Source organism: Pimephales promelas, chromosome 25 (genome assembly GCF_988280905.1).
Source record: "Pimephales promelas chromosome 25, fPimPro1.hap1.1, whole genome shotgun sequence".
NCBI classification, from domain to species: Eukaryota; Metazoa; Chordata; class Actinopteri; order Cypriniformes; family Leuciscidae; genus Pimephales; species Pimephales promelas.
This window is the reverse complement of record NC_142793.1, coordinates 9,725,816-9,790,017: the sequence shown is the minus strand read 5'-3', so window position 1 is coordinate 9,790,017 and position 64,202 is coordinate 9,725,816. Positions and strand designations below refer to the sequence as shown.

General features: G+C 38.7%; 1 protein-coding gene across 1 annotated transcript; it reads left to right on the top strand.

Annotated features, from left to right (window-relative positions):
- The first annotated feature begins 4,555 nt into the window (after positions 1–4,555).
- Positions 4,556–32,179, top strand: mrpl23 (mitochondrial ribosomal protein L23). Its single transcript, XM_039663224.2, has 5 exons — positions 4,556–4,693; positions 5,585–5,707; positions 12,865–12,947; positions 18,901–18,974; positions 31,465–32,179. Exons 1-5 carry the CDS (start codon positions 4,677–4,679, stop codon positions 31,627–31,629), a joined length of 462 nt encoding a protein of 153 aa, XP_039519158.1. The 5' UTR covers positions 4,556–4,676; the 3' UTR covers positions 31,630–32,179.
- Positions 32,180–64,202: the final 32,023 nt, after the last annotated feature.

Here is a 64,202-nt window from a genome sequence, read left to right as displayed (position 1 = left end):
TCACATGACTGATCTTTTTAAAGAGCAAACCAACGGTGAGTCTAATGTTATAAGCACTGTGATTTGCAGTAGAACATCTACTGATAAATATTAAATCTAATTAAGATGTATTTCATGAGAAATAATCATTTCAGATTTCACCCCGCCACAGAACAGGCATCAGTTTCAGTCACAAACAAACTGCATGGTCCAATCTATAAATGGCAGCGTTGGAAAACAGTGTGTGAACAGACCTTTGCTTGAAGGTTGAGAGGAGTCGAGTTGCACGAGTATGTCTCCTCTAACCCGAGCCCACCCTTTGCTAAACATTGGCACATTGACAAGGAGCTCTTGCGCTATGCTTCAATTACAAGAGCCTCAGCCAACTGCCCCTAACCCTAAAAGAGCTCTTTCTAATCTCACACAGGTAAACAATTATATTGAGGACCAGGTAACGTTTTCTCTGATGAAAATAATCTTTGTGAGATTTTCGATAAATTAAAATGGCATAAGGCAAATGAAAGAACTAACCACGTCAGAAATTACAGATTTCTCTGACAATTCTATGATTTTCCCCCCCACACTAATAATATAAATAGAAAGTGCAAATATGAAATGACAGGTTGGGGTAAAGTAACGGTGAAGAATGTTAGGCTTTGACGGGTGTACAGTTATTATAACATTCATAGAAATTTGAGTCAGTGTTGGTTCAGGTTTGCAGATCATTGTCGTGAGGAAAGGTTTCCCTCTTTTGACGGAAAATGGCTTTGCACCACTGACCCTCGTTCATTGACTTGTTGGAGAAGTCTTTAGGTGTCATGTCTGTTGAGACAATGTAAATATTAACCTTTTAAAGGAGATAAATTATGGCGGACACTTACTCTGATCCAAGGAAACGATGTTCTAGCAAGTCGTGTAAAAGGCAATTAGCACTGTGGGGTGAACTGATTCTAGTTCTGGCTGAAGTATCGACGAACGGGGAAGCACAGAGAATAGAGAAAAACAAAACACGGATCACGTATTAGAAAGGTGCGTTCCATTCGACAGGGTCCCTACACAAGTGTCCACTGCTCCCTACTCCCTGAACACAGTATATCAGTTGAAGTGGACTTCACTGACTTCCTGTGAAGTGATGTATCAATGTTCCCTTATTCCCTATGCCGTTTGCAGTGCCCTTCGAACTGAACATGTTCGTTCCCTTCGAATTGGAATCTCACTTAAGATGGCAAAATACCCTGTGAAGTCCACTTCGCAGTCCACTTACGATCGAATGGAACGCAACTAAAAACAAGATTTTTTAAAGAGAAATGTGGGAGGAGCTTGAGTTTGTTGCCCAGCTCCATAGAGATCCATAGTAAAGTCTAGTTGTATTACGGGGGAAACTCTATCGACATCACCGGCGGCCATCTTATTACAGGCAAGCTTATGTAAGATGAGTGATCAGCACAAACACAAATACTCTTATCTCGTTGAAATCTTGACAGATTCACAAACGGTTTGGTTTCTTACAAACATTTTTAACGTGTGTAATAATTTGTACACTTATTATTCATAAGTATGCAGTGTCATCCCAGATAGCAAACTGACATTGAATCAACGTGGAAACAACGTCTCTCATTACATTGAAACAACGTTGATTTTGCTCATCGAATTAACGTTGAACCAACGTCAGACGCGGCATTCTTCAAAGCTAAATGAAAATCGAAAATTGGTTTGCTTTCATAACGTTGAAACAACGCGTTGATTTCAAGTTGATTTTCCGTTAGTTTTGAAAGAATGACGCGTCTGACGTTGGTTCAACGTTAATTCGATGAGCAAAACTATGTCAGATCAACGTTGTTTCGATGTCATATTTCCACGTTGATTCAATGTCAGTTTGCTATCTGGGATACCTACATTGACGTTTAGAACAAACCAACCCGTTTGAAAATCCGTATAAAAATTAAGCAAGTTATAGTTATTTAAAAAGTACATGTACCATTAAAACACAATGTTACGAGTGAGCGAGCGAGCTGCCTGTGACAAGATGGCCGCCCGTTGTGGACGTGCACTGCACCGCTAAAATAACGAAGGAGTGGCTTCAAAATAACTCCGTGGCTGTTCTTGAATGGCCCAGCCAGAGCCCTGACTTAAATCCAATTGAGCATCTCTGGAGAGACCTGAAAATGGCTGTCCACCAACGTTTAGCATTCAACCTGACAGAACTGGAGAGGATCGGCAGAGGATACCCAAATCTAGATGTGAAAAACTTGTTGCATCTTTCCCAAAAAGACTCATGGCTGTATTAGATCAAAAGGGTGCTTCTACTAAATACTGAGCAAAGGGTCTGAATACTTAGGACCATGTGATATTTCAGTTTTTCTTTTTTAATAAATGTGCAAAAATGTCAACAGTTTTGTGTTTTTCTGTCAATATGGGGTGCTGTGTGTACATTGTCTTGTTGGAAGGTGAACCTTCGGCCCAGTCTGAGGTCCAGAGCACTCTGTAAAAGTTTTCGTCCAGGATATCATCTTTCATTCATCTTTCCCTCGATTGCAACCAGTCATGCTGTCCCTGCAGCTGAAAAACACCTCCACAGCATGATGCTGCCACCACCATGCTTCACTGTTGAGACTGTATCGGACAGGTGATAAGCAGCGCCTAGTTTTCTCCACACATACCGCTTAGAATTAAGGCCAAAAAGTTCTATCTTGGTCTCATCAGACCAGAGGATCTTATTTATCACCATCTTGGAGTCCTTCAGGTGTTTTGTTAGCAAACTTTGACTGAGGAGAGGCTTCCGTCGGGGCACTCTGCCATAAAGCCCCAACTGGTGGATTGCTGCAGTGATGTTGACTTATGCTGTGTTCAGGTCATCTCAGATAGATCGTAATTACGAGTTAAACGCACTTGAACGCCACCACAATGTCGTAAATACCAGTGGGGAGCTCTGGATTTTCTTTAAGCGCGATCTAAACGAGTTGGGGGCGTGTCAGTGAGAAACATGGGGGAATCAATGGATGCAACGTCTGTAGCTGATGGTAAATTTTAATTGAATTTCAAAGTTTACTCATTGACTTTTTTATTTATAAAGCAAGCTCTCTACACAAAATATGATATCATTGTAATATTCAAATTATACCTAATGATAGAGTTTACATAAAAACATAAAAAGAAAAACACACCTGATGCACATTCTTCTTCATTTTCTATTAGCAGAGTTAACAAACCTTGTTGTATTTTCTTATAATTTAATAAAAGAATGTACACCGCCAATTTACTCCGACGAAACTGACTTGAACGCACCTCACCTCGTTAACATGACTTCCCACCTCGTGCATATACGAGCTTTTCTCCCATCTCCCGACTGCATCTCTGGAGCTCAGCCACAGTGATCTTTGGGTTCTTCTTACCTCTCTCACCAAGGCTCTTCTCCCCCGATAGCTCAGTTTGGCCAGACGGTCAACTCAAGGAAGGGTTCTGATCGTCCCAAACGTCTTCCATTTAAGGATTATGTAGGCCACTGTGCTCTTAGGAACCTTAAGTGCAGCAGACATTTTTTTTTGCAACCTTGGCCAGATCTGTGCCTTGCCACAATTCTGTCTCTGAGCTCTTCAGGTAGGCCTAGTTCCTTTGACCTCATGATTCTCATTTGCTCTGACATGCCCTGTGAGCTGTAAGGTCTTATATAGACAGGTGTGTGTGGCTTTCCTAATCAAGTCCAATCAGTATAATCAAACACAGCTGGACTCAAATGAAGGTGTAGAACCATCTCAAGGATGATCAGAAGAAATAGACAGCACCCGAGTTAAATATAAGGGTGTCACAGTAAAGGGTCTGAATACTTAGGACCATGTTATATTTCAGTTTTTATTTTTTAATAAATGTGCAAAAATGTCAACAATTCTGTGTTTTTCTGTCAATATGGGATGCTAAGTGTACAATAATGAGGGGAAAATTAACTTAAATGATTTTAGCAAATGGCTGCAAAATAACAAAGAGTGGAACATTTAAGGGGGTCTGAATACTTTTCGTACCCACAGTATATACAGGCTTTTTCAACACTGCCTTTAGGCTTTGTATTTTTATGAGAAATGACCTTTAAGTTAATTCATGTTTTACCCAGTTAAGTTACCTCTCAAAAGACTTAATGATATACCCTCTGTTCTTTCTGTTTAAAGAAACCTGAAACTACTTTTTATTTATTTATTTTTTATCTGCTTTCTCCAGTGACATTTTGGTGTGATGTTTGGGATTTTATCAAATGTTATGTGAATCCTAATTTTGAATTTACATATAGAAATGTAATTTTTGGTATGCGAAAACCACAAACAGGAAGAAACAAGGCAGAGGACGGGTTAAACGACGTCAAGATTACGTCATGACAAAAAAATCAAAATAAAAGTTCTAACAGTAACCTTTCTTAAAACAAAACATTTACTTGGACATTTAAACTAGACTGACTTTAGTACTCATTTACATAACCACAATCCAATGTTGTTTTAGACATGGTTCCATGAATTTGAAGTAGATATTAAATGTGTATTTATTATATACTTCACATTTGTCAGTGTGGATAAGAGGGCTTTTATTTTGAACATGTTCAGGCTCTTGTCCGCGCAGAGTTCACAGCACAGCAGTGCTCGAGGACCTTGAGCATATGAAAATAACAGCAAAACAGCACATGTGAATGTAGACGTCTAAAACATTTGCAGGACATGTCGAAACGGATACTGTAAGTGTTTTCATGTTGTTGTTTTTTATCTAATGATGTACTCTAAGCTGATGTTTTATTTATCTATATAAACAGTAACATTACAAAATGTGTTCTTGACTGTGTAGAGAGGTATACATTATACAGGCTACAGTATACTTTAACGTTACTCATGTGAGCAAAAAGTACCATGTTATTGTCATGTTTTGTGGCGTACACCACGATAATACCATGTTTTGGACGTGTACCACAACAATACCATGTTTTTTGGACAATGTACCATAATAATGCCATGATATTTTGGACATGGGGAAATAATAATTCTAGTTAATTAATTGATTATAACACAATAACGTTCATAATAACGTACTAGTAAACGCATGTTTTTTTTTTAGACATGGTACCATGGATTTAAAGGGCTATGCCTGAGTACCATGTATTTGTTGTTATTATGGAAATCATTTAGAACCATGCTAAATGTACCATTAACCAACGTGATGTATATGTATTACACTGGTATTACAACTTATTGGTGGTTTATGAGGACATTTCAAAAGTCCTCATAAATCAAATGGCTTAAAAAACATATAAAACGATGTTTTATTAAAAAATAAATAAAATGCAGCATGTCTCCTGTGATGGGTAGGTTTAGGGATTGAACCTGTGTGTGTTTGTGTGCGTGTGTTTTAAGGGACAAAAATTTTAGCTTGAAACCACATAAACTTTGGAACTGTACCTGAGAAACTTTAGTTATTAACTTTGAAGCGTAGGACTCCTAAAGGCATGTTCCAAAAATACACCATTGTTGTACCATGATTTTTGCAAATACTATGTAATACATGTGAAAAAAAAATAATAATAAATGGAATGGTAATTAAATTTCATGTTATTTCTCTTCTGCCATTTGTTCAGATTCCCTTTATTCCAGCTGGGTAACCCACAGCTGAGAATATTTCGACCCACCTACAACATGACCCTGGTCAGACCAGGCAGAGAACAGCCACCTGACACTGTACAGTTTCGCATTCCTATGGAGTAAGTGTTTAACGCCATTTTCATCAATAAAACCAATAACTCTGTTGTGTTGTTAAAGGGATAGTTCACTTTGAAATACATTTTTGGTATGTTTTAGCTTACCTCAAGGGCATCCAAGATTTAGGTGTCTTTGTTTCCACAGTATTTTCAAATTTTATATTTTTAGATCAAACCGTTATTGTCTGTCAGTCATATAATGGAGGTATATGGGGTCCACCTCAAAGAGCATGCACAGGGAAATCCAAATTAAACATGATTCAGATTTAATGACTCATAAATGTAAGTACACATTGATGGCCTAAGACACAAAACGAGCGGTTTGTGTGAGAAAACGAACAGTATTTATATAGTTTTTACCTCTTGTAATCTGTTCGTTTTCTCACACAAACCGCTCGTTTCGTGTCTTAGGCCATGAATGTGTACTTACATTTATGAGTCATTAAATCATGTTTAATTTGGACTTTGAGGTGGACCCCATATACCTCCATTATATGACTCACAGACAAGAACGGTTTGACCTAAAAATATCAAAATTGAAAATACTGTGGAAACAAAGACACCTACATCTTACATCTTATCCCTTTAATTAGTTGATGCATTAAAGGGGTCATTGGCTTCATATTTTATTATTATTATTATAATTTTTTTGTTTAGAATGATTTTGACATAAAAAAATGTCATAATTTAGAAATAAAAGGCTTTATTTAACCTTATTTTAGCCTTCTGATTTGAACGCTCCGTTTCTGATTCTACAGAGGTGGTCTTTCGTTGCACTATTAGGCTGGTTCGACGCCATGCTGCGCTGCATAGACCGATCGGAGACTGAATTTTGTCTGACTTGAGACACGTTACTAAAACGCAATGGCGTCAAAGTATTATGTAAATTAGAGGTTCATTGTGAAGTTTAATTGATTGTAATGAGAGTTTTGGCGAGAGTCCAGAGCTCCGTTACTGATAAAATTGACAGCTCCCATTTATAATTAATTAAATCCCACAATGAATGTATTTCAAGATCTGATGAATGAATGACTGTAGACCCCACTTCATTGGTATTAAAATTGCAGTAGCGGGCCGTGCATTCAGGAACAAGTTCAGAAACGGAGCCTCCCTTATCTTGTCGTTCAAGGGTTACAATAGTCCCTTTTCAGACGTCACAGTTATATGAGTATTACATAAATATGAATGTTTGAAAAAAAATCAAAAAAGGTTTCGATCATAAATTTAATTTACAGATTATTTTTTACACAAAATCCATCCTTATTTCTTTCCTCAAGAAGACTTCAATTACTGTCGTACATGTTCTAACTGCGTTTCAGTTCCAACAATGTCGTGTCTGTCTCGTCATATTCCTGGCATAAGTTTTAATTCTCTTTATGGCTGAGAGTGCCTGCTCAACAGAAGCACACAGAGTTTTGAACCAAATCAATGAGATCAGCAAGACTTTTGCCTTCAAAATCATTCATGGCAGAACTTAACATAGTCAGTTCTCTTTCTACCCGGAGAGATCGAATCGAGTTACTCTGCGTTTAGCTCAGGCTGAATAAGGGATTTTTTTCTGCCGGGGGTCGAGGAGGGAAAGAAACATTCATTTGTGGGTTGAAAAACTATTACATCTACAGGAATACATTTTAGTTTACGCAGTTCGCTACAGATGCGGATACTACCAGAATAGTACGTGTTCTGAGCATCCAATCAAAGAACGAGAAAATACAGACGTTATTATATGCCAGCTAGATGGCCCCGCTGAAATTTGATTGGCTGAATAAATCTGACTGATTATCTGATTGGTTAAAGAAACAGTTTCATTGCCATTCATTTTAAGCTACAGGCGCCCGCACTGTCGATTCTGAAGGCCTCCAGGCAGATTTATTTAACCTGGCAACGCATGATGGCTGAATACAAGCTCTAACATATAAACACACTACTGGAAGCAGCGCAACCAAGAGTAAAGCTATGAAATTAAGAGAATTAACTATTGGGAATAATTTAATACTCATTCATGGAAAAAATATATTAAAGTGCAAGTCAGTGATTCTGTGTAGGCCTTGCTGGCCCTGACGGCCCAACACTGTTAATTTGTATAGGTTTATAAGCATTACATGTTGAACTTTATTGTAATACAGATGCTGTATTAAGCAGTGCTTATAAATTTAATTAAAATGTCTCTAAAACATCTGTCTATTTGTCACATATTGCACTTAGGCTGTGATAAAGTATGCAAACACTGGTTCTACAGTAAGCAGAAAGTGTCTGCCGACTTTACATCTCCATTTTTCACGTCCTCCCCGACTGCAAGCGGCAACTTTTGCCGATCGGTCACATCCAGCACTTAAAAGGATACTCCACCCAAAAATGAAAATTCTATTAATTACTATGGAAGTCAATGGTGCCAAACAACTGTTGGGCTCCAATCATTCTTCAAAATATTTTCCTTTGTGTTCAGCAGAAGGAAGAAACTAGGTTTGCGACAACTTGAGGGTGAATAAATGATGACAGAATTTTCATTTTTGGGTGGAGTGTCCCTTTAATATGCCATAAATGTGTTTTTGTTACATTATGAAACTTACTGAAACTCCAATGACATCTTCCATGTCAAATGGTCAAGGACAATATATTTCTCAGTTCATGACCCGTTTAAAAGAATCCAGTTTACAGTGATGTAGTTGTATTACGTTCCACTAGGTGGCAGACAAATCCCACAAATGTATTTAGTTCTGTCACTGTAAATTGCAGAGTAGGTATCTTATTGCTCATGATGATCACAAAGAATTAAAGCATCTTAAGTGATGCTTAAGTATAATTGCAGACCGGTTAGATGCAACACAGCATTTTGTAACAAAACCCGGAATGACGTTTCCGTGTGCGGTTGCATGGCCGATGATGCCTCGGCGCTTCCAGATTGGTTTGCACCTTGGCTCTTTCACCTACTTAAAATCCAACATCTCGTACCTTTATTGATGACGTTTGTTAAACGTCACTAAAAATACAGCCGTAATTATTGCATTGCTGCGGTGTAATACGAAACAGGCAGTCAGACTGTTAATAATGGGTCTAATCGGAGTCCACACAAGAAAGAGGACAAAGTCTGCTTTGTTTTCTGTAGAACCTCAGGGCGTACATCTAAGGCAGTGACGGTGGAGGCTTGTTCCTCGGTTATTATTCCGCCAGTATGCGTTCCAAACCACACGTTTGTAATTGGGCTATATGTTATCACTTGCGCAAGTTCTAAGGGGACGGGGTTTTTTTTGTTTTTTATTTACCTGCTCTTACTCCTTTGTTTTTACAGACCGTTTTGTGATCTTAAGTGTCTTAATCTGCACCAGGCATCCTTGTCACCTGAATCGAAACGTTTTTTTTTTGTTTCGATTGCCAGTGCAATCAAAGGATTATTACGATATTTTGTTTTGTAATCGCTGCTGCCTCGCTGGACATCAAGAACTGTTTTGTCTCCTCTAGAGCTGCTTTTTACAAAACAGTATGAAAGCAGACAAAGCAGCAGAGATATCATTAAAACATTAAAGACATCCCCCCCTCTTCACTTTCTACTTTTCAAAGATACCCTCCACTTTGGCAAGGAGTTGTTTTGCTTGAAACCAACCTGGTTTGCATAGTGATTATCAGAGCCAAAGAATTTCAAAGCGCTTGTTTTTGTGAAAGAGGGCCTCTTTACAAAGTGTTTGTACTCGCAGGATTTGTTTAACCTCGTTTATTTATCATCCTATGTGCCTTTTAAGTATTTGATCCATCATCAACATTTGATCTTTCATCTTTCTATTTACATTTTCGTTTAAATAATTCGATTTTAATGATCTTTTCTTAGTTCATTAAAGCTATTTGTTCACTCTCTTGCCGCCTTTATAGTCCCAGTGGTGTGAATGTAACCTAGAGGTCATCGGCTAACAAAAGATCCCCCTTTTTTTTTGGATTTCCTCAAAATTTGAAGTGTTTTGTCCCGCTACCTCTGAGTCACCTACTTGGAAAGCCTTTGAAATGGGCGGTGTGAGTGGACATGTTTAGGGATGAGCGTGGACTGTTTATGTGTGAAGGGTGGGGCACAGCTCAGACTCACAGTAGGAGGAGAGGATTGAACAACAAGGAGGTCTCTATCTTTGTAAGACGTCAGTGCTTACAAAAGATAAGCCACACAGGCACTTTGACACTTTGCATCTGCTGAAGGTCATGACCTCGTTGCCCAGTGCTTCATATCATTGATTCTGGGGAGTGGAACTAATAAACTTCATCCAAATAGACTAAAAGTTAACGTGGTTATTACATTTTCGCAAACTCTTCTTTATATGATCGATGAAGTGAACTATTACACGGAATTATCAAGGGAAAAATAAAATATGTTGCATGCCAAACTTGAACCTGGATTTTCCATTTAAGCACCAAGGCTCAATGTGTTTTTTTTTCTTCCTTCCAAGATAAACTTTTTGAGATGTGGCCTAGTGGTTTTGAATACATTTTCCAGACACATTGAGCTGTGCTGCTCATGTGGGAGATGTGGGGTCGATTCCAGGCGGCATCATGTCCTGATCCTCCTCAAACTGCCTAAAACTTCATCCAAATAGACTAAAAGTTTACAAGATTAAATTAAGTGGTTAAATGTGTTTTTTTTTGCCACATTTAAATGTGTTAAAATGGGCTAAATGTGTTTTTTTTTTTGCCACATGCCAAAATTGAACCTGGATTTCCCATTTAAGCACCAAGGCTCAATGTGTTTTTTTCTGCCTTCCAAGATGAACTGTTTGAGATGTGGCCTAGTGGTTTTGAATACATTTTCCAGACACATTGAGCTGTGCTGCTCATGTGGGAGATGTGGGGTCGATTCTAGGCGGCATCATGTCCCAATCCTCTTCAAACTGCCTAAAAAAAGATTGATGAACTTCATCCAAATAGACTAAAGGTTTACAGAATAAATTAAGTGGTTATTACATTTTCGCAAACTCTTCTTTATATGATCGATGAAGTGAACTATTACACGGAATTATCAAGGGAAAAAGAAAATGCGTTGCATGCCAGACTTGAACCTCAATTTTCCATTTAAACACCAAGGCTTTGAACTTTTTGAGATGTGGCCTAGTGGTTTTGAATACATTTTCCAGACACATTGAGCTGTGCTGCTCGTGGGGTCGATTCCAGGCGGCATCAGGTCCTGATCCTCCTCAAACTGCCTAAAACTTCATCCAAATAGACTAAAAGTTTACAAGATTAAATTAAAGGAGAACTCCGGCGAACAATGAACCTTTGGTCTAATAAAACATCAGTACTTAGTCAATCGTTCTCTGAGAGTTGTTTTCATGATAATCGAATGTAAAGAGTTTTATCTCTAAAAACTCTTTAGCTTATAACGCTAGTATTGGGGGCATTGACTAGTTAAGTAAAAAGAAATCGCTAGTTTATACCACTAACAAGGCTCAAAATAGCCCCACATTTACACAGTAACATAATGAGGGTCCATACATGCAAAACGAAGCATTGAGAACTTTGTAAGTGTACAGACCGTTTAATAAGAAGATACTTTATGAAGACCGTTCACTTCGAGTATACAGACAGGAGCCATCTTAAAAAATAGTCTCGATAAGTCGATCCCCGAACGCCGTTCATACAGTTCAGAAGTTCGCTGAACTTCATAAAGTTCAGATCACTCAGCACGACGTTCGTGGTTCGACTTATCGAGACTATTTTTTAAGATGGCTCCTATCTGTATACGCGAAGTGAACTGTTTTCATAAAGTTTCTTCTTATTAAACGGTCTGTACACTTACAAAGTTCTCAATGCTTCGTTTTGCATGTATGGAGCCTCATTATGTTACTGTGTTAGTGTGGGGCTATTTTGAGCCTTGTTAGTGGTATAAACTAGCGTTTTCTTTTTACTTACTCAATGCCCCCATTAGCATTATACGCTAAACAGTTTTTAGAGATAAAACTCTTTACATTCGATTATCATGAAAACAAATCTCTGTGTTTTTTTTTTTTGCCACATGCCAAAATTAAACCTGGATTTCCCATTTAAGCACCAAGGCTCAATGTGTTTTGTGTTTTAGTGGTTTTGAATACATTTTCCAGACACATTGAGCTGTGCTGCTCACGTGGGAGATGTGGGGTCGATTCTAGGCGGCATCATGTCCCAATCCTCCTCAAACCGCCTAAAAAAAGATTGATGCAGAACTCATCTAACGGCTGCACATTAACAGTAGGCTTTAATTCGCTCCAGCCCTATACAGCAATAGAAGTAAATAGGGAAGCAAAGGTCCTTCCTGTTGGCAGAGTGGTCAAGGTCACCAGGGGGGCAAAATCGAAAAAGATCTTGAATTCTCCTCTCCAAAATCGTAGAGAGCACTTCTGTCCACTAACTATTCATCTCACTATGGCTCGAGTGCTCTGCTTTCTAGGAATCAGCTCTCTGTAACTTTCACACAGACAAATGTGCGCTTGTGAGCTTCTCCTCTCTCACATAAATTACGTGGCCAAAACTTCACTCCACTTCATTCATTGAAATCTGGGCATCACACCCTGGCGCTGAGATGTGTGTTCGATACTCTTTCCGAAGGGTGCATCTGTTTGTTGGGTTTCTTGGAAACCCTCTCCTTAACAAATGAAAAAAATCAGTGCTTATTATATGGACTGACTTGTGGACAAACATCCTTGTTTTTCAAAGCGGTTCAGTATGTTCTGCATTTTAGCTCCAGCGTCATATTTTCTGAATGGTTCTTGTTGGGTCTTTCTTTTTTAACCAAAAGCATGATGATACAATTTTGTTTTGTTTATTCATGAAATTAAAGCATGTCACAAAATGCTTTTGACGTTATTTTAGTCGTCAGAAAACAGAACATTTAGGGCTTCTCATCCTTGGGGTCACATCATTTTCCACGTGAAATGTGAGATGCAAAAATGTTTAAAACGTGTCATTTCAGTCCCTAAAATTCATTAAAATAAAACATTCTAAGTTAAACTAGGGGTTCTCAACCTTGTGATGCAGAGGTGGGGTGGGGTCACAGGAAATTTGTAACTTTTAAAGTTTGCGAATCTCTGTATTGAATGCTTCCATGTGACATGCATTCTAGGGTTGAACTTTAGAAAGCCATATAGTTGCATATTTTGTTCTCTTGCTCCATGGCAACTCTGAATCTTTATCCATTTCAATTTTCTTTCAAGAATGACCAAGTTTGATGTCAGAAATTATCTAGAGAAGATCTACACCGTTCCTGTTGCAGCTGTACGCACAAGGATCCAATACTGTGAGTAAATCTTTATATATATATATATATATATATATATTTTTTTTTTTTTTTGTTTTATGTAAATATATTTCCTCTTTAATTGGGAAACACCAGCAGCAACATTTTAAATTGCACAACTTTAAATTTAAAAGGCGCTTTGTCACGTCTCAAGTCTTTTTAGTGTCTTGCTCCACTATAGTTAAAGGGATAGTTCACTTTGTAAAATTTTTGGTATGTTTTAGCTTACCTCAAGGGCATCCAAGATGTAGGTGTCTTTGTTTCCACATTATTTTCAATTTTGATATTTTTCGGTCAAACCGTTCTTGTCTGTCAGTCATATAATGGAGGTATATGGGGTCCACCTCAAAGAGCATGCACAGAGAAGTCCAAATTAAACATGATTTAATGACTCGTAAATGTAAGTACACACTGATGGCCTAAGACACGAAACGAGCGGTTTGTGTGAGAAAACGAACAGTATTTATATCGTTTTTTCTCTCATGTTACCACAGTGACGGCCAAGTACTCTGAGCGCGAGGGCGCTTCGGTCGGCGCAAGAGCCGGAAGTGATCTCTTGCGCGTGTACGTACATATTTAGATATACAGGAAATTGCAATGGAAGATGATTTCGATATTTCAACAGACGTCAATTTTTTTTTTTCGCAACCTCGCAAGAGATCACTTCCCGCGCTTTCCGGCGCTTGCACAGACCGAAGCGCCCGTTCCTTCAGATCACTTGGATGTGATTGTGATTACAAGAGGTGTAAACGATATAAATAATGTTCGTTTTCTCACACAAACCGCTCGTTTCGTGTCTTAGGCCATCAATGTGTACTTACATTTTATAGTCATTAAATCATGTTTAATTTGGACTTCTCTGTGCATGCTCTTTGAGGTGGACCCCATAAACCTCCATTATATGACTGACAGACAAGAACGGTTTGACCTAAAAATATAAAAATTGGAAATACTGTGGAAACAAAGATCTTGGATGCCCTTGAGGTAAGCTAAAACATATCAAAAATTAATTTCAAAGTGAACTGTCCCTTTAAACTTTTAAGCTTGATGAGTAAAAAAACAAAAAGCATCAAGAAAGACCCCTGGATTCTGTTCCCTTCTCCAGTATGTTCCAGCCAGCTGTTTTCGAATGCAAGAGCATGTCCTTTCAGCACCCCCTCACTCTTTTACACTTCTGCTTACTTTTTGTTGTCTACTCGCTTAACATCATGCTAAACTCAGCTGACAGCGTAAATACAACAGCGATGGGTCTGTCAACTAGTCTGAACGTTATGAAGAAGCCCTTAAACAATAATTCACCAATGTTGTGTGTTTGTCACCTGTTTTGCGTGCCGGGGGTGGTTTACGCATGTTAGTCAATGAGAACGATCAATACTGACAAGATGTTTTGGAGATACTTGACAGCATTTGAGTTATATGTATAAACATACGGCTAATTCAGCGAACTGTTTTCGGGATAAATTGTGAGACTCCGAGGGAGGGAAGGAGAGGGAAAGGAAAGGAGGAGTGGTTTGCGTGATTCCACACACAGCTGCTTATCTCTCTATCCATTGCTGTAGCGGCCCGATCAACAATTGTCCTAGGATGCCCTGCCCTGTTTATTTCCTCAAAAAGTGAGCCAGAAGTGTTACACAACCTGTGTGTGTGTGTGTTTTACAATCGTGATTTCAGCAGTAGTTCACCCAAAAATGTAACTTTAGTTATTCACTTTCATACCATTCCAAAGACAGTAATGTAATTACCAGCTCTACGAGGACTTGTACGTTTTTTTAAGTTGAAATCTCGTAATTACTTGAACGCACCTTTAAATTTCAAGATGGCATGGAAATAGATTTCCTAAATGCATGTTTGTGATCTTATTTTGATATCTCAGTGTAATATCAGACATCTAGTGATGTATTCGGGGCTGCAATTATTTAGTTTGCATAAACCTCACTGTTTACTTGCATTACAAGTAACATCCGAACAAGTCTATAGACACAATGCTCATCTATTGATATTTTGTTTTACTTAAATGTACATTAAATACAGAAGATCTGTCACTACTTCCCTTTCAACTTGAAGTCACTATTATCTGTTTTTGTTTGTCCTTAAATAGATTGGGTTTTATCTATTTATTTGAAGTATTACAGAAGTACATTACACACTTACCAGGCATAATAGATGTAAGATCATACATTTTTTGAGCCTTTTCTTTTCAGTGAACTGGTTGATCTGGTTCTCAAATTCATGAATCTGAGTTCTGAACTCAGTGACTCAATGATCCGCTGGCAAGTTAACAGCCTACTGAGAGTACACTTTCAAATGTCTGCCCCTCACATGGAAATAATGAATGACTTGAGAAAACTTGGAATGTAATACATAAGTGTATCACTTTTTCATTCTTTTAGAGGTTTGTGTTTGCATCTTAAAGGAGTGGTTCACTTTTAATAAAAACTTTTGCTGATAATTTACTCACCCCATGTCATTGTTTCTTCAGTCAAAAAGAAATTAAAGTTTTTGATAAACATTCCAGGATTTTTCTCTATATAATGGACTTCAATGGGAACCAAACGGTTCAAGGTCCAAAAGACAGTTTCAGTGCAAACTGTTCACAGTGCTTTAAACGATTTCAGACGATGAATAAGGGTCTTATCAAGCAAAACGATCGCTCATTTAAATAGTTTTAGTTTTATAAGCTCAAATGGTCGCCTTGCTCTGTTCTGTGATGCGCGTTCGTGACTCTCCTGTTCGAACTTGTTTATCAAAATGAACAAATCTTTTTTCGTGTCATTTGGTTCATTCAACGAACGAATTGAACGAGTTGACTCGGGAAAAGATTTGTTCATTTTGATGAATGAGTTCGAACAGGAGAGTCACGAACGCGCATCACAGAACAGAGCATTTGAGCTTATAAAACTTAAACTTTGTTATTTTTTTAAAATGAGAGATCGTTTTTCTTGATAAGACCCTTATTCATTGTCTGGAATCATTTAAAGCCCTTTGAACAGTTTGTAGTTTGCACTGAAACTGTCTTTTGGACCTTGAACTGTTTGGTTCCCAGTAAAGTCCATTATATGGAGAAAAATCCTGGAATGTTTTCATCAAAAACCTTAATTTCTTTTCGACTGAAGAAAGAATAACATGGATATCTTGGATGAAATGGGGGTGAGTAAATTATCAGCAAAATTTTTTTTTTTTTTTACAAAGTGAACTACTCTTTTAACATCTGTGCTCACTATGAGCTGTTGTTATTGTATGGAAAAGATACAGTTTGCTTTGAGTTTTTCAGAATCTACATTTTTTTTTTTGTTCCACATAAGAAAATAAAGTCTTGGTTTTGGAACGACATGAGATAATAACGTACTTTAAAAAGTGGAACAATTCCTTCAAAGCCTAAATGTTATGTTAATATTTCAAACAATAATGGCAAAGGGTAAGTAAATAATGCAGGGGTTATTAAAGGCTTTACCGTCTGGTTAACGCAGAGGGAACCACTTTTACGAGCTGCCAGTTGGGTTTACGCCACTGTGATTTTTCCGTGCGGTTTCCACGCCAACGCTGGATGGGGCCAATAAGCAAAGTGGCCGTTTTTACAGCCACAATTTTAAAGCTGAAAAAAAGAAATGCAGAACACCCATTAGGTAAAAAAGACCACGTCAGAGAAGGTGTCCCGCTCTGCGTCATGTGTTCCACTTCACTGATGGTTTAAAGGATGTGGAGAAAAGGGGGGCGCGGGTGGAAGCCCCGGGCTCAAGGCATCTATTCTTTTTCCTACTGAGTATTTTGGAAAGGGGTTTCTATAACTACCCCTCAGGCCTGGGATTTGTAACATAATAGTAGCCAGCCAACACACAACCTCAAAAGAGAGCTTGATTGAATATTTATTTATACTATATAATGTTGGGTGGGAGTACTGGAATGGAAACAGGGTTCGCATACATGAACAAAAGCGCTTCTCACCTGTTTTGTGGGTTGACCGTTGAGTTGACCCTAAATGGAGGGAGTGTTTGTGTGTTTAGGGTTTCCTTGTACTAGTAAAGGAAGACTGCCAATTCGTCCTGTGATGTGTAAGAAAACTCATCACACAAGCCGCCATTGAAACACTTCAGTTGAGAACGTTTTTAAAGACTGATTTCACCCCAACATTTTATTCTCATATAATTTAATACTTTATATCATTGCAGAACTTCCCACTTTGACGTAAGAACAACAATTCCTAATAACTACAGTTATCCAAAATTGACTGTCAGTGAATTAGTGAATTACGTTTTGGCCTGTTTCTCATACAAAGCTTTTGTATGGGTTCAGGAGACCTGAGATTTGGCACTCAAGTTCAATGAACCAATGTTAAATTACATTTTGGTGTTAACAGATGTGGTCTAACTATTCCTTTAAACTCTGAAGCACCTTTCGAACTTGCGTATTGAATCAAATCTCATGCTTTAGTATCTCCAGTGAAACGCACGCTTTCCAGTGTCCACCGAATTTATCCTCTCGTGAGTTTTATTTATTTAATTCTCTGTGTATGCTTTTGTTTTCTTGGAAGTGATTTGATTCAAATGCACTTCTTGACCTCTTTCTCTGGGTTTTGTGTGTATTAACCTGGGAAAATGTTCACATGCATTTACAGTTAACAGTTACAAGCCATGGGCTTCTTATAAAACAGACCCCTGTAACCCTAAAAGTCATATAATGGATACCTGAGCTGCTGTGCAGAACATAACATTTTAAAAATGTTAAACAAAAATATATTTTAGACAAATTTAAAAAAGTAGTTTTCATTGACAGTGCAGTGCCTCGTCTAGTGCCATCAAATATTTATTTCTAAATATAAAATGCTAAACTAAATTCGTATTATGGTTAGGGGTGTAACGGTACACAAAAATCACGGTTCGGCACATACCTCGGTTTCAAAGTCACGGTTCGGTATGTTTTCGATACAGCAGAAAGAAAGAAATGCCAGAGAAATTTTCTATTTGTCCTAAGTTTGAGTTTTCCTACATCTTGAAACTTTCAGGTTTATATAATGGAGGTCTATGGGGATTTTCTGAAAGAGCATGCACAGAGAAGTCCAAATTAAACACGATTTAATGACTCATAAACTTAAGTACACATTGATGGCCCTAAGACACGAATCGAGCGGTTTGAGTGAGAAAACGAACAGTATTTATATCGTTTTTACCTCGTTTAATCACAGTTGCATCCAAGTGATCTGAATCAGTTGTCCAATGTCCAACTGAAACGAACTGAATCATGTTCAACGTTCAACCGCTCGTTTCATGTCTTAGGCCATCAATGTGTACTTATATTTACGAGTCATTAAATCGTGTTTAATTTGGACTTCTCTGTGCATGCTCTTTCTGAAAATCCCCATAGACTTCCATTATATGACTGACAGACAAGAACGGTTTGACCAAAAAATGTCAAAATTGAAAATACTGTGGAAACAAAGACACCTACATATTGGATGCCCTTGAGGTAAGCTAAAACATATCAAAAATTAATTTCAAAGTGAACTAACGGAGAAATGTGAATGCTCCTCACTAGATCTCGCAGCGATGTTATTACTTTAGTGGCGAATTGAAATGTTTTATTAACTGGATCTCTTAGCGCTGTGTAGTAACAGTGTCGCTTGATCGAGATCGGCTCGCGCTGCACTGATGTTGCTGGTCCGAACTGATAAACGATCTGTGAAGCACATAATGAGTAGCGCAGTTTCGTTCCACTTTCATTAGGCTAGCCATTTGATGTTGCGCAACATTGTGGTGGCTGTGCCAGCACGAAATTTGTCGGCAGGAAAAATGGTACGTTTGTATGCGTACCGAACCGGAAGCCTCGAACAGAAACGGTTCAATACGAATACATATACCGTTACTCCCCTAATTATGGTATTAATTGGTCTATTTATGCAATTGTTATTTATTGATCTTTTACAAAATGTTAATCACTTCCAATTTTTTCTCCTACCAAGGTTCAAACAAGAAAAGAAACCACTTAAACCAGCGGGTGAAGAAGCCAGATTACAAAGTGGCGTACGTTCAACTGGTGAGTGTTGTCTTGTTTGGGCCCACACTTGAAGGGTGCATTGTGAAAGTTATTGTCTGTTCTTGAGGTCCCTCCTGGCTATCTTGGCTTTGACAATTCAGAGTGAAGGACGTCAACTGTAAAATAACCTTTTTTTTTATTAGAGGTGTCTGGTCGGATGCATTTTTTAATTTTATGTAAGTTATTAAACAAAACAAGACTCCCTTGAGAAATGGGATGCTTGGGCATTTGAGCCCTACTTTTTTGTTTCTTCTTTGTTTTGAGGGCCTGTCACAGCTTATGTTCCCTCAATAAAAACCTTGAGGCACTGGTACTCTTTGATGCGAAACCCTCACCTCAAAGTCCCAGGACTGCTTGTTTAGCTTCTGTCTCTCCCACACATTATTCCCTGCCCTCCTGAGAAAGATGTTGGATTCGGGTTCTTGCTTTGGCCAAGAAGGCAAAAGGTCGTCTTTGGTTACGTGCCAGATTTCATGCTGGATTAATAGTACAGAGAGTTAAGTTCTCAGAGAAGCTATGGTTATTGTTATGGGTGGATGGGAGAGTTGTTTCTTGGGGGAACAGAACGTTAACGTTGGTCGCGATCCAGTGGCGAACCACACTGCTGGGTTCACACCTGCATTTGGGCCGAGCCCTGGGCTGTTGAGACCGGGTGTATTTGAAGTATGCCGGCGTGAAAATGCTTTAATCTAATCTTCTTTGAATCATTCGCGAAAACTGCGTTTGCTTCTTTATGGTTTTTAGTGTGTTTTGTTTTTTTTAGCCATCAATCAAGGCAGGGATAAATAATTAAAGTTGTCAAAACAGAGCAGCTTGTAATGGGATACATAACTGAAACGCCAATGAATATTTAAAGGTGAACTTCCTCATGACAATAGTTGAATGACTTCCTGTGTGGCTTTGCGCTGTCAATTTAACCTTGTTAGTTTCCTGACATTCGTCTTATTTCAGATACAGTGCCATGTTTGCTTAAACACTTGAGGAGAGAATCACTTCCTTGTTGTTCAGTCTTTCAGAAAGCCATGCTTATTTATGTGTGAATAACATGCAAGCTAAAAAATCTCAGACTGTGGCAAAAAAACAAAAACACTGATATGAAACCAAATTTCCGGCCTTTTTCCTCTCCTCCAGCAGGTCTGTAAAGAGAAAAAAAAACACTGCCCAAGAAAAACCCTCCTTTCTATTCAGTGGTGGGTAAAAACAAGATTGTTCCTAATTGACACCACATGTGGGGGAGTGTTCTGTGGTTGGATACCCTCAATGGTTCCCCCCGTCGGCCCATCCCCCAACACACTACATCAGCTAATATTCCAATACGGTGAAGAACTCTCTCTACAACTCCCCTTTCTCTGAACCCCCAGATTTTACAAACTCCAGGCTCGCAGAAAAAAGTTGTCTGTTAGTACGGTTTCTTGACGGCCACTCTCTCATCAGACCTCCCCACAGTGGGGAGGAGTGTGAAGGAGAGAGAGTTCATCAAGGAGGTTGAGAGAGTTGCGGATGGAGTCAACACATGAAGCGAGGTGAGTGAGGGCACCTTGGAGCTGTGCCAGAACAGGGAGGTCCAGACAGGGGTCAGGGAAATCTTAAGCAACATAAAATCTTAAGACAATATAAAAGTTATGCGTACGACCGCTTTGCTAGTCAGATGCAATGCTATCCTGTGCGTCTTTTTGCAAGGCTGTGACCTGTTTGGTCCCAGTATTAAAGTTCTGTTTGTTGATGTCGTGTCTGAAGTTTTCCTGGTTGGTTGGTATAATGGACGTGACAATTTATTGTACACTGTAAAAATGAATACAACTGAATATGTTAAATCTAATCAATAAAAGTGAGGCGAAAGATTACAATCAAAATTATTTATAAAATTTAACAATTTAGAATTGAGTTATAATTAACCAAATCAATGACCAAAAAGTTAACCATTTAAAATGAGTACTTAAATACCGGAAAAAATTTGTATGACAGTATGTTAAATCTAATCAATAAAATTGAAATTACAATCAATATTATTAATTAAAAATTAGAATTGAGTAAAAATTAACCAAATGAATTCCTAAAGTGAAGATCATCTGGCTGTTATAATTCACGTATAACAGGCAAACAACATCTAAAGTTAATGATTTAAGGGTCAAGAGCCCAACTAAAACACACACTGATCACCATAATGGTGACTTAAAAATTACGGTTTTCTCCTTCAGTGACTCTGCTTGTTATCATCAGGTGTCTTCAATGATGACAATAAAAAAAAGAGTTCTTAATTCATCTTTGACGTCAGTATTTTTCCGATATTTTCGTTTTTAAAAAATGTGTATATTCTACTCATTTTAAATGGTTAACTTTTAAGTAATTTAATTTGGTTAATTATTACTCAATTCTAATTTGTTAAATTTAATTAATAATGTTGATTGTAAGCTGTTGCCTCAATTTTTATTGATTAGATTTAACATATTCAGTCGTTTTCATTTTTGCAGTGTATAGACGCACCCAATCAGGATCAGATGCCCCTTGAACTGAAGATTTCACTGGGATAAATTTTTAGACTTCTGACGTTTTGCTCGATTACGTTCATCATTGAAACACTTACTGCCCCACAAAGCAAAGTTTTTGTGGGAACTCTCAAGTTTGCCCATTTGTCGACAGCAACAGTTTATATTCATCCCCCCTGCTTTTTTCCACAAGGGTCTTGTTGCAAGCATCAATGTTTGGCAAGACAAGGCAACTGTTGTTGGTACTAATGGATGTTTGTTGTTGTTTGAGAGCTTGTTGCTGTGTCGTTATTTTTTCGCGCCGTGTTTCGGTCTAGATCAGCTGGTAGCCAGGCTACCTTTCAGATCGGATCGCAATGTTCCACCTGAACTTGTGAGCACACTCTGCTCAATTACCACTGAACAAAACTGACTGAAACTCAACCTTGCTAAGGCATACCATTATTTTTCTATTCAAATGGGTTCCTTCCTGTTACACACATCTCCCCCAATACCCTGCACAAATTTACACCCTTGCCATTTTTGCTGCTTTGAGTTTTGAAGGCTTGTAAATGTTCACCTTGTGATCGCATCAACACTAGATGGCAACGTTTGGCTTCAGTGGTGTTGATTGTAGGACCCTACAACGTTGCCGTCATGGATTCCTTGCAGTTCAGAGTGCTGTAATTAAAGAAGAAATCTGACATGTCTAAGTAATTCATGTGTTGAATGTCTTCAAACATGTTTTGAAGTATTGATTTCCCAAACAATGTGAGTCAGGTTTATAATTGTAGAATAGAAGAGGCACACGGTAAGTTTGTCGTTTAGAAAAGGTAGAAGGTAAGTTTTTAGAAAAGATACAACGAAAGCTCATCATTGTAGCAAATGTATAAGTTAAGTTTGTCATTGTAGAATAAAAAATGTACAAGGTAAGTGTGATTATTGAACATAAAAGGTGTGATTTATACGTAGAACAGGAAATATCATTGTAAAATAGAAAAGATAAAATGTATGGTCTTTATTTCAATGGTGGAAAGAAACATTGACACCATTTATCAACTGGGTGTGTGTAGGGCATTTTAGGAAGAATAGTCTATTTTACTACCTTTTTTTTTTTTTTTTACAAATGTACAGTATTTCATATACCACAAGGACTTTCATAATGCTGTGTTCGGATGAAAGAAACACAGCATGAATAATGGAAAGGCCAGCGGGGTCTCTGGCATCCTGTTTGAAGAAAACACACACACACACACACTCAGCTCCCCAGTGTATGTCAACTACGAGACAGCCTCTGTGAGTGCCAGCAGACGCAAAGCAAAGGAGATGATATTGAAGTCCCTCCCTCCACCTCCACTCCATGCCCTTTATAAGTTGTGTGTTTCTTGCATTTCTTTCAAACTGACTGCTCTGATTGTACCCGACCTTTTACCACCCCGTTACTGTTTTTATCTCACTCAAAATGTCCAGGCACCACCCAGCTTTCTTTCAGTCAAATTTTCAAAAGAAGTTACTCAGATACGAGCAATGCTTTTCCTGTTATGCTATCACCCCCTCAATGTTCCTCCTACTTCTATCTCTGTCTCTGACTTTGCCTTTCCCTCTCTATTTGTGTATTGTGCACAGCAGAGTTTAGGGAAAGGTTTAAGACTCTATATGCGAATGTAGGGTTTATCTTTGATTGCTGTTGACAGGGTCCAATATCCTAGAGAACCAAAAAATAGCCAGGACTTGGGCAAGTCTGAACAAGTCGATTGGTCGCAACTGTCATCGCTGCGATCATGGAATGAGTGACTCAGTGGCTTAAAATGACATAAGGGCTGATACCACTCTGAATGGAGACTTTGCCGCCCCTTACTTTAGACTGACCACTTGGCGGCTTGACTATAATGATTTAACAAGCCAGCCGATTGTCTACGCCGAACAGTTCCCGAGTTGCAGTGGAAACATGCTTCTGTTTTACAGTAAGGGTACAAAAACGTCTGGCTTATAGCTGCCCTCATTGAGGAAATATAATATGTTTTGTTTAATTTTTTTCCCTCTACACACTTTTCCTTGGCGTTGAAGATTCATTAGAGTGGTTTTGGGAACAAAGGCTCTGGACCCCCACATATGTTTGGCAGGGTAGCCGTGGTCTTGGCATAGGGAACGCATTGCATGAATCATGTTCTCTACTGCTGTGGCCGGTCAGGTTTTGACAGCTGGGCCACTGTATCCATGCCCAAAGGAAGTGTTTATGCACAAACGATGGTCCTCTGCTGGGAGGCAGTCAAGGCGTCAGAGTGAAGCAGGGCAGACAGAAAGACTGGCAATGAACCAGCTTGGCGTCAGATGGGCCAGATCCTTCGTTCTCTCTGAAATGATTTACATTAGCGCTATTGGTCCACGCTGTTTTTCATAGAGGGAGCAACAACTTTGGGACAAAAACTGACCAGTGCCTTATTCATCCCATTCCATACCTGAGCCATAGTATGGAATTACCTATTTCGGTTTCATTATTACTGTGCTCTTTTATGTTAAATTTACAAATTTGGCAGATGGTTTTATCCAAAGCAACTTGCACATTGTGTTCTCTGCAAATCAAATATATGATTTTGGTGTTTCTCCAACATAATATACAACGCAAATTCAGATCAAATATAAAATAGTCCCCAATAGTCTATATCGTTTTAAAGTTTTTGGATTGTACATGGGCTGCATTCCACTTAAACACAATCATACTTTTACATAAACAAACCCATCCACATAGCATTTTGTTGGTCACCGTGGTTTAAGGTCGCACCAAATTTGCGAGTTTATTGGGATGGAGTAGAGGTCAAGCACTCTTTGAGAACATCTGACTCCTCCCTTGTGGTGAAGTCTGGGAGTTTTCCATTTGTTTGTCCCAACCTGGGTCCTCGCTTCTGAGACTATCCTTGGAATTTCTGTCTAGCCATATAACTGCCCTGAATTTACCACTGTGAATTGCAAAAACCATTAAAGCTACAAATCTTTTTATCAGGAGCCTGTCTTCACTGTCCCACCATTGTTGACTCTTTTGGCTTGATTCACGCTCATTTTTTATGTATGGTGTGTGTCAAGACCAAGAGATATGAGATATCTTAGAGCAGCCAAATATCTGTGGTTCGTGAGTATTGGTTGTCAGCTAAGACTGTAGACTTAGAGGAAGTAGCAGTGTGGCCCACCCAGTGAGACTGGCAAAGAGAGCTGTTTACAAGCATCTCCATACATTTCCTGCTCCCCTGTATGGTAATGAACTTGTTAATAGACTTCCAACATTACGCAAATATCCCCTCGTCACTAAACATCCTGAAAATGGAGTCACATACATAGAACAGATTTACATAGTTCTTTCTGACATTAAAGGTACAATTTTTGTAATAAAATATCCCAAAATCACTTATGTACAGTGTGGTAGATTTCCTGCAGTTGTGTACTTACAATTTCTCAAAAGTTCCCATTGTGTACTGCAATAGTAACCATGGGGACAGACGTGGACAACTGCGTTACGTCTATCGGCATGCTCACGCTGTTGTTGTTTCGTTCAAACATTATGGACCACGGCTAGCAGACTTTGGGACAAAAGGAGAAATAAAACAAGGATCAATACCGGTGTGGCGTTTGAGATGCTGATAGATCTGTGGCTAACCGCTCTTGCGCACTTTATTGTACAGATGAGCAAATGTACAAAAAAAAACAATCAATATTATATAGTTTAACATCATGAAATGCTAGAATATGATCAGTATGTTATTCTAATGTTGATCTAGCTTACTGCTAATCTCATACAGCCAACAAACTAACACAGAATAACTTTCAACACACTCAAATGCAGTTTAGTGTGATAGTGTAGACAACAGCAAACAAGTTTAATTCGTCAAAAACGTTTAGCTGTGCGAGTAGTTCAGTAGAATGAAATGTCCTTATTACTTTATATCCGTAGGATTCGCGTGTGGCGCTGCAACGTGACATTATGACTTTTGCGTAAACATACACGCCACTTTCAAGTCAAGTGGCGTGTTATCTATACGCATTTTGAGCTATCCGCGTGTATCCGTGTATGTCTACGCCGTTAAATGTCCGAGTGATTCCGCGTGTATGTACACACTGTTAAATGTCCGAGCGAAACGAAGCAAAATGTAGATCTACATTTGGAGAGCGATATTTTTTTTTCCCTAGGATGGTAACGGGAAGACTCATAAATTATATTAAACCCAATGACAGGTAGGTTTAGGGACAGGGTTGGGGTAGGTCATATATTTATATATACAGTAATGTAACGTTAGGTCAACGGCGTTCATAAACACGCTGAAAAGCGATTATGCGTGTTGATAGCACGCCAAGAAAAATGGAAATACGAATTGGCGTGTCACACATACGCCATTTCATGAGATCAGTCTGGGCGTTGATATCTGTCTCTCATTAGCAATCGCGCCCTACGTATCCAATGTATTCACTCATCCATAAACATTATTAGATCCATCGGCATGACGACAAGTTTCATAGTTCCGCTTATGCGTCATAAACCTTTGCCTTTGTTATTGTAGGTAAGCGACCCCTTGCAAAAAAAAAAAAAAACTTGTAGCTTTAACTCCTTGATGCAAAATAAATCACAATCGTCATTGTTTCATTCTTGCCGCTGCAATTGGCCAAAGAGAAATAGATATAAACATGAGGAGAAAAATGAATGTCTCTGAGGAGAAATCGGCATACGCCCAGGTCTCGATACCAGTCTGTCAGAAGGATTTTTGCTAATTAACTTGATATAGTACATTTCAGTTTTACAAACTCTTAGTTATTCCTCAACCAGTTCGTTCTGTTTGATTGTTCTTGCAGTTTTTTTTTTCTTGTGGTTAACTTGTTAATTTTCTTCTCCCCTCATCTATGGGAATATCAAGAGGACACATTTTGGAGCTTCTGCTTCTGTCTAATAGTTCAGCAATCATTGTCAAAGAGCAAACAGTGGAGATAAGGCAGTGACTAAAGAGGAGAGGGTGGTGCTTTATATACGGAAACCCCATCTACTGCTAATCCTTTCAGACTGGCCCAAGTCATGCCAGCTGTTCCTGTTTGACTGATCGTGGAAGTGATTGTGGGATGTGAGTCATTTGAGTTCACCAAGAGTACTGGTGGTTAATTTAGTCTAAAGTTGGGCTATTCAAGTTGAAGTGTGTGATGTCTGTGAGACACCATCGACACCAAATGTAATTGTCAAAATAAGGACTGCTTTCAAAGAGGTTCTCTGAACACTCCCCTTCCACCTTTGGTTGGCATTTATATATATATATATATATATATATATATATATATATATATATATATATATATACAATTGTGAGTTTTGCTTGGCCGTATAAAATTTGCCGCCGCTGTAGTTGGCTGACATCCTTTTCTGTCCTTAGTGGGTTCTAAGGTGTTCTGGGACAAGATGATTGCTTGGATGTTGCTAGATCATTGCTCTGGTGTTCTTAGTAATTGCTAGGGCATTAGTCCAATTTATTTTAAAGGGTTAGTTCACCCAAAAATGAAAATTAAGTCATTAATTACTCACCCCCATGCTGTACCAACCCCGTAAGACCTTCGTTTATCTTCGGAACACAAATAAAGATATTTTTGATTGAATCTGAGAGCTGGATCACTCTTCCATAGGCTTCCTAAGGGACTGGCTCTTGACGGCCCATAAAGTCATTAAAGAAACGGTTTAAATATTCCATGTGCCTACAGCGGCTCAATTATAAGTTTATCAAGCGACGAGAATACTTTTTGTGAGAAAAAAACATAAATAACGACTTTATTCCACTATTCTATTACTTCCTTATGGGCGCATGCGCGAGAACTGAGACGAGGACGTTCTCCTTCGTCTACTTCTTGTTAACGGCTGCTCACCACTTAGGAGTTTTACCGCCCCCTACCGTATAAGATGATGTGCTGATATAGCTGGAAGCGCAAAACTTTCTGTTTACAAGCAGAGGAAGATGCGCGCTGTACATACGCTTTTCAATTTGTGTATTTTCCGCACTATAAGGTGCACTTAAAAGCCTTTAATCTTCTCAAAAAACGACAGTGTTCCTTATAATCCGGAGCGCCTTATATATGGATCATCATTTTATACGGTAGGTGGCGGTAAAACTCCTAAGCGGTGAGCAGCCGGTAACAAGAAGTAGACGAATGAGAACGTCCTCGTCTCAGTTCTCGCGCATGCGGCCATAAGGAAGTAATAGAATAGTCGAATAAAGTCGTTATTTATGTTTTTTTCGCACAAAAAGTAGTCTCGTCGCTTGATAAACTTATAATTGAGCCGCTGTAGGCACATGGAATATTTAAACCTTTTCTTTAATGACTTTATGGGCCGTCAAGAGCCAGTCCCTTAGGCAGTCTATGTAGGACTGATCTAGCTCTCAGATTCAATCAAAAATATCTTTATTTGTGTTCCGAAGATGAACGAAGGTCTTACGGGGTTGGAACAGCATGGGGGTGAGTAATTAATGACTTAATTTTCATTTTGGGGTGAACTAACCCTTTAAGCAATAACACACCTGTCTTCAGAAACCATGGTGCAAAAGACTAAAATGAAACATCCTGTTCTTTTTTTTTTCAATGTTTTTGACACTGCTTTTTTTCTGCTGTTAAAGGGATAGTTCACTTTGAAATAAATTTTTGGTATGTTTTAGCTTACCTCAGGGGCATCCAAGATGTAGGTGTCTTTGTTTCCGCAGTATTTTCTATTTTGATATTTTTAGGTCAAACCGTTCTTGTCTGTCAATCATATAATGGAGGTTTATGGGGTTCACCTCAAAGAGCATGCACAGAGAAGTCCAAATTAAACACGATTTAATTACTCGAATGACACGATTTAATGGCTTAAGACACGAAACGAGAGGTTTGTGTGAGAAAACGAACAGTATTTATATCGTTTTTACCTCTGTAACCACAGCCACGTCCAAGAAGTGATCTGACTGCACGGACGCTTCGGTCTGCGCATGCACCGGAAGTGATCTCTATCGCATGTACGTCACTCATTGTTTACACCGAGATTTCGGATGTTTTATCTTTCACTGTGAAGATCTAAATATCAAAATCGTCTTCCATTGCAATTTCCTGTTTATCTAAATATGTTTAGATCTTCACAGTGAAAGGTAAAACTTCCGAAATCTCTGTGTAAACAATGAGTGACGTACACGCACGAGAGATCACTTCCGGGGCTTTCCGGCGCTTGCGCAGACAGAAGCGCCCTCGCCCTTGGAGTACTTGGACGTGACTGTGATTACAAGGGGTAAAAACGATATAAATACTGTTCGTTTTCTCACACAAACCACTCGTTTCGTGTCTTAGGCCATCAATGTGTACTTACATTTACAGTATGAGTCATTAAATCATGTTTAATTTGGACTTCTCTGTGCATGCTCTTTGAGGTGGACTCCATAGACCTCCATTATATGACTGACAGACGAGAACGGTTTGACCTAAAAATATCAAAATTGAAAATACTGCGGAAACAAAGACACCTACATCTTGGATGCCCTTGAGGTAAGATAAAACATAAAAATTAATTTCAAAGTGAACTATCCTTTTAACTCAATATAATAAGAAACTTCTCTTGCTCACAGGGGCTCAGAATAAGCATGTCTATGCCTGATGTTATGCCACTGAATGTACAGTTTATGGTGTAAGTTCAGGGCCAGAATTATAGAGGGATGGGGGAGGGAGGGTTATTATAACAGAGACAGATTTTGGGTTGAACCCAACAACAACATTTTTGTTCCATGCTTTAGTCTTCCTTTTTCCTATAACTTTTCTTTCTTTTTCTTTTACACATTGGGGTTGGGGGCATGTCAGTGCCCAATCGTTTCTTCCAGCACTTTTCAGGATAATATATAACATTCTATTCCTAAAGACCATGTCCACATTTCCATAATATTACACAATAAGCATGAATATGCAGCACTTACATTTGAAATGGTAATATTATTGCTGTTCTCTTTGGTAAATCATACTGTGAAATTGCTTGCCGTAGCTTGAGAAAAGAGTTTCTACACAACATCCGTGCAGACCATAAGGCACTTTTTAAAGCTACATTAAAGGGGTCATGAACTGGCTTTTTAAATTTTATCATATTGTTGTCCGAGGTCAACTTATGACATTCGCTTGGTTTTTACATTTAAAAACATCGAAATGAATAGGTAATAGGCTATTTTGTACCCTAGTTTTGAGCCTACCTGAAAAACGGTCAGTTTTTATGGGCGTCTCGCATTGAAGACTTGGAAGTAAACACCCACTGCTGTGAGTGGATAACAGTTTTGCATATTATAATGAGTTTCAACTCACCAGTCGATGCACTTGGGGAAATTGTTTTGAAAACGTCCAATGTTGTAAAATGGCAACTGGAATGATTCGCCCATACATGTTCGACCCAGAGTTCGTGTGTTGCACCATTCCTGTCGGATCCAATATAGACGGCACAGCAGCGTTCTTTAATATTAATGGGTCAGCATCAGCAAATCCAGTCTTGTTCACAAAACAATCCTCATTGAAATGAAGCGAACAGACGGACGATGTTTTACCTCATCAGCTGGAACGTCATTAAAAATTAAGTTTATCCATGCAGTCCTATTGGAATCCAGAGGAAGCTTATGCAGCGACTGTCTTCTTCCACAGCCAGGCACTGCACAATATTTTGTATTGCTCGGTAGCTTGATCCGGTTTGTCATCACGAGGAACGGAGGTAGGCCTATGTTATTTACCTATGCGTGTAATGCTCGAATCGGTGGGCTGGGCTAAACCAGCCATGTTGAAGTAAGCATTGATCTTCTTCTGCGGGGGTGGTGTTTTATCCTCTTTGTCGTCATAGTTCCCCACTTTGAAAAACGAGTCGTTTGCTGAGGCTGGTGTCAATAAAAGCTTTATTGGACTAACAAGGACGTTTTCACTTCTGAAACTTTATATTCTTATAATATGATGACCTCTTAGATGTCAAAACTCAAGGAAAATTTGATTTCTCAGTTCATCACCCCTTTAATGTTTTGTTGATCTGAATATGTTGAACAATCATGTGGTGACTTTTTTTTAAAATCATTCCTCTTCCATGCCTTGAAAATCCAAACTTTTGAACTCCACTCTTGGATTGTCATGCAAACGGGTCCCCTTTCCAGTCTTCAGTCCCAGTTTTTTTTTTTTTTTTTTTCATGGAGAGTTTACTACAGGTGAAGGAACAGACATTTTTGGCATCCATTTTAGTACTCTTGTTACTAAGGTCCTGTTTTTAATAGGTTTGGTCCTTGTTCTTTTATTTGGCTGGACACTGTTTATAGTGTGAGGTTTTGCATTTCTAGTTGGTAGAGATTGAGCGCCACTACGGAGTTTTGGAGGCCAAGCTGTTGATTTTAGTTGGTTCACTTGTTGTTGTTTTCCCCCCCACTATTCTTTGGTCATTTTACACACTTAAAAAAACAGGACAAAATAATAGATCATCCCAATAGAAGCATTTGTTTCAGAAAGGCACTGCTTTTCATTAGCTGTAAACTCACTGCAATGCCTGTTTACTCCTGCTTGCCGCACCTTGTTTTATCTTTGGAACAATATTAATGATTTCCGGTATGGAGTGGGATGTCTTCCAGGTCTGATATGATTGGTGGCACCAGCACAGTGTCTTTCTGCTGTCAAATATGATACCATGCCCCCCACCTGTCTCTACAATGAAGTTTACCTGTATTCTATAAGGACCAGGCCCCTGAGATATGGTGATGGTGATTATTTCAGGGCCAGTGTTCCACACTCTTCTGTCCAGTGAAGAGAAATTGATGAGCAATTTACTTTTCTGTCTTTGTACATTGTACTCAGGCAATCCCCCCTCAACACACCCCCTACCCACTTTATGTAAATTTCCTTCCCTTCCCCCAACACATGGACATTGGAGCTGAAGTAGCCAACTTCAGTGACGACTTTCTGTTGCGAACCTATGAATGTTAATGACAGACATTCTTTGTAATCTTCCTTTAAACCTTTAACAATTCCTGTGTTTCCTGCAGGCTCAGCAGCAAACCTTCCAGTTCCCAGATATCTTTCCTGAGAAAGATAGGAAGAACGAGGAGGGCTCTGTTGAGGAGATGCAGGAGAAGTTCATGGAGGACGAGCGTCAGAGGCAGAAACCAGATCCCAGAAGAGGAGGAGTTACTGAATGGTTTGGCCTCTAGACAGACAAGTGTTGAATGAAGAATGACTTTAGAGAGGCAACAGCTGAATGAAGAATGTGGTGTTTTGTAGATTATGTATTTGTGCAGGGAGAGCCATTTACAGTGATCTGACTAACGTCTATAGAGGGCCGTTTGCAGTGATCTGATCTGACTTGATGGAAAGACGGACTGCCTGAGAGAAGGCTTGGAAACCCATTACTCCAATAAAATTGTGCTCTGTCAGAAATTACGAATGTCTACAAAGCATACGATTACTCCTGAGCATCTGCCTTGTCATGAAAGTCAGGTTATGTTGTCCTCCCACAGGTCTCAGAAACTTGCTCGAACAAAGATCTTCCTTGCATAGTTCTTGAACATGCACTTCCTTTTGTTTAAAGTTCATCCAATATTTTTTTTCTCTTTTCCCCCCTGTGAATCTTCAAGACGGTTCATGAACTAGTTGCGGTAAAATTGTCAATCTAATGAAGTGACTCCAGTTCTTCATGCAAAATCATACTGTTAATGTTGTTCCTGGTGCATACTTCAATTCTAATAAAACAGTACAACATGACTTGTTTTTGTGTTTTCTTCAACCCTGTTGTCTCTAGAGTTAGGTATTCCCCACAGATGTGTTGGATAACTGCTTGCCAGTTTTCATACCAGAGAGGCTTACCTCACTCAGCCAACCTGGTGTTCGCCAGGGAGAATGTCAATATTGATAGCACTTGCCCACTGTTTTGTACTTGTAGTCAAGTACCCCCTGTACTGCAATAAAGAATTTTGATTTTAAGACAAAAAATTCCTTGTAAGGGAGCAGCTGGACAGCGAAGAAAGAACCTTCGTTTTTTTTTTTTGTCCAGTATCCTCATTGCTTGAAAGATTAAGAAGAGTCCACGTTATATTCGGGAAGTCTTGCAATGGTTGCCAAGGTTGGCCCCCTTCGTCCCAGCATCCCTCCCCTTGACAATCCAATCAACTCTCCCTCTCTTGCCCAAACCTTATAAAAACCTTGAAACACAATGCATTTAACTGAGCTTTACACACACAGCTGGCACAGATTTACTGATTTGTTAACATAATGTTCCTAACACACTTATTTTGGCCATAATATTCTGGATTTGGGAAGCCTTGGATCCTTGATCTCAGACCAGCAGTAATAGGAGTAATATGGCTGCTTTCCAGGATTTATGCTTTGTTTTTAAAATGGTGCTCCCCTACTGGTGATAAAAACAAAATGTGACATTAGAATTGGGAAAAGAATGCCAAAATGAGGAATGATGGGGGATGGATCATTATTGAAAACTAGATTGGCCATCCATCCAATGCACACGCTCGTTTGCCTTCTAATCTCCTTTGTGACCTTCTTTGTTCTTTAATGTCTTCTGAAATTGACAGTGTGTGAGCCGTGTTCGCTGTCCGTCCATGAAAAGCTAATGGAAGAGGGCTGAATATTTAACACAGACTCTCTTTGCCTTTCCTTTTCATTCAGTGGGTATGACCCTATTTTTTACGCTAACATGACATCATTGCCTTAAGATAGAAGATGACATATACAAAACTCTGCACTCCCATTACTAGCTGTAACATGAGATTGACTGTGTGTAATGCCGTATTCTTCCTCCTTAAAATTGCGCAAAAGGGCCGATTTTGGGCCAAATGTTTGGCTTCTTGAGTGCATACCTGCAAAGTGTCTTCTGGTTGGGAGTATCTTTACGCTTTCTCCAAATACGCACTGCCCGGATGACCTATTACAAACTCTGTGGCTTGTTTCTCTCAGAGAAGTAGAATTTATAAGATCTATCAAAAAAGATAAACTAACCTTTTCAACAATATGAATATATCACGTTTATTGACCATTTAATAAATGTAAGCTTTTGCAAGCATCCTGTGTGGTCTGCTACAGTTTCATACTGTAATAGGGGCTCCGTCCCCTGATAATAAAATATGTTGTCATTCTTGACTCATGGATGTGGCTGTTTTTCAGTGATACTTAAACCTTGGAGAGACACATCTGGGTCTTTAAAATAAACATCATCTCCCCACAGCTTCAAACCCAGCAGAATTTCTCGCTGACAACACTCATTTTTTTAGTGTTGATCACGAAGGTAATGGGAGAGGTTTTTAATTTTGGCGAGCTTCAAGAACTCAAGCAAAAATATTGATGCTTCTTTGGGTCCAGGCGGCATGGTGCCATCTTGAGTGATCTCTAGCAAACGATGGGCTGATAAATACTCTTCCTAAAAATAGCGGCGAAAACAAATCCTGTGAAAAAACCCTGCACGCACTACACATTTTAGTGTCTCTGAAAGATGTACTCTAAGACAACCAGAGCAGGCCCATAGTGAGCGGGAGTATTGGACAGGAGCCATAGACATTCCTGACACCCCCAGGTTGCTGTTGGTTCATTTGAGCTCAGCCAATGCACTCTGTCACCCCACATTTTCTGTCGTGGCCTAGTGCACAAGCAGCAGTGCTTTTAGGCCATCTGGATGCTCTGTTGAAGTGCCCATATGCACAGCTGTATTCAAAGGAGATCGATCTTAGATTATGTCCACCTTCCCATATTACTAATATACCATTGTATACAAATAACTAGTACGTAAGTGAACTTCCCCTCCATTTGGGAGATTATTTAATGTAAACAACTGGCTTGTCAGATGAATAGCAGTAGCAGTTAGCAATAGCAGGGGTTTTTTTTCAGCGCCGTACCATAACAGTTTTCCCAGATGGGTGGAATGATATTTTCAGAATCAAAAGAAGAAACAAACCCAACACAACTGTAAACCAAATGTCCTTAAGATATGTGGCAAAACAGCTGTGTACACGCTTTCAGCACTTGTTGACATTTAGTCAAACCTTAAGGTCAATTTATACTTCTGCGTCGAGGGTACGCCGTAGTGTACAGCGAAGGCTACGCACACAGGCGACGCCGTCGTGAGCATTTATACTTCTGCGTTCAGGTCTTGGTTGCTCTGCAGTACTGCTCCGAAACGCTAGTTGGCGGCAGAGGGTTTAAATGTTCCACTGTGTTTAGATTCCTCGCGGCTAGGTTACTACAAGCAATGGCGACTGAAAAAGAGTGGATCATGTTGGAGTTGGAAAAACAGGTAATTTTAGTGAAATTACTAAAACTAAAACGCAGAAATGAGAGAAGACGTCAGAGGAGATGGTAGGTGCGGAAATGCGTAGGAGGAAACGCGATGCTACCAAGCCGACCAATCACAGATCTTGTGGTCCGCGTCGTCGCGACATGTACTTACATTTTTGAGGAAGTGCGCGTCAGGCTACGGCGAAGGGTACGTGGTATGGTACGCGTCTGTGCGTATGCTACGCCGCACCTACTGCGCGCACCCTACGCAGAAGTATAAATTGGCCTTTAACCCTCTGGGGACAGATTGGGCGGTACCGCCCAAAATGACATACTTTTACAAATGTGTATTTATCTTAAAAACTATTCATGATAGAGAGGTGCGGTCTTTTTTTGGCGTCTTCCTTAGATTCCGCTGAAAACAGTGATAACCGGACACCAGGAGATACCCGGCTTGTATACACACCGTCAAAGACCAATGAAATCGATGTTGTTTGGCAAGCAACAATCAATGGAAAAATTGCCGATGGAGAAATGTTATTCTTACCCAATCAGGGGAAGGTTACCATGACTTATTCTAGCAAATCGGAGGACTCTGTTGCCTTGCAAGGGGTGGTACTATATAGTAAGAGATTTGACGCAAACAGTGGTGGAGGAGATGACAGAAAGCGAACGGACGCGTCGAGTATAAACAAGGTTTTACAGAGCGAGAGCGCGCTGAGATTTATATGAGAGTAAGACAGAATAATTATATATATATACAGTATATATAATTATAGTATTATTTTTATTTTATTTTCCCCAGACCTAAACCTACCCATTACAGTGTGTGTTATATTGACGCTAAAGGGTGCCATGTGCATATTATTTCGACGAAATGTCATATGGCGTCACCTATATGACGCCAAAGGATGAGAATGTGTTGCAGTCTTTGCTTAGTGATGTCAGATCCTTTCAATGAACTGGTTGATCAGGTTCACAAAACCAGCCTGAATGATTAATTCATTGACATCAACTCTCATTCGAATCAATTCTCAATGATCTACTTGTAGTAGTTCTCAAGTTAATTACTAGTGAATAACTTTTGAGCTGTAATGAGTACAAAATGTGGCTGTCCAGCATATTATTTAATACCCTTGAATAAGCAATAGCGATGACCGTATTAAACAGCAGTGTGTTGATTTAACACATCCTGCATTGATTTATTTCTTGGGGAAAAAAGCCTTCCAACCAGAGCCTGCAGATCCAAAACATCAATTATTGGTCAAATCTCAGAACTGTTGTATATTTGTTGCACATTTCAACACAGAAAAAGATGTTTGTTCAAATGGATGTCTTGTCAAATGGGGACATTATTTTATTTTAAGTCTCCTGCATAGTGGTGTGCCGTAGAGGGGCAAATAATTTCCCTCGGCACCCCATTACTGCTTATCTGCAATCAACAATGCCCTATACCCTACTGGGTGGTCTTTGTCCAAAGCAGCTGTTCAATAAATGCATTTGCATTTTAAACAAGCTAATAATCATAATGAAACTCAAAGGACGGCGGCTGTTTTGATGTGCTGAATGTGACAGAAATGGGTTATAGACTAGAGTTTTAGTCTTGACCGTGCATGGCCACCCAACCTGCTCCTGTGAAATCGATAATTAATAGATTGATCGAGATGAGAATCATTCAGACAATGTTCATTCTTCTTACAGTGACTTCTACTAGGAGCCTCAACATCCCACCAAAACAGCAGGACTATGATCTGAAGAGTTTAGCCAGTTGGGGGACCTGAAAGGTTCATTGAATCACGTCACTTGATAAATTAGAGTCTGATTAAGTGATATCAGGTGGGAAATACAATAAATGTTTAAGGATTTCTTTTAGAGATTCTTAAACGTCTGAGAATGCTGTGGTTTTTGATTTAATGGATATGTGACGCCCCACACACACACCCCCCTTGGCCTTACTCAAACAAATTGCTGGGAATAGTTTAAGCAGTACTGCATTGTTAATCACTGAAAGAACAGCCGAACACACACACCCTCTGATCTCATTCAAGAAGTACCAATAGGTGATTGGAATGCAATGCCTGGACTGATCCAAATGTGTGGCCTCAACCCCAGTGATCTTTAAGGACATGTTTGTTTCTCAGGGAGGCATGCAAGGTGATGGCAAGGCCTCTCCCCAACCAGTGGAATGGGGGGCAGTGCCAAAACAAACTTCTTTGATTGCTTAGGTTCTGACCTTTCAACCCATTTTTTAAAAAAAAATGTCAAGCAGGCTGAGAAGGGGAAGGGGGAGTGGGTACATGTGGTCCTCTAAAGGCATAAGCTCAAGGGCTTGGCACCAGGCCTCACACAGATCCTTGATAATTAAACACAATAAGATACAGATCATTACTGACTCCAGAACTCCTGGTTTGTGGGCAGGGGAGTCTTGAAAAAATGACCTCCTGATTCAAATTGGTGCTTCTAATCAAGAGCTGCCATTCCTCAATCTCTAGTCTGCATAAACTTGATCCACAATTGCCTTTTTGTTTAAAACAATTGTGTGTTTGTTGATAAGCTGCAGACAAAAGAGAGTGGGAAAAAAAAAGGAGTTTTGCGTGTGTTGGATGAAGCGAGTACAAGAATGAGAGATGGGATGGCGAGAAAAAAAAAACAACTACGATAGGGAGGGAGCGGGGGGAAAGAGAAAGGGGTTCTGTCCTCAGACCACTGGCGGTGTGGTATGGTTTGGGTTATTTTGTGGCTGAAGCCTTGAAAGAGGGAGGCGTAGCGGCTCGCATACACCCGCGGTACTCAAATGGATCTTCCATTGGGAGGTTTTAGGCTTCAAAATGGTTTCCTGTGACGTCGATTGTATGTTTGATTTGCGCTTTGCAGGGTTAGAGTTATTCCTCGGGGGGTAGAATCTAGCACGCTTTCATTTCCGCTCACCCAACACAGCCAGCACAAAGTTGGCAGTGAGAAGCCTAGGGATTGTAAAGACAGATTTTCCCTTACTGTTAGAAGCACATTTTTTTTTGTTTTTCTGTAGCTGTCGCCATTCCAAGACTCATGCTTGCAACTTGATGAATTGTTCCTTATAATTGGACTGTTTTTTTGGCGGCTGGAGGGGGCGGGTTCGGTATGGTTAAAAAAATAGAGGAAAAAAAAAAAGAGTCCACGATTCTTGGCCGGGGCGAAACGCCTCAGTACTAATTGCGCACAGTGGATACTGGTTGGGAAATGGTTACAGGAGAATTGAATCCAGGTTATGTTAGTTCAGCTGGCACTTTGTTGTGTGAGAAGCCATGCAGTCCCTGGTGTAGACATACGGTGCCCGGGAGTTAGCGTCAATTCTGTTGTCGTTGGAGTGAATGGACTTCTCTTTTGCTGAACCGTCTCGTTTTCTGTGAAAACCATCTCATTTATAGTCTTCTCCACATGCGAAGTAAGATGTCAGACTTGGACGACACACTGAAATCTCATCTTTCTAGCTCGACACCTTCAGATAGATGCTTTGCAGGGACTATGTGAGCCATGATAAACTCGGAAAGGTGAAATAAAGTAACAGTAATGAAGAAGTGTATGTAAAACCACATTTTAAAGGAGATTTTCATTGAGTAAAGCCAAATTCATTATTAACAAATGTATAAGAAATATGCAGGAGAGAAAAATAAATGAGATAAATGAGTTTCTTTTGGAGAGTGGAGAGTGAATGAATATTTTTTCTTAAGCCCATGCAAGCTTGAAAAAAATATATATAAAGTGATGTAAAATATTTTAGCAAATATAATTAGTTAATGTACTTACGTATTTTTTTTGGATACTTTGTAGTTTTACTGAGGATCACTTGCAACTATATGCAACTAATAAGTATATGCAACGCTATCTCACAACCAATACGTACAAAAGTGGCTAATTCGTACTAATTCATACGACCTCACTCGTACGAATTCGTACGATTGGTCTAAACCCACATGATGGGTAGTTTTAGGGGTGGGGTCAGGGGTAGGTCATTCGTACAAATTCATACGAATTGGCCAACTCGTAAAATATGTATGATTTAGCAAAAATTGTACTAATTCGTACGAGTGAGGTCGTATGAATTGTTACGAAGTAGCCACCTCGTAAAATTCGTACGAATTGCAGTGAGATCGGGTTGGTAGATGTACCCTTTACTCCAATACATTTTGTGATGAGTAATGCTACTTGTTACATTTTGCAGGGAACCTAACTTTTTCTGCAGCAGTTTATTTCTGCAATAAAATAAGTGATATTGCCATCTACAGGGCATTAAAAGTACTACATATCGTGCATTTTGAAGCATGTGAACTTCAGTGAGAATTAAGTGTAGCAGCCCATTCTCACCCCCAAGGCGTCACTTAACTGACGCCTTGGGAAGCATTTGGACATGCTTCAATATCTGACGCTTTAGGCGCCCTTTAACGTCAGTTAGATGACGCCCTATAATCGCGTGTACCTTACCCCCACCCCACACCTAAACCTAACCGCGTCCTCTAACTGACGCTTTCCTTTAGCGTCATTTAGATGACGCCGTAGGATCGCGTCATGTAAGTGACGCTAAAGGGCGCCTAAAACGTCAAAAATATTGAAGCATGGTCAAAGGTGACGCCTTGGGGTGAGAATGCGTTGAGTGTAGACGTTTAAGAGGCTGTTTTGTCGACCTTGATTTATTGCAATTTTTTGAGGTGTTCAGTTTTGATTTTAGAAAATAAACATGTGATTGTTCTTTTCACAAATCAACCATTTCTTGTTTGTTTTTTTTCACTGGCAGCCTCTTAAAGGTGCAGCGTGTGATTTTTATCAAGGCCTCAGCCCACTGCTCACCCCTCCCTTTCGAAGAAGCTACGGTGGCTAAAACAGGACAAACATCTTGTCGTCTGAGACGGCAGAGAATAGCCAGAGTGAGTCAAGAGTCTGTAACATTGTCACTGTTTCTGTACCACAGTCCATTATAAACCACATCATGGATAAAGTATACAAAGCCATAGTCAGGTGAGGATCAAGGGTCTTAATATATAATATAAAAATAGTAATCAGCTGATTGTCTCACAAACGTAACCAGCAGCACATTTCTCCCCACATAGCAAACCCATAATACAGAGAGGGAGAACCACATGAAACTATGGAACTATATATTTTTTCTAACAGGGTAGTAAAAGTTTAGCTGGCTAATATGAGCTGTTACTGCGGCTGAGCTGGTTAAAGCGTAACCGCGCAAAATGAATCTTTGGTCTAATAAACCAAGTTTACCGTTCTCTGGGATTTGTTTTCATGATAATCGAATGTAAAGAGTTTTATCTCTAAAAAACTGTTTAGCTTATAATGCTAGTATAGGGCATAGAATAAGTTTGTTAAAACCACTAACAAGGCCCACATTAACACAGCAGCATAATGAGGGTCCTTTATAGAGTACCTTATGCTTTATAAAGACAGTACACTTCACGTATACAGGCAGGAGCCATCTTGGAAAACAGTCTCGACCAATCAAACCACGAACGCCGTGGTAAGTGAGCTGGTCGATCGGAATTAGGTTTGTGAAATCTAATTACATGGAAATGCATGAAGTATATTGGTTTATTAAACTTCAAGGGAAAAAGGGGTCCCATACTTATACACGAGATTCCAAGTCACAGTTCAGCTCACTTAGCACGGCGTTCGTGGTTCGACTCGTCGAGACTGTTTTCCAAGATGGTTCCTGCCTGTATACGCTAAGTGTATTGTCTTTACAAAGTATCTTTTAATTAAACCGTCTGTACACTTCCAAAGTTCTCAATGCTTTGGTTTATATGTAGGGACCCTCATTATGTTACTGTGTTTGTGTGTGGCTATTTTGAGCCTTGACTTATGCCTTGATTTCTTTTGACTTATTCTATGCATTTTTCTCCATATATTGGACTTCAATGGGAACCAAATGGTTCAAGGTCCAAAAGACAGTTTCAGTGTTCAGTGCAAACTGTTCAGAGAGCTTTAAACGATTCCAGACGATGAATAGCGGTCTTATCAAGTAAAACGATCACTCATTTAAAAAAAAAAATAACAAAGTTTAAGTTTTATAAGCTCAAATGCTCGCCTTGCTCTGTTCTGTGATGCACGTTTGTGACTCTCCTGTTCGAACTCGTTCATCAAAATGAACGAATCTTTTCCTGAGTCAATTTGTTTATTTGGTTCGTTGAATGAACCAAACGACTCAAAAAAAGATTTGTTCATTTTGATAAACGATTCGAACTGGAGAGTCACGAACATGCATCAGAGAACAAGGCGAGCATTTGAGCTTATAAAACTTAAACTTTGTTATTTATTTTTTTTAAATGAGCAATCGCTCCGCTTGATAAGACCCTTATTCATCGTCTGGAATTGTTTAAAGCCCTTTGAACAGTTTGCACTGAACACTGAAACTGTCTTTTGGACCTTGAACCGTTTGGTTCCCATTGAAGTCCATTATATGGAGAAAAATGCTGGAATGTTTTCATCAAAAACCTTAATTTCTTTTCGACTGAAGAAAGAATGACATGGATATCTTGGATGACATGGGGGTGAGTAAATTATCAGCAAAAGTTTTCAAAAGTGAACTACTCCTTTAATCACCCTAATTGAACTAAAGCCTAATCCTGACTTAATCTAGTCTATGAAACCAGACCTATGACTTTTACTCAAATTGTATTGGAATGGTAGTAATTTTTGCTGTGTCCATGTATGGTTTTCAGGTACTCTTTACACCTCTAAGAAAAGCTAAGTAATCTCCTCTTCAGTGGTTTTAGAAAAGATCCTAATAATGTCTGAAACTGTTCTCAGATTGTATTAATTCACCAAAAAATGGCAAATCACTTTCCCTCATCTCGTTTCAAACCATGACTTTCTCTGTTGAAGCACATGTTGAAGGATATTTTTGAAGGTCTCAACTGTGTTGGACCCAATTGGCATTCCAGGGTCACAAAGAAAAGAGAAAAAAAAAAATCGAAATATTTTCTTATGAGTGAGTATTTTTTTTGAGTAATATCTACTATCCCTTCAATGCATACGAATACAACAATGGTCTCCTTTCTTCTTTCGTAAGAAAATGATATTAAATTAGACACAAATATAGAATCCATTAAGTCGCATAAGCTATAAATAACAACTTTTAAGCAAATAAAATTGTCTCTTTGTAAATTTTAAAACACATGCCATTATCTGTATAGACCATTTCACAAGATGTAAACAACACTGGTCCAGAAGCAGTTCCTGTTTCAGTTTGTAACTGTTTTCTTTATTTCAAATGTAAAGAAAACATCTTAAAGATGTTTGTTTAACTTTTTGATTCAGTTTTAAATGTTCTGTTGGTTGTATTTTATCCCAGCTTTTATGTAGTGTTAAAAAACTGAAACAGGAAGTGCTTCTGGACCAGTGTTGTTTACATCTTGTGAAATGGTCTATATGTATGACCTCTGCATTGCTTTGTTCTTGATAAAGGGGAAATCGGATTTGTTTCCAAACATCCAATCATATCCTATTTTGATGAACTGATGTCACAATATGTAAAAACACCAACAGCAGGTCTACACTGGATTGTAAACGGAGAGGATGTTTATTTGGAGGCTTTGAAAAGTCAAGATGGTGAGCTACACCAAAATCTAATGATATTATTTAAAAACTACACAGGAGATAATCAAAATGTGCTGTTTTTGCATTATATGCATTTAGAAGGAAGATTGTAATCTTTTAAAGTTCTTGTGCAGGTTAAGTTATAAAATTTCAACTGGCCCTCTTCCCATACTGTAAATGTGTTTCACGCTGTTATTGTCAGACAATGAGAAATTTTCTTTTTTTCGGTGAAGCCAATGAGATCAAAAACAGCGGCCTATTATTTAATGTTATTGTAAGTGAATCCTTGACTTTTGGGCTTAGTAACAAGAAAAGGAAAAACAATGTTAGCTACGCTAATCTGAGGCCAGAAAAAAGCCATGTGACCAAACATTTTCTGCCCCTGGGGGTGTCCTGAGTTTGGTGTTCTGTACAAACATTGGCCTGGCTCGGTGTAATTCAGTTTTTTGGAGGACAGACAAAGGGAACAGCTCCATCTAGTCTCAAAGCAAATCTTTGGTGTTTACAAAAAGACCACACAACAACATCATAGCAGCCAATCTATTTGTGATTAAAATGTTTTTCTTTTTCGGCCTCGTGATGTCTTAATTCAGACATCGAATCCATCTGTTTTGACTGAAAGCCTCTGAAACGACTTTACCTCAGTTAAGGATACGTGGAGGCTGGGAACTTAATACTTTACAGCAGTAATCATGATTTATGACTTTTCCCTACAAAATCACTTTTTTTTCATCCATCTATCTTAGGTTCAGACGGAGTATGCATTTCTTGAACTTTCTGGCAACCCCTCGGTCTATATCCTGCACTAAAACATAGTTTTGAAACATATTGAGAAGGTAGTCCCATAATGCATTACTACAATAAAATATTGATAATAAAGTAAAAAATTTATTGTTTAATTTGATTTAAAATAACTTTTATTTATATCTGATATGTAATGCTTATTACTCTGCCGTTAGCTTACACCAAATTCTATTAAAATGAATAGTGATCCACATCTTCTTTACTTCACATGTAAATGTGTTGAACAACAGAATGTTCCCAGTCAATCACCCATGAAGTTCCATTTCAGTTACAATGAGGTCACTTTAGCAAAATTTTTGCAGACAAAAAAATAATAAAACATGGGCATAGTAATAATGGGCATGGTGGTACATGGAAACAAGTATGAGATTGGAGGAAAAATAATAAGTCAATGCAAGCAAATTTGACATCTCTGAAAAAAAAAAACTGGAATCTTTCTGACTTTTGCTGAATTTAGTAGAATTCATAAACATGCCATCTTGCAACATGGCATCATGACTTTTTCATAAACATACTTTCAAGTCAAGTGCCGTGTTATCTATACACATTTTGAGCTATCTGCGTGTATGTACATGCCGTTAAATGTCCGAGCGAAACAAAGCAAATTTAGATCTACATCTCGGGAGCGATAAGTATTTTCCTAGGATCGTAGGGGAACACTCATAAATGCTATTAAACCCAGTGATGGGTAGGTTTAGGGACGGGTTTGGGGTAGGTCATATATTTATATATACAGTAATGTAACATTAAGTCAACGGCGTTCATAAACACGCTGAAAAGCGATTATGCGTGTTGATAGATAGCATGGCAAAAATGGAAATACGAATTGGCGTGTCATACATACGGGCCCAATCTGTGATATTTGGGATCATCCCACACATTAAAAACACTGCTGAAATTTGGACATAACAGGAGGGTTAGCAATACACAACTACTCACACAGATGTCACTTTAAACCAAGCAACTTTTTTGGTCAACACAGCAAATTCAGGAGAGGAACTTGAATGTGTGGAATTATTTCGCCCATAACGCAAAATCAGTTGAAAACGAATGCATTTCACTCTTGAAAACTGGCAAACATCAGTAAATGGACCAGTGGTGTCATATTAGCAAAAACAAATAAAGAAATTAAAGCTGCAAGCAACATTTAGCAGTGTTCAAGCAGTTCAGGCCTTTAAGCATCAAAATACATCAAGTTTTATGTAGCAAGCATTTAACCACTGAGATCATAGATGGAATAGGACATGTTTTAGCATGATTTACCCTGATATACAGTGTGATTTTCATTATTTATCATGTTCCAGTATGATTTAACATGAATCTTGCATGATTTGCCATAGTTCTTCTCAATTTGAGGCCCTACCATCTGGCTGAGTTTCAAGCCTCTAGGCCCAAATCAAAATCGGAGATATACATCTTGTCTGTCTTGAGCCACGGATTACAGTGGTGTAAAAACCTCGATGCTAAGTAAAACGGTCTAGGAGTTATGAGAAATTTAGTACTGTTGGTTGCTGTAGCGCCACCTATGGGCCAATCGGGCTCATACTCTGATAGGTTTTCCTCAATTTGATGCCCTACCATCTGGCTGAGTTTCAAGTCTCTAGGCCTTACGATTTGGGCTACACAATGCGTTTTAGGGGATTTTTAGGGGTTCACGAAACCTTGCATGCTTCCTAATCATGTTAGGACACATACAGTATGCTCATCAATTTTTGTGAAGTTCTGACTTTTTCTTTGGGATTTATTGGCTTTTGGCTGTATTTTGCCGGGGACCACATTCTAAATGACCCTGTTGTAGCCAACCAAATGCAAAAATTCAACCTTTTTCGATAATTATTAAACTAGACAATCCAGAGAATAGGCCTAGACTACTTTGGCTCCAATCGGGCGAAAAACCAGGGACTAGATCGCAAAAGTAGGTTTTGGAGAAAATTCGACATAACATTCTTTTTTTAAGTAAAACGGTCAGTTATGAGCAATTTAGTACTTTTGGTTGCTGTAGTGCCACCTATGGGCCAATCGGGCTCATACTCTGATAGGTTTCCCTCAATCTGAAGCCATACAATCTGGCTGAGTTTCAAGTCTTTAGGCCTTACGGTTTGGGCTGCACGATGCGTTTTAGGGGATTTTTTTCTCCTAGCAATTACAATATGTTTTCAGCACTTCGTGCTTGAACACCTAATAACAATGAGACCATTTTGATGATTATAGCGCCTCCTATGGTCCAATCCTCACGAAACCTTGCATGCTTCCTAACCATGTTAGGACACATACTGTATGCTCATCAATCTTTGTGAAGTTCTGACTTTTTCTTTGGGATTTATTGGCTTTTGGCTGTATTTTGCCGGGGACCACATTCTAAATGACCCTGTTGTAGCCAACCAAATGCAAAAATTCAACCTTTTTCGATAATTATTAAACTAGACAATCCAGAGAATAGGGCTAGACTACTTTGGCTCCAATCGGGCGAAAAACCAGGGAATAGTTTGCAAAAGTAGGTTTTGGACAAAATTCGACATAACATTCTTTTTTTTAAGTAAAACGGTCAGTTATGAGCAATTTAGTACTTTTGGTTGCTGTAGCGCCACCTATAGGCCAATCGGGCTCATACTCTGATAGGTTTCTCTCAATCTGAAGCCATACAATCTGGCTGAGTTTCAAGTCTTTAGGCCTTACGGTTTGGGCTGCACGATGCGTTTTAGGGGATTTTTTTCTCCTAGCAATTACAAAATGTTTTCAGCACTTCGTGCTTGAACACCTAAAAAAAACATCCAGTCAATAGTGAAGAGATTTATGAATCTCACACATAAGTCACTTTCAAACCAATCGGCTTTCTGTTGGTCAACACGGCAAATTCGCTTGACCAATTTGAACTGGATTCAAAAATCGGTATGGGAAAATCTGTCGTCCTCGCACAAAATTCACAATTGTATGGATTCCTATTGAAATGACTGGACTTTGCCTGCAAAAACTCACAGAACAAAGGTAAATGTGATCGAACTTTGAGAAGATAGCTGCCTAAATGGATGGTAGACTCCAAGGAATTCATACTAGGTCAACAAAATCTACCTCTGACTGTCAGTTTGTAGGCTTGCGGTCATCTTCTCTGTTCACGTGTCACATTTTACACTCGTGCTGAATCTGCGTGTCATATGTGGACTCAGGTTGGAGTCAGATGATTCAGCTTTCCCTTGTAAGCAGATTGGAGAGTGCTTTTAAACCTCTCGCCCCCTACTTTTACAAGAACATTAAACATTTAATGGGGGCAAAAACAATGTAAAATTGCTCTTCCTGTACTGCAATGTTTTGCACACCATTAAATGTGAAGTCATATAATTGTGATTTGGCAAATGGGTTTGCTTTCTCCAAGTGGAGCATAACTTTACTGTGAATATAAAAAAAAGTCACTTGTACAAACTTCTACCAACATCTCCAACCGTAGCTTCCAGATCATGCATTACAAATAGAAGTAAATGATTCATGTGTGCTGTTTACTGGCATCAAGCCTTTTTTGTATCACGATGAGGAAAAACTGATGTAAAGGAGCTCAGCAGAGAGCACTTGAACTTTTGAAAGGGTTGACATTCATAAAACAGCATTTCTACCTCAGAACGCACGGCATTACTATGTTCAAAATACGTGGGGAATTTCACTTAAAGGATTAGTTTAAACCCTGAAATTCACCATTACAAACCTGTAAAATTTCCATTATTTTGTGGCATTATTTATATATATATATAGGCAAAAACGTTTTTGTTTTTTTGTTTTTTTTTACATTTTAATTACATAAACTCTTCAAACTCCCTCCAGGGGACGGCGCATTTATCACATCCAGAATTCCTAGAAATCCCCTCAGGAATTCCTAGAAAAAAAAAAAACCTCAAGGCTGTCTTTCTTCAAACAAACCCACCCTCACAGAGTAAAAGCTTCAGTCGGACATCTTTGTTTTTGGCAGAAATTAAACAGATTGTTGACCTCACAGACACAACTCACCCTGGCTTTGCGGCTTTATGAAAAAAAAAAAAAAAAAGTCATCTATCAGAAGTTCTTCACCCGACTGATGTTTGACATAGAGTTAAGAAACCCCAAAAGCTCTGACGCTCAGAGAAAATCTGCCAAAGTCTAAGGTCTCACAATGAGGATACCCAACACGTTGTTTTTGCCTTTAGAGTTATTCCCAGACTTGTTGTAAAAATAGGTAGAACCCAAAAGGGCGTATGATGTGACAAACAATTCCTACTCTAAAATATATGTGACTAACAACAGAATTGTTTTGAATGCCACATTGGTCTCAATGAAAAGAAAATGTTTCCCACACACGTTCAACCTCAGCCATTGGTCAAAAAACTAGGTAGTTACGCCCCCAAAACCTATACCATTGGTTGAGTCACTGTTGCCATGTCTGGCTGCTTGTTTTGATGAAGCCACAATGCTTACGTTTTTTCAGGGAATCAACCTACAAAAGTCTTGAGAAACGGGACTAAAGAACTACTGTAGAATGATGGAATTTTTTTTTTATGACAGAAAGTTTACAGTTCAGCCAAAGGTCTGTGAAATACTTCCTACGAAGATGATCAAAAGTTGATTTCTCAATAAACCAAATAGTATCCACAATAGTATGTATGGTGTCTATATTTACAGTGATATTAATAAAAAGCTTAAGGTTCCATTTATACATGCTTATTATGTCTCACGCTGGAAGGTTTTTGGAGAAAACAGCTCCATGTTTGGATAGTTGCCATTGGGACACAAAACAGAGCAACTACACTGATGACCTTACATGGATCAATCTTAACAAATACATTTGTGGAGGTTTACAGCAAGGCAGCAGCTGGTGGGATTCAGGAGCCGTCCATTCTTGAGATCGCGTGAAAGGCTTGTTGTCATCTAAATTCTAGGGAAACTCTGAACGGCTCGCAATGTTTGGAGGTGGTACATCTCAAATATATACATATATACGCTCTAAAAAAATGCTGGGTTGGTTTAAACCCAGCCGTTGGGTTATATTTTTAAATTGCATTTTCAATCCAACGTTTGGGTTTGTCCATATTTGACCCAAAATTTAGTTAAAACAACCTAGCATTTTTGAGTGTATATATAATCAAAGTTAAGTATACTGACAGAAAAGTATATTCGGCCTATACTTGTATTCAATCTTTTGTTTGAGATGTACCTACAAGTATAATTAAGTATTCTACTTGGCTTATAGTTGTGTTTACACTTTTGATTGAGTAGCCTACTAAATACTTTTTACATCACACAGTTTTACATCTTATCTTATAAACTTTCATTGTTGTTGTTGTTGTTTTTTTTAACTATTTATATATATATATATATATATATAAAAATACAGATATGTTCCTAGTCTGAGTATCTAAATTTTTATGCAGACTAGTCCGCTGGTAGAGTACATAAGAATTTACATAAAAATTCTATGGTCTTTCCCTGAACAAATTTCTGGCTATCTGTATTTTCACTGTTATATGGTAGGGGGCGCTATTACATCTTCTCTTCAGATCAAAACACAGGTGAAGAAGCAGAAACAAGTGATTGAGGATTGCTTACGCACATGTAAAATAACGAAATAATGTAAAAGAACAAAAGTTCAAAACGGTCAAACGTTGCCGAATAAAATGTTGAACCCATGACTGTAATGGACTCGATCTTCTCCATCTATGTTTCGATCCCTATTCTAAATCCCAGTCCTTGACAAAAATGCTTTTTGTATTTGTTTTTTTTTGTTTGTTTGTTTGTTTGTTTTGTTTTTTGCATGAAACTATAATAAAATGTAAATTTAAAATGAAAAGAGTTAAAGTACAGTTAAAGTGGAAAAATAATATATAAATAGTAAACTATGATGTTATGTTCACTTAAAGAAAACTACTAAACTGGTAGTTTACGGACAGTTTACTTCAAAGCATCCTTTCATAAACTAAAAAAATGTGCTACACTAAGAATTAGTTTACTTGCAGTACAAATGAAAAATTAGTGGTGTAGTCAAAGTTTACTATTGTTAAACTTAAAGTATACTTAAAGGGATACTTCACCTTTGGAAAGATGAATGTGTATTTAAAATGGGTCATTTATGTAGAAAAAATCTGGAACTATAATTGAATTTTGAGCTGTCTAGACTCAGAAAAGCCAGAATATGTATTTGGCTCATGTGGATGAAAGACAACAACTCCCAGAATGCATTTGCTTCGCTGCCCTAGGAGGCCATGCCTACCGTTAACAGAGCGCAGTAGTTCAACAACAAATCTAGGCTACTAGTCAGTCTCCGTGATGAGTCTGCCCGAAAATGTGTTTCGAGATCGCCCAAAATGTCCGGGATTCGGCTTTTGCGTTCTACAGTCGCCATTCATTATGTTTTCTGTGGCGAGCAGGACGAGTGAGGGCCACGGAGAACGACGCCAGGCCGGTGGCGTGATTACCGATGAGCGACACCTTAGCCATGTTAAAACGCACATTAACTGATCACTTGTTTAGCGTTCATGTAAACACTACATTCAGATTCACTAATCGGAATAAATTCAGTTAGATTGAAACAAAAGCTGTGCATGTAAACAATGAATGGCGACTACAAAAAACAAAAGTTGAATCCCGGACATCGACGCGGCCGGACATGTCCGGGAAAAAGATGGTAACCCCTACTACTCGGCTTTCTCCAAAGAACAAGAGCCTGCTAGCTTAGCTTCCAAAACAAGATGGCTGACACTATGTGTTCACTCTGTGAGTGAGATCCAATCACCTTCTATGGGCGGCTTGAGAACATGCAGGACGGCCCCTACTACTGACTGTAGTCTTTAGCCTCTGGCCAAAAAATCCTCCAATGACACAAAATGACGATTTTTGCGTCATCTGAGGATTTTTTCCAGACAAAAATACATAAATATCTCGTCTCAGGGGGATATGAGGGTGGAAAGCCCGGTAATTCGAAATACTACTGGTTTTCTTCTAATACAAAGCTTACTGCTAAATCCTGAAGTATCCCTTTAAAAGTAAAATTTTATACAATAAAAAGTTCTTTCTTGACCTGTGATAGGAGGAGTTTCACAATTTTCCAAGTTCACACCACATTAAAGTAGCATCAGGACTCAGGCAATCTGCTACCTTCAGTCAAAACTCCCTATAAAAATACCAAGATGACCACATAATTATTTTCCTGACATTACAATCTTTCAGTGTTTTTGAAGTACCTTTCCAAAGCCTTGATTTCAACATTGTGTATAATGTGTCTTCAACACAGGCTTGAATTAAAGGTTTTCCAAAGATTTCCATGCCCTGTTTGGCTGAGGGTAGGTGTCCCGAGTTTTACCATAATTACACAGTGGAAGCATAATGACTTCTGTTTGAACACAAACAAAACTAGCTTGTTGAAACTCAGGTGGAGCAGGCCAGCAATCAATTTTGAATGTACCCATTCTGTCATTGGAGTAAGAATATACTAGGAATATTTTATCAAATGTGTTAAACTAGAGTACAATAAACTCACTGCAGAGACAGACATTGTACTGCATTCCCTAGAGCAATATTCGGTTAAATGTCAGTGGTAACAGTATTGGATTGTCCAGTTCCTGGATCACTGTGTTCTGGCATTAAACTTTGCTTCCTTGATCTTGAACAGTTCAATGGATTAGTTCACCCAAAAATTGAACTTCTGTCATTAATTACTCGCCTTCATGTCGTTCCAAGCATGTAAGACTTTTGTTCATCTTCAGAACACAAGTTAATATATTTTTGATGAAATCTGAGAGATTCATGTCCCTCCATTGACAGCTACTCAACTACGACTTTGATGCTTTAAAAAGTTCATAAAGAGATCGTAAAACTAATCCTTAATTAAAGAGATTTTTTTTAATCATTGTTTATACGCTCACCTAAAAAAAATATTAGGAACACCTGTTCAATTTCTTATTAATGCAATTATCTTATCAACCAATTACATGACAGTTGCTTTAATGCATTTAGGGGTGTGGTCCTGGTCAAGACAATCTCCTGAACTCCGAAATGAATGTTTTGAGAGTGGCATGGTTGTGCGAAAATGCCTTGTTGATGCAAGAGGTCAGAGGAAAATGGGCTGACTGATTCAAGCTGATAGAAGAGCAACTTTGACTGAAATAACCACTCGTTACAACCGAGGTATGAAGCAAAGCATTTGTGAAGCCACAACTATTTCTGTTGAGACATTCAGATGATAGAGTCAGAATTTGGCGTAAACAGAATGAGAACGTGGATCCATCATGCCTTGTTCCCACTGTGCAGGCTGGTGGTGGTGGTGTAATGATGTGGGGGATGTTTTCTTGGCACACTTTAGGACCCTTAGTGCCAATTGGGCATCATTTAAATGCAACAGCTCAACTGAGCATTGTTTTGGACCATATCCATCCCTTTATGGCCACCATGTCCCCATCCTCTGATGGCTACTTCCAGCAGGATAATGCACCATGCCACAAAGCTCGAATCATTTCAAATTGGTTTCTTGAACATGACAATGAGTTCACTGTACTAAAACGGCCCCCACAGTCACCAGATCTCAACCCAATAGAGCATCTTTGGGATGTGGTGGAACGGGAGCTTCGTGCCCTGGATGTGCATCCAACAAATCTCCATCAACTGCAAGATGCTATCCTATCAATATGGGCCAACATTTCTAAAGAATGCTTTCAGCACCTTGTTGAATCAATGCCACGTAGAATTAAGGCAGTTCTGAAGGTGAAAGGGGGTCAAACACAGTATTAGAATGGTGTTCCTAATTATCCTTTAGGTGAGTGTATGTGAATAAAAGTCATCATATAAAGTGATTACGTCTCTCCGCAAAATTTGGACTAAACCTCTCAATTCATATGGATTATTTTTACAATCTCTTTATGAACTTTTTGAAGCGTCAAAGTGGATGTTTCGTACCTGTGAAGGACAGAAAGATCTCATATTTCATCAAAAAGATCTTCATTTGTGTTCTGAAGACGAACGAAAGTCTTACGGGTTTAAAACGATATGAGGGTGAGTACATGATGATACTTTTTTCTTTTTTTTTTTGGAAAGAGGCAATGGGTCAGGACATGACGCTCATATTTTTTGTCATATCATAACTTAATCAAAAATACAGAAAATGTAGTTCATACAGTACAAAGACTTGAATTGATAAAAAGTTTGGCATATGGAGTAAGGAAAACATTATCATATATGTGTGTGTGTATTTTCAAAATATGTTGATGATTTGTCCTTATTTTTCAAACCAGTTTCAAAGTAGGGGTTTGGAATGACTTTTGTACTTCCAAATGTGCTTTTTAATCATACGTGGTGCAATATGTTTCTTATTCTCCGTGTTTCCTGAAATGTGGGAAACTGGACCCTTTTATCTGGAACAAATAGAGCACTGAACCTCCATCACTAACCACTTATCCATATCACTCTGTTCTCCATCTCTCCGCGTCCCAGCACTCCCTGTGCGGTTTCCCACAACCTACTGCACTGCTACTGTTGGTATCTGTTGATGTCAGGGGCTGGAAAACATGTCTGAAAGAGACAGATGGGGAGATGAAGATGAGTGGGGTTTCTTGGAAAGTAATGTAGTTTTGCCCTTTTCAATTTAAGAGGCCTTTAAAGGCCGAACGAAGCAGGGCATTTGCGAGATCACCTGAGTAAAACCACCTGGTATGCTTCCCATTTCCTGTTAAATGTATTCACTGTCTATGCTGCCATGGTAACAAACAGAGGTTGGAAATATGTTTTCATAACTTATGAAATGGATAGTTGAGGTAAACTCCTGTGTGTGCACATCATTGCTTGACAATTCTCCATAATTTTTTTTTTTTTGAACGTTTGTGACCTGAACAGATGCATTTACAGCCTTTCGCTCATTTTTCATTTTCACAAACAACATTTTTCTTTATCAGAACAGGCCTTTAATGCTTCAAATGGCTATGATGTTAAACCGGGTGTGTTGAACAAAACATTATACAGGTATTTGCTAAAGGGTTCCCATTGATTACGTTCAATACGTTCAGATTGATAACCACATTTACTCACATGGATGGGTCTTGAAATGTCACGTTCATACAGCAACGGTAACGTATAGTACACTGCCTATGTGAACGTACAATGAGAGTCAAGTCCTTATTCTCTTATCAATAACCAGACTGTGACCATAAATCTGCCGAGCTAGGAGTTCATCTGTCGAATCTTCATTAACCGTCAGCAGCTTTTATATATGGGTGGAGAACGGAGCATTTGAGTTGCGTGCAGAACAGGTCCAGTGACTGTGTCTTAAACCTTTAGATGAAACACAGCTCATATCTCCGTCACTGTAAGTTACCGAAAGCGAAACCACACAACACAGTGTAGACATGCGTTTGTGTAGCGCAGAGCGACTCTCTTGCACTGTATGACGTGACAGAGAAGTTCTGTTCACACAGAGCAGGTTTTCCAAGAATTATGTTGTGAGTCTTGAAAATGTTCAGGTGAGTTTTTGTCACTTCCGTAAACTTTAGGTTCATCATGAAATCCAAACAATACCGTTTTCGCTCTCTTCAATGTGGCGCAACAGATATAGAACAGTTATAGAAAATGAATGAACATCAGAAGGTATGTTGAAAGACTGAGTATAACTTCGAAATGTATCTTGTCTCGTGTAATCGCTCAAATGTGTTTAAACCGTGGAAAGACGTCAATAAAACAGCTTGTTGACATGACGTAATGTTACAAAGCCATTCAATAAATGTAGCTTGATAGTTTGCTAGAAAAATAAACATTTTGCTAAATATATTCACTATAATAGGCTATATATTTAACATTGTCTTTAATATTTAATGTATATTTGAATAAATCCGTCAGGAAAACAAGTTGATAGCCACTTAAATGTTTATTCCAAAAACTGAACTGTAGAAACAGAAATATAATTCTTGTCATTAAAAAGTTATTACTGTGTTGAGTGTGTTGGGCTGTTTTATATTTTGCTGGGGTTTTTTTCTGTATTGTATTTTCTGTATTTATTTTTTTTTTTAAATTACAACCTTTTTATTATTATTAAAAAACTGCCTTGTGCAATTCAAAAGTTTGCAGCATTAGTTGAGAGATTTTTTTCCTTGCAACAAATTACGTAGCCTACTGTACCTACAACTTAAAGGGGTCATGAACTGGCTTTTTAAATTTTATTATATTGTTGTATGAGGTCAACTTATGATGTTTGCTTGGTTTTTGCATTCAAAAACATCCAAATGATTAAGTAATAGGCTATTTTGTACCCTAGTTTTGAGCCTACCTGAAAAACGCTCGGTTTTTATGGGAGTCTCGCACTGAAGACTTGGAAGTAAACGCCCACTGCTGTGAGTGGATAACAGTTTTGTATATTATAATGAGTCTCAACTCACCCGTTGATGCACTTGGGGAAATTGTTCTGAAAACGTCTAATGTTGTAAAATGGCAACCGGAATGATTCGCCCATACATGTTCGACCCAGAGTCCGTGTGTTGCACCATTCCTGTCGGATCCAATATAAACGGCACAGCACTGTTCTTTAACTCTTAATCGGTCAGCAAATCCAGTCTTGTTTACAAAACAATCCTCAGTGAAATGAAGCGAAGAGACGGTCAATGTTTTACCCTCATCAGCTGGAACGTCATTCAAATAAAGTTTATCCATGCAGTCCTATTGGAATCCAGAGGAAGCTTATGCAGCGACTGTCTTCATCCACAACATTCTGTATCGCTCGGTAGCTCGATCCGGTTTGTCATCATGAGGAACGGAAGTAGGCCTATGTTATTTGGCTATGCGTGTAATGTGCGAATCAGTGGGCGGGGCTAAACTGGGTGTGTTGAAGTAGGTGTTTTCTCTTTTTCTTCTGTTTTATCCTCTGTGACGTCATAGTCCCCCACTTTAAAAAACGAGTCGTTTGCTGAGGCTGGTGTCAATAAAAGCTTTTAATGGACTAACAAGTACGTTTTCAGTTCTGAAACTTACAGGATATTCTTATAATATGATAACATCTTAGATGTCAAAAGCTGAAGGAAAATTTGATTTCTCCGTTCATCACCCCTTTAATCGAATCATACTGACTCCAGATCAGAATTTAATCGAATTGCAAACAATTGTGAATCAAAATCGAATTGGTTGAACTTAATTTGCATAAAGATTTTCTTCAAACTGTAACTCCAACATAAAAAAATAGTTGTCTTGAAAGAGAAAAGTAGAAGAAGAGTTATACGAATGCCTTCCAAAGCGCCTCTTGTGGCAGCACTGAGAATGCAACAATTTTTTTCTTTGTGCTTTATGCTATGAATAGCGGTCTGCCACATTTTGGAATGACAACCAAACTTGAGTGCATTTTTTACGTTATTAAATATAGGAGACAATACAAAAAAAAAAACACAAACAGAGAGAGAGAGAGAGAGAGAGAGAGAGAGAGAGAGAGAAATAATCTCCCATAATAACCTGTTTTTCACTAGCGGCTAAGAGAGAGAGAGAGAGAGAGAGCTATTCATACCCCTATCTATATGTCTTGAGTCAGAGTCAAAAACATCCAGCTGTTTTGTATTACTTTCCCCTTTGGTTCATTGAGGCATAATTACATTCTGACTTCATCGGAACCTTAGCGTGACCTCTGCTCCTGTCAGACACACACAAACACGCACAGACTTCTCCGAATGAGACCAGATCGCACAGCGCTCACACTGCCACCACAATGAACCTCAGACTCATTCCCAGTCGGCCCTGGAACACAGCGGGGGGACGAAAGGGTGAAAACGAGACCCACGCAAAAAAACACACCACTGTTTCCCTTCATTTGGGGAACCCGCGGCGTGCCTCACTGGAAACCATTGCTAATCAGGCCCAATTTCTTGACCCTTTGCTGTGTTTGCTCCTTCTCATTTCACTCTCTCCCCCGCTCGATGTCTCTAATTTGAAATGATGTCATGGATTTTCCAGCTACACATTTGGCTTTTTTTTTTTCTTTCTTTCTCTCAATTAACCAACAGGGCTTCCCCACATCAAACCGCTAGAGATGTTTTCCCTTTTTAAACTGCTATGAAATGCATCCCCCAGATGACTAGCTCATTGTTGATTTTTAAGTTGTATTTTGTTTTTCTTACACATCTATTCACCAATGCGCGCGGTTACAGACGTCATAAGCCCGACAAGATGTTTGGAATCAAATAATGTCCTTGTGATGTGTATAAATGAAGTCTAAACATCCAATAAATATTATTTTCTACTATTAGCTGGATATCAGTGGCCAATGCTGGGTTGTTTCAATCCAAATTTGGGTCAAATATGGACAAACCCAAAGGTTGGGTTAAAAATGTCATTTAAAATTTTAACCCAAATTCAACTGTAATTTTTTTTAAATTACGTTTTAACCCAACATTTGGGTTTGTCCATATTTGTCCCAAATTTGGCTTAAAACAACCCAGCGTTGTTTAGAGTGTACAAATGTGAGCAATTAAGTCTTTTCAAAGCCCATCTGCAACTGGAGGGCCACTTCCAGAGCTTTTCCAAGACCCTTCACACAACTTTTTTTTTTTACATTTCATAAATTATACATTTGCTATGTTCTCACAGTATTATGCAACTAAATCTAGTTGTAATAATTCTAGACAAAATATCACAACGTGCATGCGTGTTTGAACTGCGTGTACCAAAAAATGAGTTACGGTGCACTAAAGCTAGTAAATTTTCTGGATATATTTCTTTTTGTTGTCATTTGGAAAGAAAGGTGGGTCTATTTTCATTTTCTTCACCACATTTTTCTTCGGTGCTCATTTTGAAGTCCTCATAAATAACTCCTCTTTATAGAACACTGATATTTTTTATTAAAACATGACTTGACAAATGTATATTTAGTTATTTGTCCTTTTCGTGATCTATTTAAGTATTGGACCACAGCTGGCTACAGTGTAATTAAGAAGTGATCAGGTGGGAGGCTATAGGACCATGTAGGATTGTTTCTCACACTCAACCTTTACTGGAATGTTAAAGCTATTTAAAGAAGATGACAGTGTCCAATCTAAGAGCATATGTATTTGAATGCAGAAGCCAAGAAATTCAACTCAGTTTAATGGTAACATTTTAGTTTAGGGTCCAATTCTCACTATTATCAAGTTGCTTGTTTGCCTGAATAGTACTAGGACATTGGCTGTTTATTAATATTAAAAGGTGCTCGAAGCGTTGTCAATAGTTTTTTTTAGGCCAAAACATTTGTCACCGCTAGCTGTCTGTCCCATGAACACACTGTAAAAAACGCAGTCTCTGTAGACACTCCAGTCTCCACAAATGACAACAAAAACAAACTGGGCCAACCCGCACCACGAAACAAAACAAACAGTATTCCAGCCAATAACCGACAAGAATGATTTAGGAGTGGGGTTACATGAAGGGGGTGTGGAGGAGAGGTAAGCATGAAGAAGAAAGTTTGATATGGCCGACACAAGACCAAAGAGACGACGTGCCGATGAACAGATTGCAAAAATGAAAAGAAGAGGGAAAGGTACAAGGAACTCTGAGAACACTGTTTTTGCTGGACAGGTCAAAATGGACATTAATGTTCACCTAACAAACACAAGGACATAATTAGCTATTACTATGCAGTCAGCGCTAACTTTGGTGTATGCAACATAGGTTTCTAGCAGCTAGCTATCGATCTCTATTGTAAATGATCACAATGATCATATTGTAAATGGTGACAGTTTGTATGAATGATTGCATTCACCAACTGTATTGACAACTTTGACTAAATTTGTTTACAACGGAGCCGTTGTTTATGCTCACTGGGAAACATGAAAGCTAACTTTTTCTTGCTATTATTGCGTCCTTGTGAAAGCCAAAGTTATCACCTCAGGTGGCGAAACGTTTCATCATGTTTTTACTGGTCAAGTTTCTCTTTTTCTGTATTATATGAAAGCATTTGTCTAACTCGGCGACATTACACCTTGAATGAAGTATCAGTAAGTAAAACTACAGGGGAGGGGATGGGATGAGGAGGAGGGAGCTAGCTAGCCTCCATTTTGTTTGACAATACTTCGAACATCAACAAGATGTGACGTCACCCGACATCGCTTAGAGCACCTTAAAGCACATATCATATTAAAAGAGTAGTTCACCTAAAAACAAAAAAAAACAAAAAAACTTTTGCTGATAATTTACTCACCCCCATGTTATCCAAGATGTCCACGTCTTTCTTTCTTCAGTCGAAAAGAAATTACGTTTTTTGATAAAAAACATTCCAGGATTTTCTCCATATAATGGACTTCATTGGGCACCAGACGGTTCAAGGTCCAAAAGACAGTTTCAGTGCAGCTTCAAAGGGCTTTAAACGACACCAGATGGTGAATAATGGTCTTATCTAGAGAAACAATCGGTCATTTCAAAAATAAATAAAAAGGTTTAAGTTTTATGAGCACAAATGCTCGCCTTGCTCTGTTCTGTGATGAGCGTTCTTGACTCTCCTGTTCGAACTCGTTCATCAAAATGAACAAATCTTTTCGAGTCATTTGGTTCATTCAACGAACGAAATGACTCGAAAAAAGATTTGTTCATTTTGATAAATTTGGTTAATTCAACGAACGAAATAAACAAAATGACTCGAAAAAAGATTTGTTCATTTTGATGTACAAGTTCGAACAGGAGAGTCACGAACGTGCATCACAGAACAGAGCAAGGCGAGCGTTTGTGCTCATAAGACTTAAACTTTTGTATTTATTTTTGAAATGAGTGATCGTTTTGCTTGATAAGACCCTTATTCATCGTCTGGTGTTGTTTAAAGCCCTTTGAAGCTGCACTGAAACTCTCATTTGGACCTTGAACCGTTTGCTTCCCAATGAAGTCCATTATATGGAGAAAATGTTGTTTTACAAGTTTACTATCAAAGGCTATATGTATATAAATATATATATATATATATATATATATATATATAATTTTAAATATATATAAAATATATATATATATATATATATAATAAAAATTTAGATTTAGAAGCTTATTTTAGATTAATCGATTTGACAGTACTAATATATAATCAATCATACATAACATTTTGTCTATATATATCTAATGTGTGTGTGTACTTCTATGCAAATTATCGCAATTAATCTATTTTTTACGGCACAAAATCAAACTATTAAAAAAATATTTTTATAAACTGATATAAAGCTGAAATAAACCATAATAGTTGGATAAAAAATAAAAATATAGAAATGTGGCCTTGGCAACTTACTAAAATAATTTTAAATGTGAAATATTAAAAAGACTAAGCTATAATAAAAAAAACAAATTAATTAATTAAACAAACATATAATAAAATAAACATAAACGTAATATTTTAAATAATAATTATAAAAAATTAAAATAAATAAAAAAGAATTTACATAAAAATAAAAGATTAATAAAAACTAGTGTATAAATAATTCTAAAATAACCCTAGGTCAAACCTTTAATATTTTGAACCCTACGCTTAATAAGTAAATAATAAATCTTTCTTGCTGTTCTGATATTGCTCCCTCCCGACACTCATGAGAAATCATGTGGTTTGATTTGTCATTTCAGAGCAAGAAGTTAAAGGAGTCGCTTTCGTCTGTTGTTGTTGTCGCCCAGCTATTTTCTTTTTGTAGTTCACTCCATCCCATTTTGCATTTTTGCTTTCACTACTCATCCATCATGAAGCTTGACATCTTCCAGGATGTTCTTTGAGTCGTAAACTTCTCCCAGGAAGGTCTTTTTGATGTGTCTTTCTTTTTTTTCTCCGGCACGTAGCTCTAGTGTTGCTCTCGGCTTCGATCTGCACCGAACAATGGCTGAATGTGGTCGGCAGATGAGCGGAGAACAGTCTTGGCACGTGATCAGTGGGATACGCAGAGGGATTCAACATGTCCGCCGGCGTTCACCGTGGATGACTGTGTGTCTGATCGTCCTGCTTCGACCCAATGCTCAGATTCTTTCAGAGATGTTCAAGTTTTCATCACCCTCTAGAAAAGGAAATGATTCATAATGGTTAAACACGAATAATTAGGCACCGCAAATTGTCTCGCTCGAAAAAAAAAGCTGTGAAGCATCTGTAACCCAGAGCCAATATTATCTTTTGTTCCAAGGTCTCTCGCTATCCGATAAATCTTAAATCTTAATGAGGAACTGGGCACATATGACTCCTCAGGCATGAAAGGGAAAGACGGCGAGTCACGGCGTTTCGAAGGTTAGCGTGAAAGCACCGTCAGGGGGAACACATCCAGGAAGGCCTTGGCAAAGCTTCAGGCTTAAAGGGATAGTTCACTTTAAAAATACATGTATGGTATGTTTTAGCTTACCTAAAGGGCATCCAAGGTGTAGGTGTCTTTGTTTCCACAGTATTTTCAATTTATGATATTTTTAGGTCAAACCGTTCTTGTCTGTGAGTCATATAATGGACGTCTATGGTCACCACCTCAAAAAGCATGCACAGAGAAGTCCAAATTAAACATGATTTAAAGACTCAGAATGTAAGCACACATTGATGGCCTAAGACACAAAACAAGCGGTTTGTGTGAGAAAATTAACAGTACTTATATCGTTTTTACCTCACATCCATTAAGCGCCTACGCCCTCAGATCACTTGGACGTGGCTGTGATTAAAAGAGGTAAAAACTATATAAATACTGTTCGTTTTCTCACACAAACCGCTCGTTTCGTGTCTTAGGCCATCAAAGTGTACTTACATTTACGAGTCATTAAATCATGTTTAATTTGGACTTCTCTGTGCATGCTATTTGAGGTGGTGACCATAGAACATATTATATGACTGACAGACAAAAACAGTTTGACCTAAACATATCAAAATTTAAACTACTGCGGAAACAGACATCTTCATCTTGGGTGCCCTTGAGGTAAGCTAAAACATGTCAAAAATTAATTTCAAAGTGAACTATCCCTTTAAAAACAAACGCATTGTCCCGACACACAAAGGTTAAAACAATATCGCTCGGCATTTGATGTCAACCAATCAGCTCGATACACTGTCTCTTGTCTCTTTAAGTGTTGCTGACATAGACCATCACGTCGTTGTTTTCCGGGGACCGCTGTGTTTATTTCAGACAAAATATTTAGCGACCCGGCCTAATGAGAATCAGTTGAGCAGCCAGCGACGCTTGAGGGAAGAGTTTGAAGTGGAACTCCTCTGAAGAAAGGAAATGATAACACACAGCTGGAGAAGCAGCCATAAAGAAACCCCCAGACTCCCATCATGGACATTTACCATTCATCATGACAGAAATTTTGCTTTATACATTAGAGCAGTCATAACAACCACAAGTAGACTGAATAATACCGTCATTCGACGCGCTTTCGGTTAGTCTTCGTTCAACTTTTCCACATTGTGCCATTTGTATCTATTAGATGGAACCGTAAACTTCACAAAGGTAAAAAGCTCAACAAAAGCTTTGAGTTCAACAAAAGCGGGGCTGTTTGCACGGTTGTTAATGTTTTGACAGGCAGGCTATTGTTGTGTAGCAACGAAGCCATTTACATAAGTTTGCAATAACGTAAGAACTTGCATAACAACTCATTCATTTCAACTGAACTACAGCTCCCAGGTTGGTCCCATGATCCGGAGACACACCGCGGCCAGCTGAAACGGCTCTCTGAACATGTTCTACTGGGTTTACAAACTGCTCGAAACAGCAGGAATCCCAACAGGCCGTCTTGGACCTTTTGGCCTCCTCACCTATCGTGACTCTCTCCCAGTGTGGGCTCATTGAAAATAATAATAGTAAATGTCTGGTAGACATTAACTGGTAGATGACACTTCCACGAACAGGATACACTTTGGTGCCCCATGACAATTTTTTTTTTTAAAGTCCTGTTTGATATGGTAGAAAAACTGACATAAGATTAATGTAGCAAGAAGAGTAGTTGGTTTTAATTTAAACACATAAACATCCAGTTTCTCAGACAAAGCAGTCCCTGACTTAAATGCATGTTTGTGCTGGTAACTTAAAGCAACTTGCACTGGCATTTTCTAAAACATGTCAGTGCCATTGTTTTGTTCTCAAAGATGCACACCAGTAATGTTTTTTTTTTCTAATGCATGTTTATAAAAGATAGTTAAATGTCCAAATTAAACTAAGGCCTAATCCTGGATTAATTTAAACCCCGTCTGTGAAGCCTACAATTCTGATAGTGTTTACTGCAAAATGACAGTTTTAAATGGTCTAAGATTTCAATATAAATATTAAAAAGCTCAATTCATGTTTATTTATTTATTTGAATAGTTATTAATAGGGCTTCAAACAATTAATCGCGATTAATCGCATCCAAAATATAAGTTTGTGTTTACTTACATAATATATGTGGGTGCACTGTGTATAATTATTATATATATAAATACAAAGGATATATGTGTCTCATATTGCCTTGTTAGTTGTACACTCTGTGACTATACAAATCACAACATGTAAATAGGAATTTTATTTCGTTATTTTGTCTCTTATTGGGATTATGCTAGCTGTAGCCATTTACTTACAGTCTTTGTGCTAAGCTAGGCTAGCGGTGGGTGCGTCAGATAGAGTTGCAGCACGCACGGAGATGAAAAATGTATGTATGGACTTATCTAACTCTGGGGGATACAGTAAATAATCTAAAGTCCAAAAAAGTCAGAATGTTCCTTTAAGTGGGTAACCAGTCGAGCCAGATTACAGAATCGAATTTTAGTTACAGGTTGACGACGCGAGAAGTGCATCCGAAGTAGCACACACACTCCATGAGCCAATGAGCCTTCGAAACAAACAAATCAAACCTTGGCAGAGTTGAAAGTCAATTTCTGCATATATCACATCATGTCAAATTGCATCTCAAACTCTCTTTTGTCGTTGATAAACAAGTAACCTTTAACTTGAATTTATATTTTTGATCTTTATTTTAAAAGGTCAGTCAAAAAGAGACAGGAAACAATTGGAGAAAAGGGAGGGGGGTGGAAATGGGAAAAGATGACGAGTTGGGACTCAAACTCGAGTTGCCCGAAGTGCTGTTGTTCCTACGTCTCTGACTCACTTTATAACTTGCAGAACTGTTGGTTGTGATGTAAATTATACCACAGTCACTTCTGTTATTATTCATCATTGTTTCATGGATGTTTGTTTGAAAAGTCTTCACGTTTGGCTAACTGTGCTCTTGGTGGCAGGCTACAATTTGTACTGCGCAAGACAAACAGTTTGCTTGCCGAAAATAACCTAGGCTATATGCAGTGCTGGGTTGTAACTGATTACATGTAATCTGGATTATGTAATCAGATTCCAAAATTAAAGTCCCCCTGTGGTGAATATTAAACTTTTAATGTTATTTATATGTCTATGTGGTGTTTTTAATATGCTTTGAGACAAACCATGTGTAAATTCATAAGGCGACAGCATTGCAGAGTATTTTTCTTTAAAACTGCAGTGAACTAAAGACAGTCTCAAAAACACGGTGTGAAATCGCTGGTGTTTCTGACGTCACAAATTGCGCTTTTACACTGCATGGTACAATACGGTACGGCACACTTTGGCGCTTTTCCACTGCATGGTACGGTATGGCACGCTTTGGCGCTTTTTCACTGCATGGTATGGTTCGGTCCAGTGCGGCACGCTTTGGCGCTTTTCCTCTCCATGGCCGCTTTTACACTGCATGGTGCGGTACGGTTTGGTACGGCACGCTTTGCCACTTTTACACTGCATGGTACGGTACGGTTTGGTACGGCATGCTTTGTCACTTTTACACTGCATGGTACGGTTTGTTTCAGTACAGCACGCTTTGCCGCTTTTACACTGCATGATACGGTTCGGTACAGCACGCTTTGCCACTTCTACACTGCATGGTACAGTTCGGTTCAGTACGGCACGCTTTGCCGCTTTTCCACTGCATGGTACAGTTTGGTTTGGCACGGCACACTTTGGCGCTTTTCCACTGCATGGTACGGTATGGTTCGGTACGGCACGCTTTGCCGCTTTTACACTGCATGGTATGGTTCGGTTAGGTACAGCACGCTTTGCCGCTTTTACACTGCATGGTACGGTTTAGTTCGGTACGGCACGCTTTGCCGCTTTTACACTGCATGGTATGGTTCGGTTAGGTACGGCACGCTTTGGCGCTTTTACACTGCATGGTACGGTACAGTTTGGTATGG

Coding starts and splice junctions, on each gene's coding strand:
- mrpl23 (XM_039663224.2), top strand. Junction 5,708..12,864: donor CAGTTTCGCATTCCTATGGA/GTAAGTGTTTAA, acceptor TTTTCTTTCAAG/AATGACCAAGTTTGATGTCA. Junction 12,948..18,900: donor ACGCACAAGGATCCAATACT/GTGAGTAAATCT, acceptor TCTCCTACCAAG/GTTCAAACAAGAAAAGAAAC.